We start from the raw sequence: 72,089 nt of genomic DNA, 5'->3' as shown, positions 1-72,089 counted from the left end.
AAAACAACAGCAAAAAAAAGGCACACAAAACATTGGATGATTCATGTAATACTCTAGATACATGTTGGCCATTAGCTGTTTACCGTTAGCTTCTCACTTCGGCAGCTGTTCTGTCACTTTAATGTCTCCCCAGAATCACTTCCAGCGTGTTTTGTGAGGTTTTTAATTTGATAAAAAATTATGAGCTTTTGCTGCATTTTCTTTCTATTTCTGATGTGTTTTATTGAACTTGCATTGCGTTTTGTGTGCTTTTGCACAAGTTTTCAATTTGTATTTTTTGCAGCATGTTTGACCTCTCAGGGACTCGATATTAATAAGACTTCTTTTGACACAAAGTTCCCAGGCCTTTAGCTTTTCTTTCTTTTTCTTTTTAAAAAAAAAAAAAAAAAAAAATCAGATTGGATGTTAATATTAATGAGGCTCTACTTTTTCTTTTAAATAAGAGCTTCAAAATAACTCCACAAATAAGTGCTCTGAAGCATTGCAAAGTTGGCTGCCAAGTGTCAAGACATGCTTTTAGAATGACTTTCCTTGAATCTACTCAAAACAACTAAAAGATCAACCTTTTCAGATTAAACTTAGCAAACCTATATAATTTATTTTTTTATTTCCTTAACTAGAAAAATACAATCCACATTGGTGTTTGGAGGCTCCACTGAGACCTCCAATTTAATGGAAGGCTCTTATCAATACGAGTCATGTTCTGCACTGTCAGATGCACAAAATGTAATCACACATAGTCAAAATTGGCACTGGCAGTTGTGTCATTATTAAAAGTCTGTTATGGGTTTAACAACATGTGTTTTATTAGATAATAACATGACATGAATATTGGAAGTAGCGCCCATTGCCCAAACACTAATCAGTCAGTACTTGTTTCTGAAATCAGGAACAATTTAAGCCTGTTTCTCTTCTGGGTGATTTGTGCAATTTTAGCTTGTTGTGTTTTACTTTATGGTTTAGTAGTCATGTGTAAGTGGAAATATCTAAGCAGTTCTTTATTTGTTTGTCATTTGGTTGGTTTCATTTTTTAAAAACCCACCACTCTTCTTTTTATATTGTCTTTGAAACATTGGGTATTTTTACATAAGCATACATAGTTATTTAAGTATTAACAACTTACTTCATTCTGCTTACAGTTAAACTGGTATCCATATCTGTGATGCCATTAAAACCCTGGCGAGAGTGTGTTGTGGTAGACTATACCACCACAAAACCCTTCTTGTGGCCTTTCCAAACCAGCTCTGCCTTTAAGAGAGACTTGTAAGTTTGCCTTCAGAGCTGTGTGATCCTAATCCAATCCATTGAGTGCAAAGAGGAAGCTGTTAGACTGTGGAGCTGGCTCCATCCATTCCCACCCTGACCGCAGACACACAGGTTACAGCGTCCCTGTCTGCCTTATCTCCAGGAGCACTGGCTCGGCTTCAGACCTACGGCTCAGGCCCAGCCCCTGCTCGAGATAAAACCCGAAATAGACCGCACTCACTGACAGCAAGGCAGCACTAGATAAGACTGTTGTGTCCACAGCTTTGAGCTGGTGGCGAGAAGGAGCAAGAGAGAGAGACCGTAAGGAAAGTACAGATATGGTGAAAGCAAGGTGTTAATACCGATTGTGCCTAGTGATAGCCCTTTGGCCCTCTTATTCAGCCACAGGTAAGAGAAGTCATAGTTATAGAGATGCACACATATCCCCACGCCCCTCACTTTTCTCACTGCTGAGCCCATTGATTGTGCCTATTGACCCATGCAGCTGCAACCCCAGCCAATTTGGTTGTCATGGCTTACAGCGACAAGAAAATTACCTTGGACTCCAACAGCTTCTACTCATACGTGTGCATGTCTATGAAGGTTTACGCACGGCCTCCTTTAGCAATGTTATGCACCCTCTGCCTGATGGCAAACTGCAAAAGTGCATCTAAGAAGGTTTTTCTCTCTTGGCATGCAGAAGCCAATCAATACCGGTGTGTCTTAGTAAATTAGATCATGTAGACAAGAGGCAGTAGTCAGCAGAGTCATCCCAAAGTAACCCCTCGCCTGGTTAGTTCATTCTCCATTAGACAATGGCCTGGAGTAATTGAATTGGCCTGTACAAGCTCAGGGCTTGGCCTTGGCTTTTTCGCCTTTGACAGCACATATTCAGGTCTGATAACTTTATTCGCCAGCCAAAAACCAATTTAGAAGTATTTTATGTGTCTGGAGTTTGCAGTATTTAATATCCTTACATGTGGAACTGCATCACATCCACGTTGGTCTGCACACAAACAATTACCAGAGACAGTTACTAGAGACATCTTTAGTACTTCATGTAATCTAGTGTAAGCCCTTTATTCATATATGTACCACTTTTGTGTTAAATTATTAAAGACATAAATAAAAGCCCTCAAGCTCTCCGGGCTGTCGAACTTAATAAGACATTTCTGTTTTGTCTTGTTATTTCAGGGTAAATAAGTCATTGTGGCAATGATGAGATGTAAGCTAATTACGTGCTCCAAGCCAATCAATGACAAAGCCGAGCGTCATTATGGGGAGAGCTTTTTAGATGGAGTAAAAAAAAGGGTAAGAAAGGGAAGGAAGCTCTCTCTCTCCTATAAAAAAAAAAGTGCACATCAAGAATTTTTTAAGGACTGCTGATGAAGAGTTTTGGGGATTCTTGGCTCATATAGTTATACACTAATATGAAACATTCAACGCATAAGGCTAATTAGGACACTATTAATATACCCCTGTCTGCTACCCCCTTCCAGCCTCATTATTCTATTAACTTCAGTTTCTTTTGCTGGCAGGCCAAAAATGCCATTTATCTTCTTCTTCTTTTTTTTAATCCATTACTGTGGTTACTCTACTGAAGTACTTACATTTACATAATTACAGATATACATTACCAGCACTAGCTTGAAAACCACAAGCTTGTCCCAAAATCAAATGCTACTAGTGTTGTTTTGTGTTGTAGTATATTTGCATGGGAATGCTAGATTGTGTCTTTATTACACTGTCAAATAGATTTAAAACTGACAACACCTTCGCTGTATAAGGAGGAGCCCCGTTAAAGAAATTTATCTTGGGAGTTTTGGGAAGAAGTGTTTGAAGACAGATTTTTTGTATAAAACACATTTCTTTGAGAAAAAAACATAGAGCAAGGGGCCTCAGCTCAGACTCAAAACTTTTCTTTTTATTCTTTTTACCAACTTTCTCCAACCTGCCAATTAAGGTAGCTTGATGTGGTTGTAGTGTTATTTCAAATCGAAAATAAGAGAATTTTTCATACAGTGTAGTATTTAAGCTTTTTTTTTTTTTTTTTTTTTTAAAGACAACAACAAAAAACGATTACAGTCTAGAACGCAAGTTGCATTGCAACTTTATCTTTCTATGTCTAGGTCTAAAGCTAATTCTTTCTATGGAAGAAAACCAGCAGTACATTAATTCTAGCAGTTACAGTATTTAGCTGTTTTACTTACTCAAGCACTCCTTTGCATTATTTATTGCAGTACTAGAGCCTGTTAAACCCACAACACATGGATTTTGTGCTCTATTTCTTGCTGTTATAATCATGTCTTGCAATGTAATTGTTCATGGGTAATCCATAATCAAGCTCTATGACAAAAAAAAAATGCAGACGAAACATTCAAATCTGTTAAAGTACGAGTATTTTTCTTCCTCAACTCCAAGTGTCTTTCTGCGCCAAAACATCCAGTGGTGAATGTGTCCATAATCCCATGCGACGTGAGCAGTCAAGAGGAAGGGATTGGAGGGCTTGGAGAAAAAGACAGAGGATGAACGACTATAAGAGAGGCAGAGAGAGAGAGAAAGGGAGAGAGAAGACTTCCCCTGCTCCTGCCGTGCAGAAAGAAAGTGTTGGATTCAAGCCAGCGTGCCCATTTATATCATACTTTAAAAAGTCCCTGAAAAGATGGGCAGGTGACCCTGTGCGACCAAGTCAAGTGGGGATATGACGCTCCTAGGTCTGGTAGCTACTTTTCAAAATCCAGGTAATTTATTCCCTTTGCTTGATCCACTTTACTCAGCAGAAGTTTTAGAGACAGTTGGCCAAACACAGAGTAAAGTGGAGCATCGCAAGGGAACAGATAATACGAGAGCTTCTCCCTGTCAGTGCAGCTGTGTGGGAGTTTGCTTTATCATGTCTGGGAAAGTGGTTCACTGTGTTCAATGAGCAAAGAGCAATGATGAAACCACAGCAGCTTGTGGTCAGGATAAGCATACAAAGAATTGTCTCTAATGATTTTCAGTACTGTAATGCGGTGCACAAGATGTACAGTGACAATGTGGTTAAACTGTTCAGTGTGTTATTTATAATTCATGATTCTTTGTATTTCTTGTCAGTAAAAATATAAATGTATACACTTTTGACAAAAAGAAAGAAAAACATAACGTCTTATCTTAAACAAAAAGGGATTTTGAGCTTGTTGTATTTCTTTTCCATTCTCCACTATAATTCCAATTTTCCCCTTATTTCCAGCATCTATTAATTTATGATTACATCACTCTCATTCCATAGACTGTCCTCCTTGCATTATTCACAGCACCTCCAAGAACAATAAAAAGTCAATTTCCATCTCTTACAGGAACAGTCTACCAAAATGCACCCCTTTGGGATAATTATTGGATCTCTACGAAGGTTTGAACTTTGAGATTGTTCAAACAAGAGAGAAAAGTGTGAAAACGTTCATGCCTGTCTGACAAAAGTGTATAAAGTGTGTAGTGAGGGGTTTTACAGCCTTAAAACACCTATAATAATTGTAAAAAAAAATAAAGCTGGCTACTTTGCTATTTTTAGAATGTAACTCCCACGATAAACGATGGACCACTGTAAATGCAATGATATGCTAAAACGTGCAGAAATACATGGAAATACAGTATATAGGCAAAGACAGAGTTTGTACAATTTTAACAGGGTTGAAAGCCAGTATTTGGGATTTGACCGCCTTTACTCCTCAACACAGTCTGAACTATCTTTAAATTGGATTCTCTTCTTGTAATTTCTTTAAGTAGTCCTCAGGAAGAGTTCTCCAGACTTCTTGAGGGACATTCAAAGCTCTTCTTTGGATATTTGCTGCATTCTGTTCTATACTCTGACAAGATGATCCCATACTGCTTTAGCTTTGAGTTGGGTCCCCTTTTCATCCTGGAAAGATTCATAGGTCAGCGATAAGTAGTGTAACAAACAACAGGTTTTTTCTCTGAAAATGGTCAGGTACAAGAACTGGACTAACATTGAGTGAAAAAGCAGCAAATGTCCAAAGAAAAACTTTGAAAGACCTCAAGAAAGCCTGGAGAAATATTGACAAAGGCTCCTTATAAAAAATTACAGTCTGGCTTATTAAGAGCAAACTATAACTGGCCTGTGCTGGTGCAGATGACAGCCTGGATAGCCTTCAGCATCCTTAGTACTCCCTGTGCCCGGTAGGTTTAGAAATGCTATAGAAAGCTTTTGTGTCACCAACACTTTAACGGTATGACGGTATCTTCAGCTTTACCATGAAAGGAACAATAAGATACCTTATTTTCTGAGAGGATAAAGCTTTCTGCCCTCCATCCCACGGTTTCTCCTGCTGTTATCACTTATACCCAAGCCGCACTTTTGTTTATCCCTCCATCTCTCCCTGTTCCTCTCTTCCACCATTTCTCTTTGATAATGGCGGCCTCAGCAAGGGAATCTGCCACCATCCATTCCACGCAGCAGGTAATGGATTGAGCTGGGACCTGATCTGGCTATGGATGAGCCAGTCCGTAGGTGTCTGAGTGGGCGTTCAAATGGATTTGGAGGAGCTTGCCTGGAATAACACTCTTTGTCACTAGCAGATTTGTTTTTCTAGGTCTTCTGTGTTCACAATTGGCATCATACGCCCCCCATCACGCATACACTTGCACACACTTGCACACACACTTGCACACACACTTGCGCACAAACACACACACACACACACACACACACACCACCAGCCATCCTCATTACTGAAACTACTGAAAAATTTCTGACATATAATTTTAAGTGCCCTTAGATGACTTATTTTTTGAATTGTCACTATGCGAAAAATTGAAATTAATTAAATTCAAAGTGTAAGAAAATTTGTAAAACATTACTGTAGCATGCCATTTTCATATTGTCAGGATGCTTCTCCTCAGAACTCCATAATCCCAGCAATGTGGCAAAAGCGCAAAGCTCCACATTTCACTTTGATCTCTGTTTTCCACAAAAGGACAAACAGATCAAGAGGATTGTAGAAACGCCCCCGATGTCACGCTACTGATGCTGAAAATCATAAATTGCTCAAACAAGTCAGTTCTTGATGGTGAGTCTGGCAGCTTATATATAATATGCTCCAAGCCAGTTGTGCGCCATCACTGAGAAACAGAGTAAATGGCTCAAAAAACAAAAAAACACAGGGATGTTGCGGTCTCCACAGAATCCTTGCAGATACCTGGAAACTAATATAAAACAACATCTGGTAATGAATAATGGATGGAGATGGAGATGTACTCAGCCTGTCTCTTATTTACAGTCTCATAAAAATATGCTTGACAGCATGTCTGGTTGAACTTGCTACATGACATGTGGTATTGTATGCTATGACACACTTTTATATATTAGTCTGAAGCCAAAAGAGACATAAATTCAGACTGCATGCTCTGGGGGATTATTCCCGGTCAAATCTTAGCCTAATTCTAGCTGAATATATAACTTTCTTTGACTATAACTGCGTACACTTATTTCCCATGCAACAGGAGCTCAGGTAATTAAAATGTGTTTATCTGTTGGAATGACCTTTGTTGCCAGAAAAATCTGGCCCAGTGCCAAATGGATAAATATATAGTTTTGTAGATATGTCATGCACGCGTGCACTGCATATGTGCGCACCGTGAGCGTGCACGCTGGCAGTCATCTCAATTTGGGTGCAAATGCATGTGCTGGAACATGTGTTTGTGCTTGTGTGAGAGAGATGATGGAAGTGCTGTGACTCTGCCTGCAGGCAGCGGCCGCCACATTGTGCGAGGAGGGGGTGCACATGAGGCCAGACACCTGTTTTGCCCAAAATGAATTATGAATTGAAGCCAAGCTCGTGTTATTTTCTACACAACTGACAACGGAGGCCAAAGACCTGAGGAGAGACAGAATGGGGCTGGCATCACTGAGAGCGCTAAACAATAAGCCATCCAGCCTAAGAAAGCATGAAGGTTATGAGTCCTTGTTAACTTTAATAGACTCTCTCATAACGTGGAATTGAATTCTAATAGATTTTCCTATTGCGTGCTTTGCTTTGAGTCTGATGCAACTCAATTAAAACGGAGGCGAGAGAGCCATTTAAATCTTATGAAATATTCACTCTTTATGCGCACTCAACACAACACTTGTAGGTGGCGCTATCTTTTCCATATAGAATGAGTCATATAGGCTTTGCACTACTTTAGCTGCTTTAGCAACCTTCAACATGAATACACAAACTGCAAGCAAAACAAATTAACGAGCGTCGTTGGTGATGTTTGTTATGTTTAAAAAAGCAAATTCATTCTAAAAACATTAATGTCTGTAAATAATCTTCAACTGACTGCCTGCTGCTATTTTCTCACTTTTACATGAGAGGTAAATACATTTATTTGGCTTTATTTATTCACACCTGCACCCTTTTCTATTTATGCCCCTGTTCAGATCTAATATATGAATTACTGCCTTCTTTAACATGTAGCCTGAGGCCGTTTCACCTTGTCAGGTTGCAGCTCCTTATGTAAAAATGTATCACCACTCTTAAAACAAGCAGGGAAGAAAGAGAGTGCGAGAGAAAGACCATTTGGCTTTTACTGTAGTGTGTGTGGGGAGACGTCGACTGCACCTTTGCACTAGCCTGTGCCCACTCATGTCACACATGCCACCCAAACATTGTCTCAGACTCCAGGATGTTAGCTACAAAGTAGCTCTGAAAATGCTATTTAAAGTAAAAACTTGTTTATGGATGATATGGTGTGCCGTTTCTAGTGTTTCTTTATCATCAAAAATGAATGCAGCTATCTATCTTTCAGATAATTTCATACTTGTATCCACTGACAGCCTTGGTGGAGATGCCAGTTTCCTTTTCCAGCAGAACTTGGCACCATCCCTCAGTGCCAAAACCACTACCAAAGCATTTGCTGTATGCAGTATATTTATTACAGTGATTAATTGTCCAGCCAACTCGCCTGACCTAAACCCCACAATGAATCTGTGGGGTATTGCCAAGAGGAAGCTGAGAAACAACCATCCAAAAAATCCAGACAGGCTGAAGGCGGCTATCAAAGAAACTTGGGCTTCAAAAATACCTCAACAGTGCCACAAACTGATGCCACACAGCAATGATGCAGTAATTTTGTTGTAAAGAAGCCCTAATCAAGTATCGAGTGTATAAATGTACATAGATTTTAGAAGTTGGACATTTATTTTGTGAAAATTCTATTAAGTCACCGGATTCCTGATTTTCATGAGCTATAAGCCACAATCATCCAAATTTAACCAAAGCTTTTTCACTTTATGCATAATGAATATAGTATATACGAAAGTTTACTTTGAAGTCATTTTAAGAAAAAGATAACCTTTTTAGTCTTTTATTTAGTCAGTAAAAAAAATCAATTGGCTGGAATATAAAGTTGTGTAATAAAACATATGTAATCATAAGGTCATCTAGTTGAAACAAAAGCTATATTACAATTCAATGTGCATTGTATTATTTGATAAGTTTTCAGTAATATAAAGTAAAAGAGCTCTACTTTGTCACGTTTCTCTTTCTTAAGGTCTATATGTGAATAATGTTTCTCCAAAACTCAAAATCTAAACACAGCTGACTGAAATGTTGATCATGTCCACATTAACAGTCTCAGCAGCCTTTGGTTCTGGCACTGTAGAAGCACTTTGCACTTGAAAAAAATCGAGCATGCACGACCGAATCACAATCAGAATGCTTATAAAAAAGTACAGACAACTCAATATAAGTAAGTAAACTTGAAGATTTAGCATAAATTCAGAGCATTATTTTTTGCATTTACTGTGTGTGGTCCAAGAAATACCATTTGCTCAAAAAAGGGGGAGAAATTGACCAAAAAAGGCCAATAAGTTAACCATACTCAGGAAACATGACAAAGAGCAGTTTTGCTCATTTGTATACTATATCTAATTAGCCCCATTATTACAGTACATTGTTGTTTGACAAAAAGAAAATAAAAGTTGTACATTTAAACACAACACCCTTTGAATGCTTACTACAGAAATAAAAACCTCTACTTCTAAAATATACTGAAAGCATCTCTATCCATAGTCCGAAGTCAATGTTCTGCAGTATGGAATATGAAATGAAGAAAATGAGAGAAAAACTAAAGCTGAAGTGCTTTTTCACCTTTATGTTGTTACTGCAATGTAGTGTGTCATAGAAAGGGGTTTCCAAACATTATGATGAGCATCTTATCATGAATCCCAGAGGATGTGAGGGTGTAATTACGTTCGGGCTTTGATGTATGGAAAGGGTTAGCGAGTTTGTTAAGCTGCATTGTCAGGAGAATACCCGACGGTTATGTATATTCAGATCAGGAGTGGCTGTGGTAACAGTATGAGATCTATATCCCTGACTTAAATTGCCTGTGCTGAATGTTTTTAAGAAGAGAGACACTTGTCAAGAGTAATGAACTACTCCAGCGACCCAAGTGAAGGTGAAATTTATCTGTGATCAGAATTATATCATTTTAAAAATGAATTCCCTTGGTCATTTTACGCCAAGGAAGTCTAATAGTGCTGGAGTGCCACAAGTTCAAGAAAAGCTTCCAGCAAATTCTTCTCTATCCAGGTTATAAACATATTATTCTCTGAGGGGAGACTGTCCTTCTAAATATCATTCTTCACACATGGAGGTCACAGGTTCTGCACTGTCTACTCCAAGCACGTCAAAAGAAGCGACGGCAGCTCAAAAATACCATTAGTATTTCATCATCAGGTCTATTATATACACAGAAATGTCAATTTGCATAACGTGTCATACCCAGCTGGAGGGTGGCAGGGCTGTCTGTCTGTCTTTCTGCGTATTTGTCTAAAGACAGGAAGTGGTTGACATACTCGGGAGGTGTGAATTCCCTACTTGTGATTAATTTAGCCCTTCCTGCGGTGGCAGCCTGCTACAAACATTTACCGGGCTCAATTTAACTCTGATCAACACGTTCGCAGTGAATGCCATCTGGTGATTCGATTCTGACAAATTACCTCCGTGTTGTGTTTGATAATACCTCGAAACTGGCGTGTTTATTTTCCTTTGGCGGTTTATCATTACGTAAGTGGGGCGAAAATATTGACTTGACTCTCAGCCCGGGCTGATGGTAAAGTGAAACTAGACAAGGGTGGCAAATAAGTTCTCCTTCACCTTCTGGAGGGATTTGAGTTTTAGCTTTGTTTTGCTGATGGTGCCAAAACTACAGCTGATTTCATTGCAGGATTTCCGACACCGCACATGTGAGGTTGGAATGAAAAATGTGTAATGAGGAGAGATGGAAACACGTGTGGGCGTGGCTTTGATGGGCTCATATAAGCGTGCAAAATGCATGCACAGAGATGCAGCTGGCCATTGTTTGCTTTCCACGCAAGCTTGGAAATATGTTATGCACAGTTGTCTCCAGACTGTAGCAACCTCATTGAAGATAATCACCAATGGAGAAAGCAGACACTGTGAGCATCTCTCACACATACCCGTGGGGCTTAAATTGCAATATATTCTACTGTTAGTGATGATTTTTTTTTTCAAAGCAAAGCTGTGTGTTTATGCATGAGTGTTGCTATTGTGCTAATTTTTCCACTGGACCACACTAGTCAGGCTGTGCACAGCTGGCTTCCTGCCAGCTTCCAAGCTCAAACCTATGTTTAATTTCCATTCTCCTGCCGCATTGGCTGCCATGTAAATTATTAATGTCCATCAGCGGCAGCGGTAGTTCATTTTCGAAGCGCCGTATTTGTGTTGGATGGGGAATAAAATAAAGAAACAAACTGAGATAAGAATAATATAAAAAGAGACCGAGAGAGTGGAAGAGGAATGAAATGTGAAGTAATAAAATGAAAAAGAGGTGTTGTGCTGTTTGTCATGCAAGATAAACTAACATGCTTCTGGTCATCTTGGCCTGATACAAGGGTGCAAGCAGGACGGGGGACGGTGTGACAAAGCAAGGATGAAAGGTGCAACGGTGCGATGGATGGAAACCCAAGAGGAGCTCAAAAACAGGAGAGCAGAACCTGACCTACGTGTTATTAATGCCACACTCGGCTTCTGGTGGATTCTTGCAGGTCGAGGGTCATTGCACAGTGAGAGAACACTCCCCGAGCATGTACTCTTTTTTTTGTCGTTCTCCTTCTCTCCCATGGCCTCTCTGAAGGCTCGCTCACTCTGAAGGGGAAACGTTCTTTTTAGCTGAGGCCGGTATTTTGTTTGTTCACTGGAAGCAACGCTGCCCTTGGAAAGCAGCCAGAAGAACACTGCAGCACGGTCCCCTCTGCCTCCCTCTCTCTCTTTTGCTGTCCCTCCATGCCCCCCCACTCTTCATCCCTCCACTCTGTCACCCCAGCCCCCTCCTCCTCATCATCTCTGTCTGCTTTTTCTGTTGTTGAGCACATCGCATAGCACGGCACAAACAAGTCCAGCGCCACAGCCAGAGTAGCCTGCAAAACAACCTCCTCCTGCAGCACGCAGCAGGGTTGAGGGCTGAGATTTATAGTAACTAGATTTATAGTAACTTCGAAATGTTGCCAAAAACTAAAATTCATGTCATATCTCATTCCCCAAAGCACTTAGAGATGGAGAAGAAGAAAGGTGAAACTAGAAGGTTGTTTATTTTATTTCATTTTACAACATTATGTCTTTCTTGCACTTTCCACTACAAATGCAATCAAAAGTCATTTCTTTCCTTTTTTTTATCTATTGAGATGAAAATGATTCACTAGTGGTTTCCCCCCCTCCTTTAAAAAAAAAATAAATCTTTTTTTCTGATTCATCACCTTGGCAACAAAGTGATCATGATGGGAGAGTGGGAGTCATAATTTGGAGCACTTGGTTAAAAAGCTCAACATTATCAAAGACTGTAAATTTGTTACTGACCTATATTCACAGCCCACATATAGAAACCCATCCTATGAACCAGATCTCTCCTGTATCAGCCCATCCATCTGCTGTAGGTCCCTCTCCCCAGAGCCCGGTGGGAGGTAATGCTTCGCTGTTCCTGCGCTGTGACAGGTGGAGCCAGATTGTAATGTTATTCACGGATAAATTGTCACAAAGTAATTCTTTGTCCCCGCCCACATCTCCCTCAGGTATCGTATATATGTGTTTGTTTGTGCCACTGCGTGAGTCTTTGTGAGTCTCGTGTGTCTGACACGTAAATCATCAACATAATTATATCCAGAACAATGCTTCCGAACATTGTCAGTCCCATTTACCATAACTGCTGTGATTCACCATAAGATGCAGTTAAAAAGCACACTGCAAACAGGTAAGAAAACTTCAAAGTAGGTCAGGAGTAACTTTAAATTTTCAGCTGCATAACCTCAAAGATTCTTTACAAGACCTTAAGGCAGTGGTTTGTTTTTCCCAAAAAAATATCACTCTTTCTTGAAGTAGGATCCTACAAACCAGCAGAGGCAAACACGAAGAAGTACTGAAGTGCGAACTATGAGAATAACTGAACCGGCTGTGCCATTTGAACCCCAACTGAGGGGTTCAAATGCAAGTCTAGGTGCTGGGGGCCTTAATATAATTCATTTTAAACACCTTTGAACGTTTTAGGGGATGCATCCAAGACTCGATCATCAATTTCAGTTTGTAACATAAAATGGAAAAAAATACAAAACAATGTGTCCATAAGATCGATTTTTAATGTCTCCGTGGAAACAAATTGTGATGATTTGTGTTCATTTTACTTAATTCATTCAGCCTTATATTATGTTCATGCTAGCTAATTTAGTGTTTGGAAGGGGGCTAATATGTTTTGCCCAAAGCATTCAGCAGTGAGTGATGCATTTGTCCCACCACATCCATTTTCATTTGACACATAAGCTGCATTAGTAGCTCTGGAACACCAGACTATATGGCTATAGCAATGTTCTTAACAACTGTGCCAATGTTGTCCACACTTGTTGCCATTTATTGTTTCTTTTTGTAATATATTTACATAGCTTGCCAGCTAGATTTGTGCAACAGTGACATCCCTATTCACAGTCTTCTTTGCTAATATCATAGCCAGGACTATGAATGCCAAAAAAACAGACTGAAACAGACTCCAATGTTAAAGCGCTGACAAAACTAAAGCCTAAATTTCAAAATGATGGAAGTTTCACAAAACTTCCATAATACTATCTAAAAGTCCTTGAGCAATAGTTCTCCAGGTTTTCTTAAAGTCATTTTAAAGTTTTTTCTTTTCTTTTTACTAATTTTTAATACTTTCCTTGTAACTTTACATATTTTCGCACCAACAAAGTGACACCAATTAACCTAAACTTTGGCATATCGCAGCATGGTGTGTGGTGTGTCCTTAAAAAAAGTGCTAGTCTACAGCAGACGAAAAGTATTTAAAAGTAAAAAGACCTGACACAGTAGAGATACATCGGGCTCTTTAGTTAATTCTTGAAATGGCCTCATTGGAAGGGTGGCTGTTAAGACGGCATTCTTAAGTAAGGACAATGAGGAGAAAAGGCTGAGGTGTGTGAAATTACATAAGAATTGGACTAAATATCAACAGTTCATATCAAGTGATTAATCCATATTTTTAGTTCAAATGTCAGTGTGCACAGTAATGAACAGGAAAGAGGTACAACAGTGAGTGTCTACAACCACTGGTAAAACACAGTGGTCATGGTTTGGTGCTGCATTACAGCAAATGGTGTTTGGGATCATGTAAAAACTGATGAATATAGAATAAACAAAAAAACTAAAGAAAACTAAAAAAAACCCAACAAATTACCAAAAAACATCCTAAACACGGATAATGAAGTAAAATTATACCTTTTTAGAAAAAACATACCTTGGAGTACTGTCAGTCATGGACTGGATTCCACATAGCTCAACATCAACATTACTGAAGCAGTGTGGGATCACCTTGACAGAGAACAGAACAAAAGGAAGCCAGCATCTAGGGCTGGGCCATATCATACCGTTCACGGTAATACCGGTATAATGTTTGGCAACGATAGGAAAATGAAATATCGCGATAGAATATGGGTAAAATGCGCATGCGCAGTGCCTTTGTTTTCATACGCACATGGCGGAAAAAGCATGGCGGCGAAAGCAGATCGTTGAATGAAACGGATGAGCCAGAATTGGTTTGTAAAAATGCTGCAACTTCAGTGGTGTGGAACTGGTTTAGCTTTCATCCGTCAGATACACAACAAAGCGCTACTTTTGGTAGAGCATGCTAGCGGGCCGTCGTTTCTACCGTGTTTTTTGGAAAATACGGCACACTTAAAATCAATCCTTTGATTTTTCTGAAAATCGACAGTGCCCCTTATAATCCCGTGTGCCTTATGTATGAAATCTGGTTGTGTTTACTGACCTCGAAACAGTTTTATGTGGTACATGGCGCTCGAAAATCTGTCAAATGTTTTAGTACGACTTTGCTACGCTACGAACCCGCACAGCTTGATGGATTGTCGGAGCATTACGGCTATTGTAGGCAGGAGCCTCGCAGAGTAATACGTACTGTGCTTCAACATAATATTATCGTATTGTGTGTGTATAACCTCTTTTTAAGTTTTGTGGATATTATACATGGTTATGCTGAGGATGTGTCGGCCAATTTCCACTGGAAATGCCTTTTGGTTAAACTGTCAGCAAGGAATTTGCATTTGAACTGTTACATTTTTATAGAACTTTATTGCACATAAAAAAGCTGCTTGTTTAAGTGAAAATACATTGATGTTTTTTGTTTTTTTTTGGGGGGGGGTGCACTAATAAAGTTGTAGAGTTGTAAAGTATTTTGTCTAGTGTCATTTATATCGTCAGTTATATCGTTATCGCAAATTTTCAAATGTATATCGTGATAAATATTTTTGGTCATATCGGCCTGCTCTACCAGCATCCAAAGGAGAGCTTTGAATGTCCTTCAAAAAGCTTACCTAAGAGAGTTCAATCAAATATTGACTTTAAAATTTTTTTGAATTCTACAAACTCTGTGCCTTATATGTACGTATGTTTGCACGTCTTTCAATTAATCGCTGCACTTATGTTTCCTGACAAAATATAAAGAAACAAAGGGTGGATCAAACTTTTCATAGCACAGTACATTTTTGCAGTACAACTTCATTTGTATTCGATGCTACTCATGAATAGAAAACAGACTGTCCTCAGGCTCATCTGATCAATCTACCACCGCTGTTCCCTAATGAGAATGATTCACAATGGGGAATGAAGTTCACAACAGCAAGATATATCGCTTGCAGACAAAAATGACATGACATTAAAGGACCTGCACATGTCTACACATACAAATACAAAAGAATAGCATCAGACAAATTCTCTATGGTGCAAAAATTATTATGTGAGTTGGTGAAGGCCTCTGCTTAGGGAACAAATCAAACAGGTGGCAGGCGACTGTAAATGAAATGAACATATTTTATTGCTACCATCAAATCAAGCAATTTACTTTGCACATGCACAATGAGCTTGTTTATATTATCAAAGTAGATTTTTAGAAATGGCCACACCCACATATTAGACATAGAATGAAAGAGAAGAATGCTTAAAAAACAAAAGAAAAACATGCTGTATGCTATTATTACTGATACAAAACATCCTCAGAACATTTGGTAATCGAGTTTGGTGGGCTCATGGCTTCCAGTGCTTTCTCAAAAGATGCTGTCCAAACCCATTATTCAGATCTTCTAGCAATGAACCATCTATGAACTGCATTGCCAAGGGATAGGGAAAAAAATGGATTCAAAGCTTTTAAGGAAATTCTTCCCTCCCTCTCTTTCCTCTCTTCCTCATTTGGTTTCTTTTCAGAAAAAAAGGGGCTGGCTTCAACCTGCGAGCTGCAAGCTTTGTAGTTAGGTGGTGGTGTAATGCTGCAGAGCCAACAGAATTTCACCGTGTCACTTTAACCCAAATGGTTTTTGTTCTGCTGAACTCTGCCTGAGTGCACTGAGTTATTTCCTCTCCCTCAACCCCAGGGCAGCGGCCGGCACTAAAGCAAATAGAAAATCTAAAACCAGAAGTGAGTGAGATGGCATAACACTGCAGGCACGGACAAAGAATACCACACACAGATTCAAAGGAGAACTTCAACACTTGGTGAGATCAGTTTTCTTGCTAAAAATGAAAACCCTGCCATTACTCTTAAATATATTATATAAGCCTAGAGAAGGCAGCAGATTAGCCAAGATTACCATGAAGTCAGAAACAAAACTATTCAATTTGCTAAATGAAGAATGTTGAATACCTCCCAATGATTAAGCACATATATGCACTTCAATAAGGAGAGATCAATTTGAAGAACTGAATATGATTTATTGAGACTCAGAATTAATTTAAGCTGTTTGGCGAAGAAGATGAAGGCTTGGATGATGCTTTGAGTGACCAGAGTGAGACAGAGATGGGGAGGAGGCAGGGTGCACGAATGAGAGTCTGAAAGGCAGAATGACGCACAAGCTTCATTGCATTTCAAAAAAAGAGGTGGCTGTGGTTTAGGTGGTGGAGCGGGATCATCTACCAATCAGAAGGTCACTGGCTCGATCCCTGAGTTCTCAAGTGTGCTTGCCAAAGGATCTTTGGGCAAGATACTGAACCCTGAGTTGCCCCAATGTATCCATTGGAGTGTGAGTGTGTGAATGTTAGAAAGCACTTAGACACAGATAAAAGAATTGTATAAATGTGTGTGTGATTGGGTGAATGAGACTTATTGTCAAAAGCACTTTATGTGCTCAGCTTGAGTTAAAAAAGCTATATAAGCATCAGTCCATCACATGTCTAGACTAATCTTCAGCATCTTTTATTCAAATGTAAAACAACACAACATGTAACGGCGAAGGAAAACAGCTGTGTTCTTTATATCAAGGCTCAATTCTGCTGCCTCTGAGGTCTTCCACCTAAACATGCTTATCGCATTCAACAGACAGAAAAGACTGTGACACGTGCTTTTGTCTCAGCCCACGTCCACCACTCCTACTACTCTCTCTCTTGCCATTTCCCCCCCCTCTACTTTTGAGCACACTGCTATTGTCAGGGACGTTTCCAGAACAAACAAACTGGTATCCACCAATTAGTGCTGTCAGCCTGTGCCCTCTGTGAACTTTTCTGTTTGCTAGAAAATATATGAGCTTCAACAATGTGACAAGAAAGGCCAGCAATACTGGAGCTCTGCTCACTACAAATGCTCAGAATGTCGGCATGATACTGTAGCCTGGGAAAACTTCCAGCAATACGGCCCGTGTTGCTCCCAGAGCTAAACACCCTAGCTATGATGGTAGTATTTTGGGCTTTCAGAGTTAAGTTGTGGTTTGCACATTCGGAGAGAATTTGTTAGCTTGCCTACTACAGTCTGGTCTAGCAAAGTACTTGCCCCAAGCTCAACTTAATGCAGCCTTCTGCAGTGTGTGGCATGTAGCAGAACCTCACAGGCATCATTTCCTCCCTCTTGCCTTTTTCAGCTCATTGCACACATGCAGCGTTTAGGGTAATAAAGGCAACTTAATGTAAATCAGCCACAAAGTGAGTTGTGTAAATCTAAGAATTAGGGGATGTAAAATGTGACAAGGATTTTTCTAACTTTTGCTGAGTATACATAAAGAAACAGTAATGCAGAGCAGCGGGAGCCTACAGTCAAACTTAAAGCTCTCCATCTACTGTCATTATTAACAAAGGCTGGTGAGCTATGCAAATGAAGAAGTCAAACTGTTCATAACCTATGTGAATGAACACATGTTGAAAACCCTCTTCTGTGTTTTTCCTGTGACATACTAATCAGCTGAGCCACTTTGGTGCTTCTAGTGATTCAGTAAGGAAAACTGCTCTTTAAGCAGGAAATGTATAAAACACTATCTGTGTCAGGGTCCTGGGTCTGAGTGACCCAGGATCCCTGGACAGTCATGGACTGGTGATATTATATGTATTTTTGGTGTTGCTGCTGCTCTTTTCCATGCTTGTAGATGTGAGTGTGTGTGTGTGTATGGGTGCAGGTGTGTATGTACACTGGTTTACTGGCGCCTTCAGGCCTGGTGGGTGTGGCCCTGCTAGGGGACTGGCCACACCCGAAGCTACACACCTGCCGCTGATCAGGGCTCGTTGGGGGAGCTACTTAGGAGAGTCTTGGAGCTCCCACTGACGTGGGATCATTCCATGAGACTCCACGTTAGTCTTCTGCTTAGTTAAGTCTGTGAGTGTATGCCTACTGGAATTAAGTGTCTTGACGGCTGCCTCTGTTATTTTCCCCTCAGAAGAAGCGTGGAACATCGGAGGGCTGCAGGCACTGGGTGTGTGTGGACACACGAGAGTGGAGAACACGGAGCACGGACTTTTTGGGAAGACACGACACGGGAGAGCACGGGGATTTACTGTTATTGTTTTATTTAATGTAAATAAACGCACTGTTTATACACAGAGCACCGCGCCTGGGTCCTCCTTCCCCACATCCCCATGGTCTGCCATGCCAAACCGTGACAATCTGACTTTTTTGTGCCTCGCATCGAGACTTTAGTAAACCAAACCACACGGCTTCAATAACGTTGAGGTCCTGGTTTTGGGGAGGCCAATCTATGACTGAAAGTGTTTCATTCTGTTTCTCTATCCAGGTATGTGCTTTCTGCATTGGCAGTGTGCTTGGGATCACTGCCATGCTGAAAAATGAAGCTGTTGTCAGTCAATTTCCCAGATGACATTGCATTGTGTTGTGGCTCAAAATAAGATGCTGATGAGTTCATAATTCTGTCAATTTTGACAAGATCCCCAACCCTACAGGTTGAAATGCAGCCCCAAACCATGACAGAGCCTCCACCTACAATTTTAGGTCTGTCAAACTGTGTTATTGTCAGAATAGATTCATTTCTATGCAGGGGCGGATCTAGAAGGGTGGCATGGGGTGGCACCCTAAAATGATCCCTTGCCACCCTAGTTTTGCATATGACAGTGTTGTTTATTAAAATAAGATAGCATTAACACTTTGAGCGTAGTTACAGTCAACAGTGAATATAAATGCTAAAACTGAAAATATTGCAAAGTTTTTAAATTTGAATTACAGGCCAGTAGATCCAGAGTTATGATAATATATATAAGCCATGCTTTTTTTCTAAATACTGTCGTCATGTTTTGTGTGTGTGTGTGTGTGTGTGTGTGTGTATGTGTTTTAAGCATTTTCTAAGGAAAGCGCGAAAACAGTAAAGAAAGAAAAAAAAGTCACCGCTTTCCTATCGATGGAAAAATGTACCATGTCGACCAATTAAAAAAAAAAAGTCAACATGTGGGATTTGGTTGTTTGGAAAGAGGGGAAAGTTTTGGGAGTGACGGTAATGCCAGCGAGACAGAGCGAGCGAGTGTGAAAGAGACAGAGAGAGTTTTTAGATATAGGAGATTTGTGACGTTTAGTGTGGAGTGTATAGTTAGTGTGTTGTATTGTCTTGTGTAGTTGTTCTGTTGTGTAGTCGTTGTTTTGTTTTGTGTGTCAGTGAGAGCACTAATGAATGTCACAAAGGCACATTTGCAATGTAAACACTGTCACTAGGTAGAAAACCAGCGGAGAGATACACCTCCTGTTGTCAGGCCTGCAGGTTTATCCCTGTGCTGTTCTCCTCTGTCTTTTGGTGGAAAAACTTACTGGCACACATAATTTGTGGGGCATCTTATTGCAACACCTGATTGTTCTCCCATTTTAGTTTTAGTAATATTTTTTAATGGTTGTACAAAATGAAAAAAAAAAAACGGCAGGTGTATTGGCCGCATTTTTAGATAACTAGTTGTATATGTTTACAAAATGTACAAAATGGATATTTGCATTTCAAGTTATAAAACTTTACTCAACATGTCTGTGTTTTTTTTTACAGTAAAAAAATATTACTAGGATTTGAAGTTATTTTTGTGATTTCAGATCAGTAATACTAATGCAGTATGTCAGTGGAAAAAAAAAAAACGAAATTCAGTTCCGCTGAAAAGAATGATACCAAACAAGGAAAGGGGAAAAAATAAAATGAAACAATTTGAGGGTGAAATACAAACGTAAACTCAAAAGGAGTCAAAAATGGCCGGTTGTATTTTGGACCTCAGAGGGTTAATCCAACAAATCATGAAAAATTAGGTTTAAATTTTTGTTCATGACAGTGCAGATTTCTGACATTTTGTGTAATTTAAGCATGTAACAATGTGATTGTTTTCTAACAAAAAACAGTGTGAAACTTGTGACTTGTGTTTGTAAATGAACCGCCCGTTGTTGTGTAATTTTCTGGATTCTATACTTATTGGGCTACATATTTATTTATTATACAGGCTATACAGTACATAAAATCAAAACTCACGTGTTTTATGTAACTAAAGTGTTTAATTATGTGGGCTACAGACAATAATTAAGTTATCGACTATATTTATACGAAAAACGTGTATACTTACTGCATTTGAATCATTATAACCATATGTAACCACCTGCATATGTGTTTGAAAAAAAAAGGCTTTGATTTTGCCACAACATTTGATTTCTTTGCCACCCTCATGCCACCCCAAGAAAATTTCTCTAGATCCGCCCCTGTTTCTATGTGTTCTTTGTGACAACCTGCTGGTAACAAAGTGCCTATAGTTCCTATTCTTGAACGTTATATGGTCATAGGTCAGTGTAAAGAAGTTTCATAAAAGAAATCCTCTAAAAATAGTCAAGTACAAGGACTGGACAAAAAATGGGTAAAGAAGCATAAAAATAGAAAAACCTTCAGAATGAACTATTGATTGAGGCCACAAGGAAGTCTGGATCCTTGGAAGAAAAATATATAGAAATGAGTGGTGACTCAAGACTTTTGCACAGTACTATAGGTTAATTTGGCATTATTGATTTCTAAAACAAGTGTAAGGTGGTCATTTAATTTACACATGCTGGGACTTTACTATCTTACATACAGCAGTATAGCACTGTGGGGTGTTTGTTACCGCCAGCTGGTCTCTCTGCTTCGGGGTAACTATTTATCACAGTTTGCATACACACATATAGGAAGTGGTTAATCATAACAAACAAGACTATAAAAGCTAAGTCTGCATACTTATTAAAGAAAAACATGCTATATATAAATCTTGAATGCGGTGGCAACAGCAGCAGCCTGGCACTGTGATAGCTTGATGGCTTGGGGGGGTCCAGGGGATAGCATAAATTTTTTGCTATATTTTGCTAAACTCCCGTAGTGTGAGCCCAACCACAGGCAAGTAAACATTGTGAGGCATTTCGAGGTAATTATAATACTATTAGTACCATAAGAGTCTGGTGTGAAATATGCAGCAGCTACACCACAAGTGGCGGAGAGCAGACGACCATTAGCATTTGTCTGCTCGGCATATGCAGAAGACATATTTCAAGAATGTCATGTGGCTTCCTGTCCTCATCTTCTTCTTGCTATCGGGTACATTAATAATGTTCACTGGTAAAGTTAAATGTGTATCCATGTTCTTAAAAATAGACCCGTGCTAATAGTAAAATATCAATATTGAATGGTTATTGCAATTTAGAAAGTCAAACACAGAGACCATACAAAGGAAAAAAGACATAAATGATCATATTCCCACAACATATGGAAGGCTTTCTGTTATAATTAATGCCAATTCAGAGCAGCATGATTTCTTTGCACAACATTTAATCCTATCAGAAGCTCCAAATTTGAAATGATGAGTGATAGTTGCCTGGAACTAGGCACCAGGCTCCACAGAGTTAGAATCTTGCTATCACGGCACAAGAAAGCACACAGTTTGACAGCCTTGGATAGTTTCTTACGGGTAACTGGAGCACCGCGGGGGAGAAAAAGTGTATATTTCCGAGCTGTCTGTGGGTGAGTTATGACCGGAGTGTATGACGGATTGATATGTTATTAGCAAACACCGGACTTCTGACTGTGAAAAAGAAGAGTATGGACAGATGGGTTTTCCTGGGAGGGGAAGTACAAACAATGAAGGATGATAGAGCAGATCAGGACAGAGGGAAAGATGAAACAACACAAAAGGGAAATAAAAATAGATCGTGCTAATACTATTTCCAAAGACTTCTGGATGATGTGCAAAGTGTAAGTAAAACAGTAACAATAAGTTCGTTTTGTGAAAAATATATGCTTACTTATTGTGATGCCACAAACACATTTCAAAAAAGATGCACTAAGGATAGTTTCCGCATCTGTTTCATTGCTACCTTTTTTAACAACACTCTATGAACATTTAGGAAGGCAGGAGATCAACTACTGTAGTTGAATAAATACAATTTTAAAATACTTTTTGTCCTATTTTTTCTTTCATAACTTGCCATTTGTTGTGACCGAGTTACAGTTCTAGACTACAGGCCAGTTTAACACTTACACTTCCTGACTCCAAGGAGCTGTGTGTTTTGTGATTTTTTTTTAGGTTGTTTTGAGGTCTTTGAAAGAGTCATCTCAGGACATTGGCTGCTTTTTTGACCATTTTCACCAACAAGGTTATTCCCAAACAAAACTTGGCATGTTCTCAGCATGCTCTGCAATGTGTTGCTTTGAAAAAACTGCACTGGACAAGTGGAGAACAAAAGTGGAAGTGGCAGTCCTGAAACACTATCTAGAGCACATGAGTAGGTTCTGAAAATCATGTCCTTAAGAAGTTAGAAAAAAAAAACCCCACTCTTATGTAGGGAGAAAAAGGAAAGGTTAGAGGTACTGTATATCAACCTAAACAAGAACTAGACTGAAAATAAGTGGTCTAATATGAAATTTTTCGCTCAAACAATTCTCAATATCTATAGAGAAAGTCATCAGAGATTGTCTGCAGCCATATCTAAAACATGGTGAAGGTTTTGTCATGGATTTGGGTTTCAGGAAGTAGTATTGGCGGCCTTTTCAAAATCAATGGAATTATCATTGCAGATCAGGGTGCAGAATCAGAATTTTATCTACCATGCGGTACCATCTGTAAAGCATATGACAGTGGTTTCACTTTTCAGCATGACAATGATCCCAAACCCATTACCAATGCAGGAAAAATGTATCTGGATAGAAGAACATATAAAGGAACACTATTGGTCATGGATTGGCCATAGGTCAACTTCAACATTATTGAAGCAGTGTGAGATCACCTTGACAAAAGAACAAAAGGCAGCCAACATCCAAAAAAGAGCTTTAAATGTCCTTCAAGAAGCCTGGAGAACTATTCCCGAAGGCTACCTAAAGAAGTTACAAGAAAGCTTGTTTAACAGATTATGGATGATTTTTTTTTCTCATACACTCTATTTCCATGTATATTTGTTTCAATAAATAGTTGCAGCTATTTTCCAATTTCCTATGAAATTCTGAAGAAATCGGGTACAGTCAAGAGTTTTGCAACATACTGTATTAATTCTAACATTTACATTGAGAAATTTCTTAAATGGTTGAACAATAAGATGGATCAGTCTATCCTTCTGATAATTCTGATAACTGCATTAGTCGTAATTTGGGAAATAGTTCCATAATTCAGTAATTTTTCAGCCCAAAACACAGTTAAACCTGGTCTTGATTGATAAAATGTTGGGTCAACAAAGGAAGTCACTGAATTTGAGTTCCATACACAATGTTTTAATTCAGCAGCAATATATAAACGAGAGATATGATTTATCTCATGATCATGTCGACTTCTATTTTCTGGTCTGGGCCCACAAACTACAATTTATTCTTCTCCACTCTCTACACTTTGCTCAAAAATCCTAAAGCCACTTCTAAGCAGGGCTTCCAGCAGTCATGCTGTTCAAGTTTACTTTGAAAGAGAAAACTTTTCTTTTGAATGAGTGTCTTATACACAGTAAATTTCTTAGTTTGAGCTCTAATATGCATGAACTAGAAATATATTTCTGAAAGTTCTGAGGTGGTTCTCCCTCATTAACATCTTCAATAGTAGCTTGAAGGTGTTGGGTGTCTATACCTAGCTTCAGGATAATTCTGAAATTGAATCCAATCCTGTCTTACCATTCCTAAAAGGTTTCCAGTTTTAATTTCATGCTGTTTTATCTTTAGTAGAATGTGTAGCTCACGATGCAGCCCTTAACTTATAATATGGCTCCCTATAGTCCACTCCACGTTATTTAGAAGGTCCATCTGTGTTTTTCTCTATGATTAAAATGTCTTAACATCATCTTTGTTCAATAGAAATGCAACCTCTGCAGTTTTGAGGTATTAACATGTACTGACTGCTAAGTTTTCAGTTACTGTGACAATTGATCTTACTGTTGTTTTCCCTTTACAATATTGAAGATCAATTATTTTTGCATTGTATTAGCAAAGTCTTGAAAACGATCCCATGCTAAAGTTTGCTATTACATAAGGCAGTTTTCCCAGAGCTTTAAAATAACATTTAATGTCCCCCAATTTCAAATTTTCTTGGACAACTGTGTAAAATGTTACTAACAACCAAATGCAATGATTTGCAAACCGTCCCCTTACCATCAGAGATGCAGACTTTAAACCTGAGCACTGATAAGCTGAGCAGATGGCCCCGCTCCTCTTCAGTCTGGAGGAGACAACATCCATGTTTTTCAAAAAGAATTTCAAATTTCACTTTAACTTAAACTTTTAACATTTACTTTAACCTGCATTTGTGGATGACACGCTGAACTGAGTTCACAGACAGTGATTTCTGGAAGTGTTCCTGAGCTTGTGCAGGGATTTCCATGACAGACTCATGACTGTTTCCAAGCAGTGCTGCCTGAGGCCCAGGGGCATCCGGTACTGATTGAATTCTCCAAAGAGTAAAGAGATTTCTCCAAACTCTCAGAATTTTTTTGATGAGATATTCAAAAATTTTTACAACTTCACATATTATTCTGAACTTGTTTCACAATTTGCAGATGTTTTAATTTTTTTTGAACCAAATGCTTCATCATGCTACTGACCTGTTGACAGGTAACCTAGCTAGTTGCAAAATGTTCCTCCAGCTGTCCTCCGCTTACTTTCCTAGCCTTTTCTTGCCCAACGTTTTTGAGATGTATTGCTAACTGGCTACCCCCCAAAATTTGCTCCCCCCCCCCCCCCAGCATGTCCTATGTTGGTAATAATGTGAGCACAGTTTACTTGCTATTTCTTCATGCTTAAAACAGATTATTATGTATTTCAATATCTCAACTTTGATAGCAATTAACTAGGCTTTTTTTTTTCCTTTCTCTCTTTTTTGCCATATTTCCAAGTAACCTATATTTGACAACAGCATAATAAAACAGAAAATTCTATTTTTGGGGTGCTATCGCAATATTTTTAGTGGCCCGATATGACCATATGAAAAAAAATCCTGGAATGCCCCTAGTTTTATTATGAACACAGTATGGGTATATAAAATTTCCAAACCATTTTATACAATGTGCCAATTGTTTTGGAATCATGATTTCAAATTAGCAAAAATGTAACTAGTTTTTAGGATATCTGAATAAGGAAAAACTGTTACAGAAAAAAAAGTCATTAAAAAAGTACATTGAACTCATTGTCATATTTAAGAAACCAGTTTGAGATGATTTGATCATTCTGACATGGTGAAGATGGGTATACTGTGGTCATAAGGGAATAAACATGGTCAAGAGCTGTGGCATTTAACTGATGCTCGCTTAATACAGAGGGGCCCAAAATATGCCACATAATATTCTCCAAGCCATTACACGAACAGTAGGTTGAGCTGTTGATACAAGGCATGAAGGATCTGTACTTTCATGTTGTTTTTACCAATTTCTGACCCAACTACACAATTACGGCCAAACAATTATTTTTTACCAACATTGTGATCGTGATCATTTGTCATGATTATACATTGAATTTAGTGACAAAGACAGTGACATTTGTCATTTCATTAATTTCATTGCATCTTTGTAAGGTGGATGGATAAACAGCACAGCACATGCTCACTTTCACGGACATCTGAGTTGATGGTGGACAATTCAGGTTAGCAAGCATTGCATTGTTTTTCTTGGCCTTCATGCATTAATTATGCTGCAGTTAGTGGTGTGTTTTCAGATGAATGAAGAAGTCAGTTGTGGTCCTTTGTGGTGCAGACAGAGCTCTACAGCAGTCACTGCGTAGGATTTGTTCTTGATGATGATGGTTTTAATACAGCGATAGTCCAGGAAACTTCAAGCTGTGTAATGCAGGGAACATCTGTGATTGGCACACGCAGGCATTCAGTCAGACACCGATTTAGGGAGCGCTTGATTTGCTTTTGCTTTGTGCTCTGTTGTCAGAGCATTCATTTATCACTTGAACATGTTCATTTAATTGTGTGAAGTCAAAATCAGATTTAGATTAATTGTGCAGGTCTAGACTCTGACATTCAAATGTCACAGCAGAAATTGAGACCCATCAAACCAGGCAATGCTTCTCCAATCTTTTATTATCCAAATTTAGTGAGCCTGTGCAAATTATAGCCTCAGATTCCTATTCCTAGCTTACAAAAGAGGCATCTGGTGTGATCCTGTACTGCTGTAGGCCACCTGCTTGAAGACTGTATGTGTTGTGCATTTACAGATGCTCTTCTGCATGGTTATTTAAGTTACTGTTGCCTCCAGCTCAAATCAGTATAGGCATTCTCCTCTGACCTCTGACATCAACAAGGCATTTTCACCCAGAGGACTGCCACTCACTAGATTTTTTTTTTCTTTTTTGAATTGTCTGTAAACCCTAGAGATGGTTACATGGCAAAATCCCAATAGATCTGCCTTGTTGTCACTTAAATCACCTTTCTTCCCCATTCTGAAGTTCAGTTTGGCCTTGAGCAGATCGTCTTAACTGTGTCAACATGCCTAAATGCACTGAGTTGCTGTCACGCGATTGGCTGATGAGAAATTTGCATCAACAAGCGATTGAACAGGTGCTGCTAATGAAGTGGCCAACAAGCATGTCTTCCATTTCTAGTAGTTGTGGCAGGCCGGTGGGAGGCTGCAAGCTTTTGTATTCTTATTCTTGTGCTTCTTATGGCTGGTTCATTACACTGAATGGTACCTCCATAAAATCTGAGAACCTGGCAGCAGGTGAATCATTTCAGTAACACCTCTGCTGAAACAGCAAGTCAAAGATAAAGAAGGAAATAAAAGCAGAGAGAGACGATGCTGGGTAATGTTGAGACTTGATTTAACTGTTTCACCCTCTAACCTTTGTAGAAAAGACTTTTCATAATGGGCTGTTAACACCATCTCTCTCTCGCTCACACACACTCTCTTAAAGCCTCCACAGCAGTTTTTATGCAGACACATATTTGCTTTGTGCCTTTTCCTGAATGCTCTGACTCAGCAATACAGTAGAATGTAATATTCAAAGTACTTTGAGTATATGAGGTAATACAGCAAGGATTCTATTTTAACTGCAGTTTCTTATTTGCTCACCAAGGTTGGACTCTGTAATAAATCCTCATATGGCTGCAGGGCTTGTCATATATTTTTCTTTCATTTCTTTGCTTTATGTTTTATTTTAGACGCCCCCGTCTCTCTCACTCTCTCTCTCTCTCACTCTATCGCCCTCTGGCAAAATCTGGGTTTTCTTTCCACTGTTCTCTGTAATCTAGTCTGAGAGACGTGATCTCTAAGTTGACACGCACACGCACAATGTTTCTTCTTCTCTCAGTCTCCAGTCTTTGCCCTCCCCTGATCATCATCCGCCTCCTCCTCCTTTTTTTTTATTCCCTCCACCTCTTGTTATTAGGCTGAGAGATCAGGATGACTAAAACACATGCTTAATCACACGAGATCACAACAGCTGTTCCAGTAAGGTTTTCTCGAGAGAAGGTTGCTGTGGCGACAGCTCGGCATGCCTGTCTTTCTCTCTGGTCGCTCTTTCTCCTTGGTGATTGGCATCCCTTTTCTAATGCCACTCAACGCATCAAAAAGAGAATGACTCAGGACTATTTTGTGTGTCACTTTAAATGGCCCTGACAGCACATCTAAGCGTTTTATGATGCACTGGTGACTCAGGGAAGTTTCGGAGAGGGAAGTTGTGCAAAGGTCGAAATGTAGGCCCGCCGTCTTTCAAATGTGCAATTAGTGTCTGCAAGAATGTACACAGCTCATAGATACGACCTAAATGAAAACTGATGATGGCAGTGACACTGGCAGCTTAATTAAAGCAAGAGTGCAATTTTAATACACAGAGCACTGGGGCAATGTGAGGCAGTGAAAAAGTGTTTGTTTGCACACTAGTGATGTCTTTCTCCAAATGACGGCATATGAGACTCATCATGTTTTAATTTGGCTATTTTAAAACATCCTGTCATAAAATGATTACACTCTGTATAGCCCTTTGCCAAGCCTAATTACCTTATTTAGCATACCCTCTGAATTATCATGATGTAAGAGCAGCCTACATAGAGCAGTAAGCATTTCAGTGTTGATGTTTCAAATGAGTTTCCATAAAACTGTGCAGAAGATATATGCATATGCAAGATTGAAGCATATGAAATTCCATATGCATGTGCTGGGATATTTAGAATCAGCAAAGAGGACTAAACTCCCTTGATATAAGTCAACTCACATTAATCTTGTTTTTAAAAGTAAGTGCTTTCTGGCATGTCAGCTGCAAGATTGAAGAAAAGCATATGAAATTCTGAGTCCTTTAAAAGCTAATTATCTGCAATACTTCAACATCAGAGGAATTCTGATGGAAAAGCTGATGGGACATAGCAGCTGTTGAGTGAGAACCGATGATTTGCCATATTTTTTAACTATTATCTTGTCATCCTTTTTATTTATCCATGTATTTTTTAAATCCCAAAATCCAGAAGTGATTGGACTCAGAAGTTTAGTAATTTAGTAATTATACATTTTTATACCATCTTCAGATGACACCTGTTCACTTCACCTGTTCACTGCTTTCAGTAGCTGTTCCTCAATGTGAGGTCCATAGAGATATTGAGGCAAGTGAAGGTGACATGGCCCTAAAAATCAAACTAAACCTAAAATGCAAAAAAGAAAACCACTAGGAGGGGCCGAATGAACAATCTTTTGTTCTTAAAAAGAAAGAATGCAGTACACCTCATCAAAAGGCATGAAAACCCACAGCGGATGATGACAGAATTATTTCCATGGTTAAGAAAACCAACTAGATGACATCTAACTAAGTCGAGAACACTCGACTTGAAATGACTTTGGACAGATGAAACCCTGATCAACTCTTACCAAAATGGTGACAAGAGAAAAGTATGGAGAAGGAAACCAAAAGCACACCTTAATATCTGTCAAATACTGTGGAAGTAATGTTATGTCATGTGCACGAATACCTCCAAGTGGGACAAGGTCACTAGTGTTTATTGATGACTGCAGATACAAGTGACAGGATGAATTGTGACTTGTACAAGCCTATACCCTCTGCTCAGATTCAGTCAAATGATGCAGAACTGATCAGACAGCGCTTCACAGAGCAAATGGATAGTAATCCAAATCATATGACACAAACTGGTACGGTGCCTCTGGTCTCATATACTTTCTTCTATTTACATCATAGAGCTTTAAAATAGTGCTTCCAGTGTTTAAAATAACTTCAAACATAAATCGGCGCATGTTATCCTTCGCTTCGATTGCGCTTGACTTCTATTTTGACAAGTACAGAATAAACGTCGCTGGGGCTCTAGTTAAAAGACATGTTTAGTTTTTGCACATGTCCAAACAGACACCTCCACTCACATATATGCTATATATGCTCATCATGTCAAAGTGGATTACTTGCTTACACATGAATTATTTACACATATGAGTTTTGTTTTAGGAGTCATTTTCACACCAATCAGCCATCTATTTCTTTGTGTGTGTGCTGTTGTAGCTGCTCTAATGATGCATAGAAGTGATTAACTCCCTCACCCTGACATTGCACGTATTTGCGAGCAGCATTAAAGACAAAGAGAGAGAGAAAGAGAGCAAGCAAATTATTTGAAACGCATGATAAAAGTAAGAGGACACAGAAACAGCACAAGTGGTACGATGAAGGTGAGAGAATGATATAAAAACGCAGAGGGACACTTGTGTACGGCAAGTATCTTCTGTAAAGCTGCACTGTGAGAAGTGAATCATCAGCAAGTGCACAGAAGGTGCTCTAGCTCTAATGATCTCACTATGTGGGTGACAATTTTACTGCAACATGTTAAAGATCAGCAATGTGTATCTCGGTCTTGAGCGTTAAATATCCCTTTTTTTGTAATATGTTGACATATTATGTGTTTCAGTGGTCTGCAAAGGCTACAGCAATGATGTTGATCAACAGTCGTGAAACCACCCTCTTCACACCATGATAAATCATCATGTGTTTTCTGTCTCTGGACTCATTACTCGGTTATTCACACTTCAGATGATGAGGATGAACAGCATTTTCTGTGATGGTTTGCGTAACACTGGAGGGTGAAACTGCAAGGACTCGATAGAGCTAAACTACTGCAATGGTTGACCCTCCATTATAACATATTTCTTTTCAGTAATACCTGAACAAGAGTTTGGGAGAGACACGCACATCATTGAGCTAAATGCCGCTGTCAAATTCTTATATTTTAGTTTGACTTTTTGCTGTTTTTAAATGTTCTTAATGCTAGTGAGTTTAAACAATTAGTCATAAATGAACTAAAAATGCTGAAACTGAAAATGACCTGAAATATATTTAATAAGTCATTATATTCAGTTTTCCTTTGTTTTTTTCCTTTTTTCTGTGTCTTTATTTTCAGTTGCCTCTTGTTTTATTTTTAAGTTGCTTAAAACTTTGATTTAGCTACCATGGCACCATGCGCATTTTCATGAGCTAACAGTAAAACTGCAAACTAAATCTTCTTCCATTTGCTTTTCCTGTCTTTTTGATTTTCAATCTCAGTATCATATGTTTTACCTGCAAATCTGTCTTAACGTAGACAATGTGTCCTGATGTAGCCACTGTGACTTCGCTAATTTGGTTTCTTGGTTAATATTGTCATGGTCCCCGTGTCTCCCCGGCTGGCCCAGTTTGGCTAATGTGTGTTTTTGTTTTCATTTCTCTCTCCCTCTCTCTCGCTATACGTTGCCTGGGCGGAGCTCATTGCGGGCTCCCGCCCCTGGCCCTCGCACCTGTAATTCATCACGCACCTGTGGTTCATTACCTCGCCAGCGTCCACTACTTAAGGCAGTGGCTGGGAACATCTCACCGCTGGACTATTGAGTAACCTCGTTAGTAGATCCCTGTTTCTAGTTTCTAGTTTTCTCTTTGTGTTTCATTGGATTAACCTCTCGTTAGGTTTGGAGCCCTGGTCGAGCAGAGTGACTTGTGTGTAGCGTTTGTTTTCTGTGAGTGGAGCTGTGTGAAGAATCACCTGTGTGTGAAGAGCCCCTGTTTCTGGACCTCCCCTGTGCCCCCCTCTGGATTCCCCTCTCTCACCTGTATATACAAGCACCCGGTGTTTTAATAAAAGGAACTGAATTGTGCTTTTCAGTCTGCGCTTGAGTCCATCCTGCCTCGTTTTCCCTAATATCAACATATTTGGACAATAAGGTAACGCTAACGCTAGTACTGGCGAGATACCGTCATAACTCACAAATCAACAAACAATCCACAGTTTTCAGTCACGTCCCCTGCCCGGCAAAACAGTGCTCCACTGTGACCACAAATAGTGGACTGTCAGCAGTACTTCAGGACAAAGCACCTCTCTCAAGCCAAGACAATGTGGATCATCTTTCCATTGAGGAAAAATAAAGAAATGGGCACTTTCAAAGTGCGGACAGCTAACATGTATTTTACGTCTGCATGGGTAAATAATGCCGCCATGTTAGAGGTAAAGACCAAGAAATTGTTCATTGTTAAAGCAAAGGTAAGTGTCACATAGCTACTTTAAATGAACTACCACACTTAAATCTTACGTTTTGTTTACTTGGACTTTTACAGTGCAAGGCCAGAAAATTTCCAGTAGCATTAATTCACGTGTCATAACAATAACGTTAAACAAATATTTTTTGCTGTCAGTAAATCATTCCCTAGATTTCTTCTGGTCATAATGCAATGAGTGATATAGAGGCCTAAGCCTGTTTTACTCTCTGCAACCTACATTTTGGCATCATGATGATGCCTCTCCGTTTCCTGACTCTCAGCCCCCTCTTTCCCTCTCTGTTTTCTAGGTTGGAGTCAGTGGGTGTTTGGCTGGCAGAGTGGCCAACAGATGCTGATTTGTTAAACCTGAGAAAGCACAGCAAGACTCCTGAACGCTGCCCCATTCCCTGACACATTTTCCTCCACAAACCCACTTCACGCTGTAACAGAGTGGAGGGAAACAAAGTGACCAAATTTTGTTGTCTCTGATCCATCTGTCGCGGGGGATGGTGAGCACAACTGGACTGTGTTTGCACCTGGAAAAGCGCTGACTAATCCAGGCCAATTACAAGACAGGCACATTAAAGCTCGGCAACAGAGATAGAAGTCAAATCCCTCATTTGTGAAACCATGTGTGTTTAATGAACATCGCCATTACCATCAGAGCAGCCGATCGCAGAATGGAAATCCATTCTGTGAAGGTGCGCAGTCGGCTTTAAGAGAGCGTACAGCGTTTCTCACAACGGCCCAAACAGATTCATTATTTGAATCGTAATTTTCCCCCCCTTGGCACAATTAATGAATCAGACTTTTCATCGTCACAGCTCAGTGGGACCGAACAGGTCGGGTTATTAAAAAGTCATTGCTGCTTCACTTGGTGATCTCAGGCAAAGGGCTAAATTAGATTGGTAATGTATGATTGCCCTCAACTGGTAGTTATAGTCACAGTTTATGTTCATGAAGAAGCAGTCTCTGTACTTTCCAGATAAAGGCTAATATCACGCAGAGAAATGTCAATAGAGAGCTGCTGCTTCTTCTTTATTCTCTTTTTCTTTCATAACAAACATTCTCTTATGAAATCTCTTATTATAGAAACATTTTCACATTTGAAAGTGTGTTCCGCCTGAACAGTTTCCTCATCTACTGCAACTATAACTGTGGAATGAAGGACGTCTTCTCTGTGTGCCTCATCTTCAGCGCTGGCCTCGTGTCTGCGATGCTGACAGGGGATAAAGCAGCGTAATAGCTGTTTGAATTGATCCCAGCCAAATGACAAGTCTTGACAGATAAGGCATTGTCCTTGTCCCGTGAAGATGGTTTGCCTTTTTGAGCAGGAAGCGACTGCGAGTGGAGAATTTCACTTCCTTCCAGCATTAATCAGCTGAAGGGGATTTATTTTTTACATCCTTTGTTCGTCTAGTCCTGTGGGCACCTTCTGTCTTACCTCAGTTAAAAAAAAAAAAAGCCACATTATTGCTAAAGGGAAAGGACAATTACTGTAATAACCTAAGATTTTACCAGCATGGTCCCCTTTTTGTTACTTGCTCTTCATAATACTTCATTATATAGTATGTCTTTATTTTTTTAGTCAGCTTAAAATGACTTTTCCATCTCCGGAAGAAACGAACCTGAACAACCCTCTGACCTTACCTGCTGATGCATATTTCTCTATTCTCCCCGTCTCTCCCTCATCAACCTCTCTAACCATTCCTTTCCCCCCCTCACTGAACTCACTGGCCTTTTTTTTCCGAAATTCATTTCAGCCTTGATAGATGTACTAAGCACCAACGGCTTTTGATTTAGGCTTCTGATGCAGTCTGCCTCTCCTAACATCCACTTTGGGTGCAACGCTCCATCACATTGATTTCTGTGAAGATGAAACTCTGATTGAAAAGACTTCTCCTGGCAGCCGGAGGGGGCCGTGCATGCGTCTTGCACCATTACAGCATATGAAGCAGGACCCTTCGATCACATAACTGCCCACTGAAGTGATGCCAGTGCCTATTTTAACTTATTTATGTAAAAATCAGTTCTACCTCACTTCCTCTAACATTTATTCTGAACTGTCAAGATAAAGGACACAAAGAGGCAATCTGTAATTAAATGCTCACATCTCGGGCATTTGCACAGCAGTGCTTACAGAGCGTGATGGGAAAGGTAGAAATAGTTTTTTATTTTATTTCCTTCTCAAGTCTTTTAATGCTTTTCACATCACAGCTACTGTTTTCATCCAGCAGTCTTTGTACTTGGATGATGATTCTGCAGCATGCTGTTTCTTTTTCAATGCCAGTGTTCAGCAGAAAGCAGTGTGCCAAGGTTGAAATCTTCATGCCAGAGTTGAGAATTCACATCCCATCTCAGAACAAGTGGTAATGTTCTTTATTTTATTTTTTTCAAGTTGCTTGGCATATGGCAGGAGGAGCAAAGAGCTTCTGGATCCTGACTTGTCATTACCATTGTAAATTAATATTTATATGGCTCAGGCTGGCTTTGGTGTCTATGTGTGGGTCGCTGCATGACTGTGGCTGGTGCAGGTGGAAGTGTGTCTGACATAAGAATGAAGGTAGCCTTTGCATAATTCAGAAGAACCTGTCTCCTTTAGTGTCCTATATCCCTTTCTACCCTCTCTCCTCTGCCTTTCTCTCAGTTCCACGTCTCCACCTACATTTAACCCTCCCCATTTTAAATATAACCTTCTCTACCGCCCCGACTGTCTGCATGTGTATCTGTTTTTTGTTTTTCTTTTAATATTTTGCAGCGCTCTAACCCCAGAGAGATGATAACATATGTGCACTATTCATGAGCAAGTGCTTTTCAGATCCGCCTTTCCTTTTAGAAGGGGATCATTATACCCGGCCGGCACACGCATGACAGTTTGGGGAAATCATTTGATCACCAGATTATTTAAATATGAATGAATGCAAGGCTCTGAATTAAATAAATATGGCGACTCCTTCATTTTATTACCTATCTTGTTCTTCACATGAAATAAATGGCTTCTGGTTGAATTAGCAGGGGCGCTAATGACCTCTTGGTCGTCATCAACAGAAGACTTCTTTGGGTAGCTGGCTTATCTTTGCGAGGAATGAAGAACAACTCAGAGAACGTGTACATAACTTTAGTTTTTACAACCATTAGTGCAAGTTCCAATCTTTGATGTGCTTTTACCAGACTAGCAGGTTGTTGCAACCTTTGTGCCAGAGAGAGACTACATTTCCAGGTTATCAAAAGCCAGGGCACCACATTGTTGTAAAAAAGCACTGGCATCAGTCAGCTTTTGTTCCCTTTCACAGCAATGCAAGTGAACAGAAAAGCCTCTGTCAACCCTTTGTAATGTTGTCCAGGAGGTTCATAACTAGAACAAAGACACTCTGCTGTGAATAATGTAGCCAGTATTAACAGGGCAGGTCACATCCCGACATCTACAGTCATGGAAGAGAGAAAGTAACCCTTGTTAAATTCTAAAATTGTATTTATCAGAACATAATATAAACTAATGTAGCTGTTAAAATAATATAAAATCAACCTTAGTTAGTCTGGAGCATTCAGGTCTGTGTTACCACAATGCCAAGAAGAAAAGACATCAGCAATCATTTTAAAGAACCAAATGTTGTTGGCCATCAGTTTGGCAAGACGTTATAAGGTCAAGGAATTTGAACTCCATCCACAGTAAGAGAATTTATATGTAAGTGGAAAACATTAGAGACAGCTGTCAATCTTCCATGGAGTGGACATCCCAGGAAATACACCCAAAGTTCAAACTGCGCAATGCTCGGAAAAAGTACAAAAAAAATCCAAGAGTGACATCTGAGATTCTGCAGACCTCAGTTAGCATGTTACATGTCAAAGTTTATAAAAGTACAATTAGAAACAAACCAACCAAGCATAGATCATTTGGAAAGATTGCCGGGAGAAAAACCTCTCTTTAAAACTGGGTTACTATAGTTGTTTTTAATTCAGTTTAGTTTTCCTTGGTTTCCGGAGTGGATTTGCTCATTTCCGTTTGCGTGAAAATGTTTAGTTTTAGTTTAATTATTATAGTAGGGATGGGCAAGATCTGAGGCAAGATTTAGGAAAATCAGTTCAAATGTTAGAATAAAACCCTTTGAAAGCAGTTGACTCACAGTCTTGTAGATATCCAAAGTCCCAATAAACATGTTCATCAAAGCCTCATCAGGTAAGCTGAAAAACCAAATTTTGCCAAACTAGCTAATACTAAAACTAATATTTCCTCTCCATTTTTTTTATTTTATTTTATTTTAGTTTGGTGGTCAGTTAGTTCTACTTAATTTTTTAACATTAAATTTTCTATTTTTATTTTAGCAAATAATTTATTTTTTGTTTCATATCTAATTTTTGTTTTTAGTTTAGTTTTAGTTAACTGTAAAGAACATGACTGCATGACTTAGGTAATCAAAGTTACATCTGAACAAACCACAAGACTTCTGGAACAATCTCCTTTGGACAGATGAAACCAAATTGGAGGTTTTTGACCCTAATGCACAGCAACACATTCAAAGAAAACCAAACACGGCATATTTGCACAATAACTCATAAGCACGGTGGTAGAGGGCTGATGATTTAGGATTGTTTTGCAGCTATAGGACCTGAGCACCTTGCTGTCATAGATTTGTCCGTGAACTCCTCCATATATCGGTGAATTCAAACCTCAATAAAGTGAAGCAAGGGAGAGCTGCACTGTAAAGGAGAGCTGGCCTAAATTCCTTCACAGTGATGTGTGAATGTGATGAAGGAATACAGAAAACAATTACAATTAAAGGTTGTTCTACAAGCAAGGATCATGGAGTGTTTTTAATTTTTCCACACACTGCTTCTGGATTTGACTTAGTATATGTGAAGTAAATAATTACATGTTTTTTGTCATGTTTTGTAGATCATCTGAGACTATATTTACCTAATTTTAGAATTTGCTAAGGATCAGGTTGATTTGATCATGTGCTGATATGTAAAACCTCAGAGCTGACATAGGATTGTCAATTTAACAATGACTACAGATTCTTCATTTTAGGATGATGACAATTTTGAGTTCACTAGTTTTCAGGTCAAAGAAATTTCAAATTAAAGAAAATAAAGAACATTAAATCACTATTTAAAGGTTGTTATCAGCCATAAACATTATATCATACTCGGGCTGTGTGCATAAGTCAAGGGGGCTAAATCACTGTGTGTTCCCAGTTGTGCCTTCTGTAAACATCTGATCAAAGCAGCACTCTCTCTCACATACATCAACCATACATCGTCACTGCCATCTTGTCGCAAATGTACCTGTATAATATTTGCATCAGAAAACAGACCGAGAAAAAATATAACAAACATGATATAACGAACATGGTGCCAGCTACTGTACAGTACAATAAAGCCCCGCTAAATGGGCATATAATATATGCGTATGTGTAATTAGTAGTGACATGCTGTGACATCCACATGTTACACAACACTTAGAACATGTGTTTGTATTTGTTTTCAACTTAAGGACACTGCTACAGCTAGCAGTGACCTTATGTGACCTTGTTCTTTCGTACATATTTGAAAAATGTTTTAAGTGACTTGATTAAAGACATCCAGAGCGATGCTGGGCAGTATTTAGTGAGAGATCTGTACCACTGACTGACAAAAGTGCAAACAGATGAGAAACATGTTAACAAACTCTTTAAGGAATGTCTCCAACACCTTGTTGAATCTATACCAAGAAGGATTAAGGGAGTTCTGAAGGCATAGGTGGTTGAACAATACCAATACTGACAAGTAATAATTAATTAAGTGGTTGTTGAGTCAAAATATTGTGGCGAGCTCAGACAAGGAGGAGACGGAGGTATCGTTTGGTCTTGCTTCCCGTGAGCTAGCCAGGGAGCACAGCCGTTTATTCACACTTGAAGAAGAACACTGCCGCTAGCTAACTGCTCAGCGCGGCAACAACAACAACAACACAGGGCGCCCTCTGACCCCGGAAGGACACACCGTCGCAGCGAGAGGGCGTCACCTGTCACTACGGCAACATAAACAAAACATAACTGTACAAACAGAACCCCGAACAGCCCTGACCCACTACATAGCCCCCACCTAAGGGGTCAGTCGTCCCCGACGACCCCATTACCCCACACAAAGTCCTGCAAATGTCCAGGTGCCTTCTTTTGGCGCACCGGCCGGTCACGACCGGCGGGGGAAAAGTCACTCGGGTCAGAATATGGGGTGCCACCATCATCCCCTGCTCCGGCGTCTGCTGGAGCGAGCGGTCGGTACGGTGAGAGCCTGTCCCGGTGCAACACCACCATGCGCCCCGGGCCCGGCATGCGGATACGGTACACCACGTCTGTTAGCCGCCCCACGACCTCTGCTGGCCCTTGCCAGTGACTGCAGAGTTTGGGGGACACTCCTCTCTTGCGAACCGGGCAGTACACCCAAACCTTGTCGCCAGGCATGAAAACCCCCCCTCGGCACTTGGTGTCGTAGGCTCTTTTCTGTCGTACTCCGGCGCTGGCCTGGGCCTGGCGGGTGTAGACATGAACCACCTGCAGCCGCTCCCTGAGCCTCCTGTAGTAGTCCATCTCTGGCCCACCATCAATCTCCGGCTCGGGGAGGGACCCGAACACCAGATCCACAGGCGTCCGGAGCTCCCGTCCAAACATCAGAGCGGCAGGTGTGCACTGGCTGGACTCCTGCACCGCAGTCCGATACGACCAAAGGACCAGGGGCAGGTGTCGGTCCCAATCTCGCTGGTGGCGGCTGGTGAGAATGGCGAGCTGGGTGGCCAGCGTGCGGTTGAAGCGCTCAACCAAGCCATCGCTTTGTGGGTGGAGCGGTGTGGTTCTCGTCTTCTCCACCCCCAGTCGCCGGCAGATCTCCCCGAAGACCTTCGATTCAAAGTTACGCCCCTGGTCACTGTGGAGCTCAGCCGGGACCCCAAAACGGGTGAACATCACCTCCACCAGCTTCTCGGCCGTCGTCGTTGCACTCTGGTCCGGCACCGCGTAGGCCTCTGGCCACTTCGTGAAATAGTCCATAGCCACCAACACATACCGGTTCCCTGACTCTGTGACAGGGAAAGGCCCTAGAACGTCCACTCCCACTCTTTCCATTGGGGCCCCCACCAGGTACTGCTGAAGGGGGGCAGTGGAGTGTTGAGTTGGGCCCTTCTGTGCCGTGCAGGTGTCACAGCAGTGCACATGGAGTTCCACATCCCGTCGACAGCCAGGCCAGTAGAACCGTCCCCTGAGGCGGCGGAGAGTTTTGGCGTTCCCATAGTGTCCTGCCCCCACCGAGCCATGGACCAGCTCAAGCACCTGCGACCGCAGCGACCGAGGCACCAACAGCTGCAGGAGATCTCTGCCCTGACCGGGGGCCTGCCATCTCCGGTACAGGAGGCCGTCGTGGGTCTCCAGATTGTTGTGCTGGGAGTAGTAGGCCTTCACCTCGGGCTCCTGTCCCGACACCCCCGTCCAGGCGGGGCGTTGTGCCGCCTCCAGCCAGGCCCCCACCTGAACCAACGTCGCGTCGGCCTCCTGCTCCCGCTTCAGCTGCTGCGTTGTCAATGGGAGCCACCCCCCTCCGCCGGCTGTGGCCTGAGCAGTAGCCACCCCCAGCACCTCCTGGGCCCGCTCTTCCTGTCGCAGGCAGTAGCGGCACTCGACGGCTACGCAGGGCCGTCTGGAGAGGGCATCAGCGTTGCCATGCTGTCGACCTGGCCGATGCTGGATCTCGAAGTCATAGCCCTGAAGGACCTCCAGCCAGCGGGCCACCTGCCCTTCTGGGTGTTTGAAGTTCAGGAGCCAAGTCAGAGATGCATGGTCAGTGCGCAGGAGGAACCGGCAGCCGTGCAGATATGGCTGGAAGTGCCGCACCGCTAGCACTACGGCCAGCAGCTCCCGCCGGGTCACGCAGTAGTTCCTCTCGGCTCGCCCCAAGGCACGACTGAAGTACGCCACCACCCGTTCTCCAGCCTCGTCCTGCTGGGAAAGGACCGCCCCGACCCCTACATTGCTAGCATCAGTGTCCACAATGAAAGGTTGCCGGGCGTCGGGGTAGGCCAGGACTGGGGCTCTGGTGAGGGCCTCCTTCAGCTGTTCAAAAGCCACAGCACAGGCATCCCCCCAGCCAAACAGCTGTCCCTTGTCAGTCAGGCGGTGAAGGGGGCTGGCCATTGTCGCGAACCCTTTGATGAACCGACGGTAGTAGGAGGCTAGGCCCAGGAAGCTCCGCAGTTCTTGGACGTTTGAGGGAGTCGGCCAGTCCCGGACCGCAGCCACTTTTGCGGGGTCAGTGGCGACACCTCGAGTGCTGATCACATGGCCCAAGAACGTGGTCTCTCTCGCCAACAGGCGGCATTTCGCGGGGTTGAGCCGCAGCCCAGCTCGTCGGATGGCACTCAAGACCTCGCTCAGGTGAGACAGTGCACTGTCGAAGTCGCCCCCGTGCACCAACAGGTCATCCAGGTACACAACGCAGCGGCTACGAGGGATATCCACGAGCACCCTCTCCATCAGCCTCTCAAACGTCGCTGGCGCATTGCAGAGCCCAAATGGCATGACCCTGAACTGCCACAGCCCCTGTCCAATGGTGAATGCAGTCTTAGGCCTTGCGTCGGGGGCTAGCTCCACCTGCCAGTAACCGCTGCGTAGGTCGAGGGAGCTGAACCAACTGGAGCCGGTAACGTAATCTAGGGCCTCGTCGATCTGCAGCAGCGGGTACGAGTCCTTCTTGGTGACTGCATTGAGACGGCGAAAGTCCACGCAGAACCTCGGGCTGCCATCCTTCTTCCCCACCAGAACCACGGGTGCCGCCCATGGGCTATTGGACGGCTTGATCACCCCAGCCGCAGCCATCTCACGGATCTTCTCTTCCGCTACCTGCCGTTTCGAGAGGGGCAGCCGGTGTGGGCGCAGACGGATGGGCTGAGCAGAGCCGGTGTCGATGGTGTGCTGGACCAGACTCGTCTGCCTGCAGTCTTTGTCACTGGCGGCAAAGATGTCCACATTCTCGTCCAGGAGGCACCTCAACCGCTGGCGCTGGTCGACGTTGAGGCCTACGCTGCTGCGCTGCCAAAGGTCATCAACAGCCTCGATGGTCTCGGTCGAAGGAGGTTTGTCAGGCTGAGAGGCTGAGAGGCTGAGGCGAGTGGAGATGACCCGGAGCCACCGGCATCCGAAATTTGCTGAGCGGCAGCTGCCCGACGCCTGTCTCGTCTGGTCCCCGCTCCCTGCTTTTGGCCGCGCTGGAGAGCAAAAGTCTCTGCGCCAAGAGTGATAGCCAGCTTTGCGGTGTCGACGCAGGCCCCCCAGCGGCTCAGCAGATCCAGGCCAATGATGCACTGGTCTTGAATGTCAGCGAGCCAGAAGTCGTGCACCAGCTCTAGATCCTTCACTCGGATCCGCAACGGTTTCTTCCCCTGCATAACAGTTTTCTCCCCCGTCACTGTCATCAGCTGGGTGTCTGTGGGCAACCAACCCTTCACCAGTGGCCCGGATGTTTCAGGGAGCACGCCAGGTCGTATCAGGGAAATGGTAGACCCCGTGTCCACCAGGGCCTGGCATGGCTGGTCCTCAACACAGCAGCTCAGGTGGAGTCCCTTGAGGTGCCCAACTCGGCCCACCACTGTGCATCGTCCTTGGAGGGGGGCAGGAAGCTGGAGCGGTGGTCCCCTCGCTACACCGCTCCCTCCTCGTTTCCCTAAGGCTGCGTAGTTCCGGTCTTCGGGGCTGGTGCTGGGCAGTCACGCGCCACGTGGCCAGGCTCATCGCACCGGTAGCAGCGGTCGGTTGGTCGACGAGGACGCCTCCGGGGCACCGAGGGTTGCAGCTGGGACATCTCGGCGACCTCCCCCTCCCCGTCGCAGTCTGCGGCTCTGATTTGGGGACAGTTTGGGGGAGGCACCTGCTGGTTAGGTCGCGAGGTGAGCACCGGCTCGGCCCTTTCAGCCTCAAGGAGCGCCTCACAGAGGGTCTGAGGCATGGCCAGGCGGACGTGTTGGCGTAGTCGCTCTGGGAAAAGTCCTCGCAGAAAAGCATGCAGGCTAAGCGCCTCACGGGCCGCTGCTGGAAACTCCGGGTAGCCACGACGAGCATACAGCAACACGTCTGCTGCAAAGGTGCCCAGGCTCTCCCCTGGTCGACGGCTCCGGTTGGTTAGCTGCTCTCTGCTCTGATCAGTGGAGTGCCGCTGCCCGAATCGCCTCTCGAGTGCCGCGGTGAGGGCCTGGAGCTCATGCTGCTCTGCCGGGGCTAGGTCAAGGAGTATCTGCAGTGCATCTCCCTCTAATGCTAGTGCTAGGTGTGTAGCAGTCTCCTCTTCGCTCCAGCCACTATGTCTGGCGGCTAACCGCACTTGTGAGAGGTAGGGCTCTAACGGGGTTAGCCCGTTGTATTTCGGTACCTTAACTGGCGTGGTAGGCATAACTGCTCGCGGTTGGGGGCTCGGCGTGTGGGTCGACAGAGGTAGCCCATGAAGCATTGCCCTAGCATCTGTCGCGACGGGCCGCCGCCGCGGTGCGCTCGCACCATCGGGACCCGTCGGGGGACTTACATGGCCGCTCACATCCTCTCTCTTCCATCGCCAGTTTCCCAAGCGGGGAATGTTCTCCTCGACGGCTTGCTCCAGCCTCTGAATGTCTCTCTCCATTACGGCGAGGGTGAGCTATCCCACTTCTGACACCAATGTGGCGAGCTCAGACAAGGAGGAGACGGAGGTATCGTTTGGTCTTGCTTCCCGTGAGCTAGCCAGGGAGCACAGCCGTTTATTCACACTTGAAGAAGAACACTGCCGCTAGCTAACTGCTCAGCGCGGCAACAACAACAACAACACAGGGCGCCCTCTGACCCCGGAAGGACACACCGTCGCAGCGAGAGGGCGTCACCTGTCACTATGGCAACATAAACAAAACATAACTGTACAAACAGAACCCTGAACAGCCCTGACCCACTACAATATTACTGAGGTTTGTCATTTTTTGTCTGCCTAAACTTTTTGTTTATTACTTATTTGTAGATATGTAGATGTATACAGAAGCAAAAATTATTTTTAAAAAATAGCATAAACCGCAATAATAATTAAAAAATGCAAAAAAGCAAAAGTAGGCTAACGAAGATTTTATTTGTTTAATTTTAGTTCCGTTTAGTTTTGTCTGTTTACTAATTTAATGCATAAGCTCAGAGCGACCTTTAAAAATGCCTCGCCACAATTAATTCTGTGGGAAAAGCGAAGGTACGTTCAGTTCGACACTTGCGAGGTGCCGTAGTACAGAACCCGGAAGTACCGATGATTTCACCCAAACAATCAACATGTAAGCAATATTTGACGATAAAGACATTACATACAGTTTTACATTTGAAGGCTCGTGGTTGTGTTGGCAGTTTTAGCCACTGCACTAAATCGTGCACTAGCAAACTAGTTTACTGTTTACAAAGAGGGAGCAGGCAGGGCTAAGTTAAAACTTCCCGTCTGCTATAGTGCCACATCGTCACTCACTGACAGCAAGGCTATAGTTAGTTTGTTAGTTAGTCAGTTAGTTAGTTAAAGGGTTTGTTTGAGTAGAAAACGGATACGAATTGATTAGTTTACCTCGACTGTGTAATCAACCGCTGTCAAAATGTTGTCATTTTAAAGAGTGTTAGCATAGAAAATTGTGATCCCGATGGAAGGAGAACTACACTCACATTAGCTGTGACTAAAGAGTATTTCCTCATTCTTCTGTACAAAACCAATACAGACTCCGTTTATTTGATATTAACGCTGTTGTTCCTTGATGTTACTGAAGATGTTTATGTATGACTCCAAAGGATTTATAAGAGAGACACATGGAAGTCAAAGAATCCAGAATCTGTGAGAGAATTTCACAACAGCAAAGATCGAAGGTAGTGATCGAAATATAATACGAGTAAACAGTATTAACGGGATTTTATCAATGATTGTATACAGAATGTTTCTGCAGTCATTGTGACCATTGAAATTGAAGTTAAGTTGCATAGGTCTTCTAGATTTAATTCTAGACAGCTATGGATCAGACCACAGATCAGTAATGGTTTGATCATTCTTGCTGCCTGCCTGTCTCCCTGATAGTCCTGATTAATGATTAAGATTTGTATACATTTAAAGTGCAGTGTTTCCTACAGACTCTGTTTGGGGCAGGTGAAGGGACCGCTGTCATGTACTGTAGCTGGTGACATTAGTTCTAGTCCTACTTTGCATCCCTTACAAGTCTTACACATTGCTGCAGGTTCTGGTTAGAGTGGCTCTCCGGATCACAGGGGAAAAGCAGAGGAAGGACTGATTTCACCAGAGTGTGGGACAAGCAAGCCGTTGGGGAATGTAGGGGCCTGGGTTAGCTGGTTAGCCGTGATTGTCAACTGGGAATTGTGAATGGCGTTAAAGTCACTGATGTTTTAAAAAAAAAAAAAGTAATTAAAAATTTGCAAAAATTAGTCGCTAAAATATTTCTTGTGCAACTAATATGCCAGGGCGCGCGGCCCAGATAATCTCTGCATGGGAAAACACTAAAGTGCCTGCCTTTTGTACATAAGTTTGGACTATGTGACAAATGTACCGTATAATGCACTCACACTGTTTCTTTTTTTTTTCCACGCAGGGGTTGATTTTTGCTGAAAGTCATCAAGAGGCACCGTCCTCCATGTGGCAAACCTCTGTGGAAGTATAAAGAAGGTGGCTGGAGGAAATTAATTATTTGATAGTTAAACTGCTTTTAAATAAGAACATCCACGTCAGCCATGGCTCGGGAGGAAGAGGAGCTGACAGTCAGTGCACCAAAGGAGGTGGACGTGTTTAAATCAGTGCATTGTCTGGGTTACCTGTCCAGCTTCAATCTCCTTGTGGCAGTCTGTGTTGGCATGTACGTACGCTGGGAGGTGACATGGGAACCCATGATTCTGGTTATCTTCATCCTGGGCCTCTTTGTCCTGGGAATTGCCAGTATCCTCCATTACTACTTTGCTATGGAAAACGCCAGCCTGAGCTTGTTCCATTTGTGGTTAGGCTTTCTCCTTGGACTTTTGTGTTTCCTCAACAGCCCCGCCTTGGATTCAAATGTCAAAGAACTGGTCGCAAACTATCTCCTCCTAGCCAGTGTAGTTATGAAAGCAGTATGGGCCCTAACTGAGCGAATATGCAGCTCCATCTGCTACAAATCCACCTTGCTAACATCAGTAGAGTTACTGGAGCTTCTAGGATTTGGTATTGCAAGCACTACCATGCTTCTTCACAAGTCAGTGGCCATAATAGGCTTGGTAGTGGCCCTTGGTGCGCTCATTGTGGACTTGAGGATGAAATCCCTCCTAGCTTTGGCCAATTTGATCAGTTTTGCCTTGGTTACTTCTCTTGTGTTTTTCCAGGCCTTAGGCATTAATGCCAACCCTTATGCCTTAGGCTGCTACCTGGGCAGGCTGCTCTGTGAGCCTGTGTTGGATGTGTACTTCAGTGGGTTAGGCCCCACGGAGCGCTGGATGCCAGTGCTCTCCATGGGGAAGGTGTGGAGGAAGCTGTCCTTGTTTCCTCTGAGTCTGACTGAGATAGCCTTCTTTGTCCTTGCTGCTTTAAAGGTACACTTATAGCTATATTACAAATATTGAGGGTTTATTTTCATTTTTTTTTATTTAAACTTTTGTTTTGTCTTTCATAGCTTGGTTACTTGGACCTGTGGTATCTGGTCATCCCAGGTTTCTGTCTGTTTGGTCTTTTCTGGTCCATCTGCCACATCATTTTGCTGATCACAATCTGGGGCTTTCACACTAAGCTGAGTGACTGTCAGAAGGCTTGGCGCGCCCAGCGGTCGAGTAGCCGGAGTCTGGACCAGGTCATGGCCTCCCGAGGCATCCGACATTTCTGCCTCATCTCAGAGCGACTGGTGTTCTTTAGTTTGTTGTCAACAGTGATACTCGGGGCTGTGTCCTGGCAGGTAAGACCCATGAATGAAAAGCAGATAAGACAAAAATGTTTAAATCTGCAAAGCAGGGTTGGATTGTTCTGTTTGATTTTCTATGAAAACTGCCATAGCATAGAAAGCATCATCCTACTCTTGTTATATTGCTGAGGTCCAAGGTTATGTTAGTCTTAGGCACTCTTTTTAATCATTTGCACTTTGGTAGTCATGAAAAGGCCTCTATAAACATATAATACCCATGTTGGATACTGTGTGGAAGCATTCTAGTGGCAGTGTGTAGTTAATAGTTGCTCCCCAAACTCAGGGACTTCTGCTCTCATGCAAAACCAATTTAATTAGTACTTTAATATCCTTATCTTCTTGCATAAAGAGCAGCAATAACTTATTTAGCCCTATTAGACATTTACCTTGTAAGATTCTCATGGGCCCAAGTTCTAATTTGGGATGTGCACATTGTTGATGTCAGTTTCAAATTTGCCTGAGAAGGTGGAAGAAAGCTAGTGTTTAGCTTTTGTGTGTTTTGATGTTTTACGGCTGTGAAATTTTGTATTGTATTGCACACAGAAAACATAACTGGAAGATTAATGCAGTCCGTTGTAGAATCAGCAAGCCTTTGTGAAACAACGGATATTAAGAAAGCCAATCGAATATTTATGTTTACAGCTATAGTTGGTGGCATTACGTTGGATTCAGTACTTTCTGAAGAGCTTACATGTGAGATCCACCCAAAAAAAGATTTTGCCTACTTGTGTGTGTGTGTGTGTGTGTGTGTGTGTGTATACATTGCATGTATTATAATTTCCTTTTATCAAAGTCAGTGTGGTAATGCATTTCAAAGTGTGGAATGAATGAAAAGCAGAATATTGCTTTTGTGAAACTGTATAAGAGTGATTTCCCTATTCAGAAGGCAGCTTTTGAATGCATAACTTAGTGCCAAGCTCTCATAAGAAACCCACCACTGCCACAGCTTTGGGCAAATTGATCATCAGCCGAGAATGATGATAGCAAAGACGGCTTTCGTACTGTATTGTGATTTCTGTGGTTTTAATGCTGCTATTTTAGGCTCTGGAAGAGGCTACCCTAAAATACAAGCTCAAATGCTGCAGTAATTATTCTGCTTTGGATTGACATTTGTGAAGTATGTTTATTCTAGTGTCTTTCACAACACTGTGTATCCATTTAGTTAGGTCCTGTCATGTTTTGTCCTGCGATAATAGCACAGTGTCAGTACCATGTTGTGTAACTGTCTTGCCGAGTGTCAACACCAATTAAGTGAGTCTGATTACCGCCGGTACAAGCTGTAAATGTTGAATGAAAGTGACTCTGATTCTTTGGCTTTTTGCAGCCCTCCAACGGTCTCTTTCTCAGTGCTTTGCTGGTGGTGCTGCCTCTCGAGTCTCTGGCGCATGGTTTGTTCCACGAGCTGGGCGGCTGCCTGGGAGGAACTTGTGTTGGCTACGCCCTGGTTGTACCTACCACTTACTGCAGGTAAACTCTTCAGTTAGACTGTTTTGATTGGGAATATCCTCTGTTGTAGATAGTTTGGTTTGGGGGCTAAAAAATGTATTTGTTACTTAAGAAAAACAACAAAATGTAAACAGAATGCCCAAATCACGTTTTTAAAGCCCAGAAAGGAATCTTTAAATGTCCCTTTTATTCCCATCAACATGTGAAAATCAGTGTTTCAGGACATTCACATTTGTTTTACATATGGGAACAAAAAGCTGGCAATAACACCTCTTAACTCTGTAAAGTCTGAACCATGAAATAATCCCCAGGAAATTACATTTTTGAAACTGGAGTGTTTATTGAGCCTTCTGACACCATTTTTGTTCAATTTGTTGCCCACAGTAGCACTGCATCCATCTGACCAAGTTTTTCAGGAAAAAAAAAATCACACTTACAATGTAGAGGTCTCAAAACTCATGTATCAGATATGATCCACTTTACAGGGTTAAATCTATAACAATAACAATATTTATTTATTTATTTATTTTTTTCAATTTCAGTTGAAAGTTAAAAAAAATACAATCAAACTGTTACAAATGAGGATTGTCAACTAGAAACTTGGACTGATCTGCTTGTTTTTCCTATAAACACTCAAAAAATATGATTGTTGCTGATCAAATAATAATTGCTGTACAGTCACTTTGAACTCCTGTGTATTATCAGAGCATGCTGGAAACAAATGTGAGCAAATGTGTCCAACAATTAAAGCTTGGCATATATTGGATCACGCAACAGGACAGTGATACCAAGCACAGCAGTAAACGTCCTCCACAACGATATGAGAGAGTGATAAAATCATACAGAAAAACATTAGTTCAAGTTATTACTGCTAAATGGTGTTTTACAAGCTGTTTTCTACATGACAGCATAAAGACTTGTGTGAACTTTGGGTTTCAAATGACATCACACACTGAGAACATACAGCTTCTCCTTAACTGCCAGGTAAGCAAAGCTATGCTCAGCATACTCAACTAATCTCCACGTACTGCATGTACAGTAAACCCGAGCAAAATGCATCGATGGCGCATTCCCACATTCAGACGCACTCAGCCGATGTTAAAGCCTTTACCACTCTCACCAGGAGTGGTAAACATGATCATTCTTCCGAACGTTCTCCTCACTTAACAAAAAACCAATGGGATAAATAGGCCAATAACTGCATAAACATAGCGCTAATGCTTGGGCCCTTGAGGGATCATTCCAGCGATCCCTCCTCAGCATACCAAGTTATTCAGATGCACCCAATTGCTGTTAGCCGCATCTGATGTTTCCACCACAACCCACTCTGTTGACCATGCATTTTTTTCTTAATCACTTTATTTTTGAAGATGCCGCCATGCCTCATCATCTTAAACACCAAAAGCTAGCCATCAGTTATAAATGTTTCCACATTTAAGAGCTCTTCAGCCATCCTGTTTGGGGTTTTTTTTTCTTATGTAATTATTGAATTATTGAACCTTTTAGTTAAAAGTTAGCTTTTTCGGTTAAATGGGATATCAATCTTAGTAGAGTCTAACGGTCTAGGTGATTTTGAACGCTGGCCCATGTCGTATTGGAGTCTTAGATGCTCTGTATGCAAGGCCGCATGTGCAGGATCCATAGGGAGGACTTGGAGCATGATGAGAATGCAGCAGAGTATAATCGACTGTTTGATGGCTGCAGATCATGTTTTCACAATGACAAGATTCCCTCTGGGAGATTACCGAGATATGGGTGAAAAGGCGAGGCACACATGCAACAACAGCGATGGTGAAACAACAGGAAGATAAACAAAAGAGGAGGGGTGATGTTGTTAACTTTGAAAGAAGGTGGTGGTTAAAAGGGGAAAAAATGGACAGAGATAGCAAAGAAAGGGGAGGGAGAGGTGAAGCTGTGAAAGGGCTACGGAGGAAAGGATTGGATTTTTTTTTTAAGGATGAAAGAGAGAGTGTCACAGGGGAAGATGTGGTTGGAATCTCAAACCACAGGCCCTTACTCTCCTGGGCGTCATGAGATCTAAAAAGATTAGATGGGTTTGAGGGAAATGATGAGCTCACAAAGTCATGCTCAGGTTGCATTTTCTGATCAGGTGTAGTGTGTTTTATAGCTAGCCTCAATTGTTATCATCATTAAGGTAATTGTTCATTGAACTTCCTTTGAGGACAGGAGTACTGCCTCGCTGTCAACCGATAACATCCATTTATTTGTCTCATAGCTGTAAAAACAAAAGCATCACTCTTCAGGTGTTTATTCGATAAACTTCCCCTTGGCAGGTTAAAGGGGAAAGCGTGGGCACGGGGCATAATATGATGGCTGATGTATGCAGGTGTTTGCAAGAATGACTTATGACTTTTCGAATAACTTCGAGCCCGCAGACACTGTAGAAAGCCGTTTCATAGGTATATGGATTCTTTCTCTGTGTTTCACAGCTTACTTTCTGTAACCTGTATCCACTCTCACTTTTTAAAATTACCTCGTCCATAGGTATACACATGGAATCCTCCAAAAAGACACAATGATTTTCCAAATAAATTTGTTATGAAAAAAATATTTTCTCCAATGGAAATAAAAATAATGTATGTTGTACTGCATTTAACAGTGCTAGTAACAAAAGTAGTGCAATAAGCTGCCCATAATATTGATATACAATTGAGAGATCCTATGAAATTACACTGCAAGATATCCGTCTACCAGTATGGTATTCTGGTCCATCTATCCATCCATTTTCTGCCAATTATCTGGGGCAGAGACCCCACCTGCAGCCACATCCTATACATCTTCTGAGACAACACAGACGTATTCCCAAGTAAGCCAAGAAATGATCCAGTGTGTCCTGCTTCTTCCCTGTGGCCCCCTTGAGGTATGGAGGAAGCTCATTTCCACCTCTTACATCCACAATCTCTTTGTTTCACTACCCAGACCTTATGGTTGTAAGTGAGGGTAGGAAAGTAGATACTCCAGTAAATTGTTAGTTTCGCTCTCACTTGACAACAACAGAACGGCACACCATCTGTGCCAATCTGCCCCTTCAATCTCCCCCTACGTGTGAACAAACTCCTTCATTTAGGGAAGCAACTTTGGTCACTTTATTTTGAATTAGGAGTAATTACTCTGGTAAGTCATATTCGTGGGGGAACCTGTTCAGAGCTCTTTCACGATTCAGTGAAAACATGCTTGGCAGGAGCGAATTAGTAATCACATGGCAGAGGGAGTGATATGACTTATTTGATATTGATTTAATCCCTAGTTAATAACGTGTTATGAAATTGTGTTTGGAAAATCGCCCTTAAGAGTAAGAATGGTGCTTTTATAAATTGAGTATGAGTATATATTTAACCTGTTTTTGTCATCCTACTCTGTTCTCCTTTGTACCATCTCATTTTTTGCTACTTTTTTATTTGCTTTCATTCTTTATTTCCTTCTAATCCCTGAGGCTAATGTCATTTCCTCCAGTAGCGATCCCTCGCTGGTACTTTTTGCATCTCCTATTCCCCCATCTCCTCTTATCCTCTCTTCTCTGTCTCCTCTCTCCCCAACAAGGGAGACAGCTACTCCACCCTGGTATGTCAATCTATCAACTTCTCACTCAGAAAGTAGATAAATAAATAAGTACACACCACCCCCCACCACCCTCCCCTTCTGCTGACAAGCCACCTAACTTGAGCCTCCCTCTGAGTAGATAAAAAAAGATAAACATCAACAAGTCTTTTCTCACAGCCTTTCATCCTTCTCTTTCACCCAGCGCTGGTGGCCAGCCCACTCTCTTACCACCTGAGCAGGTGGAGCTATTGAATCTGCGCTCCACAGGCATGCTGAACAACATCCAGCGCCTCTTCTCCCACCACATGATTCAGACATTCGGCTGTGACTACTCTACTAGTGGTGTCACCCTGGAGACTGTACTTACAAAGTTGCGCAACTTTCTGGAGCTTCGTACGGCAGACGGACCACGACATGACACCTATTTGATATTCTACAGTGGGCACACGCACAAAGGCTCCGGCTCCTGGGCTCTGTCAGGTGAAGGCCACAGATCCATGTTGTCATTGCTTTATTTTTCAATGTTTTTAAGTCTTGGAAAGTGGTCATACTTCATAGTCCATTCGCATTCATTTAATTTCTAAATGTACTAGTGAGGCAAATAAAAAGAATGCATCCACGTAAGTATACAGCTTCAACTTCACCAGCTACAACAAGATATTTCAGTATATAAATCCAGGGGATATTTAAACACCATTCAGCAAAGAGAATACATAATTAATAGAGCCTAACCAATATATCCAGAGTCCCAATGCATCAGAGCACTGATATATTTGGCTTTTTCAGATATATTGGTATCGGAATTCATAATTACTGATAAATGAACATTTAAAAACTGATAAAGAAACTGGAGAGAGTTAGGCAGCTTGATATCTATCAAAAGAACATGGAGTCTGCGTTTACCCCTAGGTTGCAAGCTTCTCTGAAGACATCTTTTTCTGATGACTCAGACTAAATGAAAGTCCAATGGTGTTGCTAGTGCTAGGTGGGGGAGGTGGGTGAAGTTATAATTATTTCAGTTTTATAGTCGTTCAGTAAATCATTTAGAAAGTTTTTGGACATCCAGTTCCTAGCTTCAGTCAGACAAGACCTCAAGTGGCAGGTAGCAGTGAAAACTAGCTCAGTGTTTTTGCTCAAGGGCTACTGTGCTAATGATATATAAAGGGGACCCAAAATAGACCCATGGGGAACCCCACAAGATATAGGAGCATGAGAAGATGAGCCTTTGGGAGTTGTTACAGAAGATTTACTGATTAGTTACCAAGCAAGCATGGCACCTGAACAGCTAGCTATAAGTGTGATCCATAAGAGACTAATATGAATTAAGAAAAATGTTGGGGTCCACCATGTTATATAGGAGAATTCCTAGGTCAACATTTCAAGAGAGAACGATCCTTTCTTTGTAGATATTCTGATTTATTATTAAACATTACATGTTCAGACTCTATTAATTCATTAAATTAGATGAGATCAAATGGTTTGTACATTAACTTGAAGCTTTTTGTAGAACAAAAGAATCACTTGTTTTGGCCTTCTCAGACATCTCTGCTGTTTATTTCCTTTTTTGGAAACTGAGAGAAGATTAAACTTGACACATTCAGTCCTCACAAATCAAATTTTAGGTGCATCATAAGTTGCATATCAGCTTTCTCTCTTCAAAGCTGTCGGGCAGTTTTAACATCTAAGCACACATAATTGACGAAGATGTAAATCAGTTAAAATGCAGAAAAAAATCAACACAGAAGTAGAAGTGACTACAGAGCTGTTGTTTCAGATAGCATTAGGTAGATATTGTATTCTGACTGCAGTCTCATTTGCATTACAGTCTAATTTCCATTCCTTTCATTTTCCCATTCTCTCAGTCAATCAGACTGATTTGCAAGGAATCAGACAAGCAAGCGTAAAGAGTTGAAATTGCTATGAAGGACTCGGCACAGAAGTTTGGCTCCAGTAGAGACGATTCTGTGAAAGTTACAGAGAGTCTGCTGTGACATGAGCGTTCCCTCAGCAGAAATGAGAATCACATCAGGTCAACACAGTGTCATCTCCAGCTCCTCTTCAGAGATTACTTGACGTATTATCTCTGCGTGCTGCTGCAAATAGTAAAAAAAGAAAAAAAAATCCCCACCGAAAGCATAATCACTTCCCCTGAGTCACAATCCTGAAGGGTCGTTTTCAGTGGCATGCTCAGGGGATAACTGGAGACATTTTTGAAAAAGTGGGGTTGCTTCGACTGAAATTCAAATCAAATAAAGGATCCCTCTGGTTATTACGACCCACTGATGCAGTGTTGTCCACACTGGGATTCCTGAAAATAGTCTGGAAGTACTCTGTTGATGACACTGGATGCATATATACAAATTTAGCTGTGCAGCAGATTCTCCAAATTGGCTCATGCTTGATGTTTTAGATATGTGAATAAAAGCCCATTTTCCCTTCTAAATATAAAGCAGTATGTGGCAAAGCTGCTTTGTATCCATAAATGGATTTCATTTTATTTTTCTCAGCCTCGTTTACTTATTTATTTACTTACCTAGCACTGATGTTAGGAATAACAGAAATAATTTGGCAACAGACCTTCAATGTTTGTTCTCTGCCAAAATATACTAAATATAAATATACAGTCTATTAAGGTTGTTTTTGTCGTTGTGTCTGTTGCCAGGATGACAGGGGATTTTAAAGACAGTCCCTTGAGTAATAGTTGACAGATTCGATCCCTGCCAAGCTGCCATGTCCATCTATGGCCATATGTCCCAATGAATTGTCCTTGAACATGGAACTAAGTAAATAGCAGCTCGCTGACCTTCACTGTTTCTCTCTCAGAGAGTTTGGTAAATCAAACTAGTCATAGGATAGATTCCCAGTATGTGCTGTTCTTTCTTTCTCCTTCTTACTATCTAATCTCCTGTAACTGTAGGAGGTGAGAGTTTCCATCTGGCCCAGTTGCTGGAGCTGTGGAAGGAGAAGAACGCCGGCCACTGTTCCCGTCTCATTGTGGTCCTGGACACCGAATACTCCCTCCCTTGGGTCAAGGAAGTGCGCAGGGTGGAGGGCATTTATGTAGCCGTGCAGGGGGCTGAGCTGTCAGCGACCATGGTGGACCCCGAGGCTGGAGATATCCCCTTGCTCGGGGAATTCACTTCTGAGTGGGTGGAGTTCAACTGCAACCCAGCCAGCGACACCCAGTGGTCTGAAAAAGGGCGGACCGTGAGAGCTGTCTACAGTGTGTCCAAACGCTGGAGCGACTACACACTCCATCTTCCCACTGGAAGTGATGTAGCCAAGCACTGGAAGACCCACTTTCCTAAGGCTACATACCCCATGGTGCACCTGTCCAACTGGTGCTGTGGCCTTCACCTGTTTTGGTTATGTAGCACATGTCTGCGCTGCTTCAGGAGGTGTAAACTAGCCTGGTTCCCACCGGCTGTTTTGGACACTGGGCAAGGCATTAAACTGGTGCACTCATAGATAAAAGGGGAAGTTGTCAGATAGCTGAATCAGTAAATTCATAAAGGGTCCAACTCCAAGAAACTTTTTTTATCTTGTTACAGGGGAGCATTTTTATTGTTTTTGCCAGCTCTTGCTTTACAAATCCCAAAGTATGATGCAAATTTAGTTTCTAGTTTTGGACTTGAAATTTGGAAATGTGGAGTTGGGCCTTTCATGAATTAACCAATTCAATTTTGAATCAGGATGTAGCAGCTGGGTATAAGATGTTTGTATAAAAAAAATAAAATAACTTGTGCTGCATACCAGTTATAATATCTATACAATCATATTTTATTTTAGTCTAAAATACTATAAATGATATAAAGGTTGGCCTTCAGTCAGCACCAGATTCCTTACATTTATTTTTGAAAGATCTATTTCTATATGAAATGATTTATTTGCAGTGATTCAAGATATTGTGGCAAGTACATCACAAAAAGTCAATATTGGATTTCTGAGCCCAAAAGAATATTAAACTTAATAATCCCAGTAAATTAAATTGAAATAAAGAGTACTGAGGTATGATTGTGGTTTAATTAATTAGGACGAGGTCTAAGAACAGAAAACTCTCATTTTACTTGGCACTTTTCTTACTTTATGCTTATTTTAATGGTTATCTTATTTTATTGTCTCTGTTATTAATTGCATACCAAAAACTTTGAATATGGTTTCTGTATCTTTGGAAGGGTTTTCACATTTTTCTTTTGTTACGGTGTATGATAAAGTGCCTTAAAGATAAATTTCAAATCATTTATAATATTGAGGCTTATTTTTTTTTATGTTATCTACACTAAATAGGCTGTAGACTGCTTATAAAAGATGGACATAAACACACAGTGGTTACTGACATCTGGATGTGAAGCCTACACTTCTGTTGAGTTTCTGGTGATTTAGACCAAGAAATGGGAGCTCAGCAAGAAAGTGTTTACTGAGGTCATGGAACAAGGAAGGGCTATTTTCTCATAGATTATTATGAGATACCATTAAAAAAAGCCAAAAACAGAAGAGTCATGATGTGCTCTTCCCTTTTGTCTTCACCATCTAGATAAAGAAGCAAAGTCCATCTTTTATATACAGGCTCTGATGTAGATCCTTGCCTTCCTTTTACATAAACTCTGTGAACTGATGGAGCTCTCTTTCTAAAGCCTTTTACCTGGCAGGATGGACGGCAAAAAAGCCATTGCGAGGCTGAACTTGGTGACACCGTTGGTTATAATGTAGAGAGGTCTAACCACGATACCAAGCTGCCACTCTTGTTGTGGGATTCTTTCCTGATTATTATTGAAGTATTCAAATGTGCAGCTATCTCTGCACTGAACAAAGGAATATGCATTGGCTGTGAGACAGCATATTATCGCCACACAATGGCCCTGTCTTATACCTCATCCTGTTTGTTTACACAGATCAATGGAAATTGAAGAAGTCATTTGCTCTATACAAACCCATTCAAGTTTTCTAGCCATTTGTGTTAGCCATGCTGTGAAGCAGTGCTTCATAAGGCAATGCGCCAAAGCATGAAGAAACTGTCATTGCTATGCATTTCTGCACTGAACTCCAAAAGCCATTGTGACCATTCTTTACATGCTGATTTGTACCTTTCTGTCTCACACATTCCGGAAGTGCGTGGCATGCTGCGTGCCTTGTTTCTGATGAGGTTGAGTTGCATTATTGTGCCTCTCATGTCAGATAATGTCAGAGTTGCAGTAAACTTGAATAATAAACTGTTAAAAGAATGCTGTCTGATGATGTTGAGAAGTTTGAAAGGGCTGAGAAGTATAGAGAGAGGATCAGTTTGATGAAATTCAAACAGAAGGGGGGAAAATAATAGCTGAGAAGAGGAAGGCGAGAGTTAGACATGCTGATATCAGACAGTTTTATTTAACGTAGCTGGCTTAACAGACAGAGTAAATAGAGACCCTGCACTCTGGAAATTCTAGTATTGCCTGGCAAATATTAACATTATTAGCTGGAGAGAAATGAAACAATCCATGACATACTATCTCTGAGGGATTTTCTCTGAGCTTTCACCTCAGTTAGTCCCAGTGCCCAGCTGAACGTGTTCAAGGCGCTGCTGGGTATTTCGGTGGTCCCAGAGATCAGGGCTGTGGCCTGACTCATGGCTGAAGGGTGGTATTAGGCACAGAGGAAGGTTGGGGAAGATCTTGAAAAGATGAAAGGTGACATTAAAAGCAATGTCTCATATCAGCATTCATTTATAACTTTTTTTTTCTTCTGACGTCCCCCTGAAGAACTGTCACATGGACTCAAGAACCTCTTCATCAACACCAGCTCTCATGTTCCAGCGTGGTTATCTGAACTCCAAGTAATTTGGATCTTGACTACTTTCAGCTTATGACTGACTCAATTAGTGATTATGTTGAACTTAACATTAATTGCTTATGGTTCACAAACTGTTCTGACAACCCTTCTTCTTATAAACAGCCTATTTGTTTATCAGTCATTTGCTTCTTTAGTTAGCATTTTCAGCTCTTTATCCAATATTTTAAGTGCACAGTTTACATTTTTTACCCTTTTTTTTTTTTTTATCCAGACATTGAAACTGTTAACCCTTCTAGCTCACTATTTCAACTTCTAGTTATATTTATCAGTTCAGGTTTATTAACTTTTTATCCAGTTTTAGCCAGCTACTATTATCGATTGTGTTTAGTTATTTATATATTTAATTTAATTGCTGGCTTACAATTTTAAATCCTTAGGTATATTATATAGTTTCTGTTATACAATACTGTGCAAAAGCCTTGAGTCAGCACTCATTTCTTTATATTTAGTTCCAAGGAGCCGGACGTTATTGTTTTGTTTTTTTTTAATTGATTTTGACAAATAGTTCTCCAGGCTTTCTGAAAATCTTTCATAAAGGAATCTAAAAGGCCTTTTTTCAGATGAATAGTTATGTGGGGGTTTTTTATTACTAAGCCACTTAAAACTGATCTATGACTCATTCAAGGATAAAAAGAGGCAGCTAACTCAAACGTAGCTAGGAAACTATTTTAAATGGCATGTTTAGGCACCAACAGCTTTCTACAAAATCTATTTGTTCCCATTTCTTTAGTTGAGTAAATAATTTTGCATCAACAAGGTGATTCTCAAAGACCTCTTAGGCCAAAAGCAAAAAATGGGAATATCCCAACATGATGTGCAATGTGTCCTTAAAAAATTGAGGAAACTGGACAAGTGGAGGTCAAAAGAAGAAGTACCTCATCAGAAATGGTCTCAGTGGATGGTTGGCTGTCAAGAACCCAATGTTAAGAAAACAAAAGGAGAAAAAGTTACGATATGCCAAATAACTTTAGAATTATACTGAAAATCAGCGGCAAAAGATTTTATGGAGTAAAGACTACAGAGGTAGTCAGGAGAGAGGTACACTAGCATCTACATCTTTAAAACATGGTGGAGGCTCTGTCACGGTTTGGTGCTGCATATCGGCCATGCAATGCCATCTGGAAAGCATCCGATTGCCAACAGTTTTCTTTTGCAGGATCCCAAACACACTGCCAATGCATACCCGGATAGAAAAAAAAAAACCCACACACGCACAGTGGAACACTATTAGTTATGGACTCTCCTCCCTACAGCCTAAGCCTTGCGAGTATTGACACAGTTTGGGATCATATTGACAGAGGCACAAACCAGCCACCTTTCACCACCCTTAAATTGTTGCTCTTAGGTAATATAAATACCAAGCCATTTTAAGGATACAGTAGAATGTGAGCAATAAGTTGATTAAGCACTGTGGCAATTATTAAACAAGAGGCATATATCTATGTATGTTCCCTGGTGTGACTGCTCTTTTCATTGCTGTAGCCTGCAAGCTGCGGTTATAGTTAAGGTCAGAGATTCATGTATAAGGAGGGAATCGTTTATGAGAATATTAGATTATGGGCCAGATTCATCTCCTAAACTGGATTAGGTAATAAAACAGTCAGCTGCCTCTGAGACCCATGTGGATTTGCTGAGTCAGAGCCCAGCATGCACACATACACACTTAAGCACACACATCGGCACAGATACGTGTGTACACAACAGTCCTTTACTTCCTTTCCCTGTTCCTGTTTCTCTGCAGCTGAGTCACTCGTCTGTGGGTAATTACTGCCTGTCATTAGTGGTTACCTTTGAATGCAGGCAAAGCAATATGCAAGATGCTTTGCCGCAATTTTGTGGGGAAAAAAATGTGCTTTTATAGCCCAAGTTGAATCTTAGCAGAGGAACTGGGCAAATACAACAGCTGTTCCTTAGTTATTGTTAATTCAGAATGTTCTGAATGGGGGGCAATGTTATGTATTTTTTTTCTTCATTATAGTTTTATTCTCCTTAATTCCTGTTTTATAACTGATCATTATAGTGCTTAACTATTCATATATTCACAGATTTGGTTTGACAGGTAAAAAAAAATTATTTCAATGATTTTTAAGCTTAAATGAGCTGAACTAAGGTTCTTTTATCACTTCTACAGCTCATCCATCAGGCTGTAGGCCTACTAGAATAATATATGTGCATAAATACTGAATATCTTATTTTTTCTTCCTTTTTTACGGGCACAGAGAGTAAAGGGGAGGTTGAGCTGCCTCACTGTTCCAACATTTTTGCCTTGTTTTCAAGGGACCTGCTTGCTGTGACTGGTGGTGCATTGAAATGTCAAATCTATTATCTCAAATCACAAAGGCGTTTAGTGGCCTTTTAAGCTTATGACACTCCCCACTATGCACATTTGGAAGAAGCTGCCTGAATTTTCGCTCTTGGGTATTATTCTACTTATAAACAATACACGGATTCTGACATCATAATTTTTAAAGTATACATTCTTCAATGTGCTCGACTTGCAACCCAGTTTCTAAAAAGTCATGATGCTCTGCCAAAAGGAGAACGTAGTGAATTCAAAAGTCAGCATATGAAACGAGGAAACTGAAACGCGTCTTTATTTTTGAATGTTAAAAAGGCTAAATTGCCCTTACTGAGGGAAAAAAAGTTTGGACCCCCTTGACATTCACTGTAAAGATAAGAATGTCAGCTAAAATGTACAGACTTTCAAATTCAAGGCAGATGTGTGAAGGGATTATTCATGGTACACGGATTTGAGTTACTCTGGGCAAGTATTTAGGAGCTGATGCAGAAGGGGGGTGGTGTGAAGCAGACCTTGTAGCTTCAGTTATTACACATATGCCTTTTTGGAAAGTGAAGGTCAAGATTATGGGAGGATAAGGGAATTAAGTGTATTTTGCGTGGGCAGGCATCTGGGCCACCTTGTACCATTGTTATCTTGGCCCCATTTTTACGTAACCCCCCCACACTGCGTAACTGGGATAAGAAAAAAAAAGAGAAACAGCTACTCAGGTTAATGCTGGCTCCAAATGCATGACACACATACTGGAATCAGTAAGTGATCCTAATCCCTGATGCAGAAGAAATTGAACATCAGTTAGCTCTGGTTGTATCATGTGAGGTATAAAAAGAGCTTTTTCCATGTGTGCCTTTATGGATTGAAATTAGCAGTTCACTGAATATTGGCTCTTGTAAGCAGCCAGATATACTTAGTATGAGCCAGATGATGCCTATACGCTTGAGTCAAGTAAAAGTGTATATCGGAGGTCAGCACTATGTCTGGGACCGGAGGTTTGGTAATTAGCTTTGTTGTTACAGTTGAGTTGAGATGGGACAGGATGAGGCTGAGCTAGGCTAGCGAAACCAAGATGTCCTCTAAACTCAGCAGGAGCTGACATCGGGAGAGCCAAATTTGAACCCTGGAGGAATGTTTCAGTGAAAAAGTAAACAAACAAACAGTGACCCTGTGAGCTTCACTCACCAACCCCTGCCAGCAATAGTCCTGTGAAATATTCAGTACAATGTTCACACAATGCTGCCAAGTGTAATATTACATCATAGTACAAAACACTGGCATAACATGGTACAATATTCAATATTGCTCACACTCTATGACTGCTGCTACTTACCAACATTTTCCCCTTTTGACAAGTGCAATTCAGTAGAATTTAAATTAAAAGTATAATATTTTCCCCATAAACATCTGAAGTTAAGCACTACTTACACTTTAATTAGTTCTTTTATCTTGTAAAATACCTGAACTTACACACTATTTAGAATTACTTAGTGTAATTTTTGTGTTTCTTTTGTTCAAAGGTACATCTTTACATGACTTACATCACAATTATTTCATTTATTTTTATATGTAGAAGTATTTTATAAGTATTATTAGGTAAATGAAATTTCAGATGAAATTCACAAATTCCATTTAATTCTAGAGGAATTACAAAGTACAAAGTTTTTCAGTGTTCTTCAGTATTCTTTGTGGATATTAACTTTTTGTGTTTCAACATGACATTTTATTGGGCAACTAATTGGTTTATCCTTTGAGCTGTATGAAAAAGATGCAAATACATTTAAAAAGCCAACAGCTGGTTAATTTACTTTGCTGTACATAAACAGTGTAATACTGCAAATTGATTAAACAATTTAGACGTACTATGCTGCCGAATTTCAAAGGTGCTGGCTGTGAGTTATGTATACATCTATTTAAAAAAAGACTTTCATTTTTCTCCCCACTGTCGCCCAGTGCTTGCTTGGGGGATTGTTGTAGGGTCTTTATTTTACAATATAAAGTGCCTTGTAATGTTTTGTCACACACAGGAAAATTAATTTAAATAATCATCAAAATACTCAATAGGTAAGAAAAAAGCTGTGGAATAGATTTAAATCTACAAGTACGAACATGTAAGTTATGGTCAGTATGTTATTGATTCTGGTATTTAGATTACCCAGTAAAGGTGAACATACTACAAATACATACATTTTACAGTACATGTAGTATAAAACTGAAAATAACATTGCACCCATATGTTCTTGGATAGCATCCATGTATTTTGTAGATGGGTAGATTCCGGTAGACTTAAGTGAACAAGACTTCTGTGAAATGTTTGACTGTTTTAATGAAATCCATTATTGAGCCAGGCAGAATTAATGCTAGCCCAGCTTCCCCTACTCTCTATAGACTCCCACCCTGCATTGAAATTGTCTCTCCAGCTAATGCAGTGCTGATGCATGACTCACCTAAGCCTGCTCCTCGGATCTTCACTCTGTCTGACTGCCAATAAATGGGGTATGGAGCCACACACTTGGGGTCTCTTGTCAACCATGACATAACAACGCACTAAGGCACTGACTGGAGACGTGCCTGTTTACTGCCTGTAACAAGTAGTCAGCTGGCTTTACGTGTGGCTCAGGCATTAAGAAAGGATGTGCTGAAGGGGGTTTAAGGGACGGCAGCTTCGCAAGATGATGGATTTACAAATGCTCCTTTGCTTTCCTGCATGTTTATCGTAAGACACATTCAGAATTTATACCATGACCTTTCCAAAGAGGCAAAGAAATTCCAAATGGAGATACAAATGGAGTACAACTTCTGCTTGGAATAATAAGGGAATCCTTTTGTGATAAGAGCCAAAGCCAAATCAGAAACAAAGTTATGCACAGTTTTGGCAAAAGTATTGTTGCTGTGCATACACTTGTCCCTGACCTGCTGGTCTTGCAGCTTTTGTGTGCATGTGCTTGTGTGTGTGCGTGTACGTGTACGTGTGCGCAAGGACGTGCACATGTTTTTTCACTCCTTCTGTGTGTCTGTGTGTAATGTCAGCAGAACCCCGGGGAGTGTAGCAGGAGCTCGTTTGATTGCCGCCTCACAGCTGGCTCACAATGTTAGCCAGCCGGGCTCCAAGTGAGGAGAAAAGATACAGAAAGAGTGTGTGAGAGAGAGAGAGAGAGAGAAATGAGGCAAAAATGTAGGAAATGGGAAGGAACGGTGACCTGATAAACAGTGAGGACGACAGCATACACTGTCCAGGCGGAAGAAAGGGAGCAATGTGAGAAAATGAAAGAGAACAGCTTAAAAGAAGAAGGGCAATGTATGGAAGAAAGATAGATAGAAGGGAATGTAGGTGGGCAGGTGTGCCCATGGCAGTGTGTCAGAGTGAAGCAGTTGGGAAAGGGAAAAGTATACCTGACACTGGGTGATCACACTTTCATATTCTCCTTCAGGAAATTTCTGATATACTTAACACATTTTTCTGCACATATATACAGTGCATATGCTGCAAAACACACACAAACTGATCAAACACACACAAACCCACACATGTGCAATAAGACTAAATGCAATACTAAATATAGTTGTATATAGAATTTGTATTCTATTTTTATCCTATTTAATATTTTATTCTATTTTATTCTACTGTATATAGTATTTTATTTTATTCTATTCTATTCTGTACAGTTGTGTACAGTATATTATTCGTATTGTATTCTAATTTTTACTATATAACTTTTGCACTGTCCACTTTCCACTGTGACAAAACAAATTTCCCAAGTGTGGGACTAATAAAGGTTATCTTATCTTATCTTATCTTATCTTATCTTATCTTATCTTATCTTATCTTATCTTATCTTATCTTATCTTATCTTATCTTATCTTAAAAATGCCTCGCACAGACAATGCCTGGGTTTACTGTGCAATTTAAAGGCAAGCTGAAGCCCTTGCTTAGCCTCAGACTGTTTAGCAATTGGGCAATAGCATGGAAAAGCCTTATTGAGAGGCAGATGACTGCATGGCCACAGACAGAGGTAAAATCAGAGAAAGGGAAGGAGACAATGAGCATAGGTATTCAAAAAGGGAAATAAATTACTGATGAGAATAAAATGGGTAAGGCCAAACAAGAAAAGAAAAATGGAGGCAGGTCTTAAACTTGAAAGCCAGGTCAGAGCTGTTGTGAGATCTACCTTTTTTCATTTGAGGCAATTAGGCTAAATAAAGCCCATCTTATCAAAACAGCCTTTGGAGACAGTAATTCATGCTTTTGTTACATCTAGGCTGGATTATTGTAACACACTTTATTGTGGGGTTAGTGATGCATCCATTAGGCGTCTGCAAAATGCTGCAGCACGTCTTTTAACTGGAACAAAAAAGTCTGAGCACAATACCCCCATTTTAATTTCACTCAACTGGCTACCTGTACATTTTAGGATTGTTTTTAAAGTTCTTTTATTTGTTTTTAAATCTCTCAACGGTCTATTATATGCAACCACACAAGCTGAATGAGGTGTGCTGTTGCCTGCTATTGTGTGCAGTGCAGGGAGAATTTAGACTCCTCTGTTTTGGCTGCTTAAAACAAAAAGAAAATGAGGGTAAGAATGGAGGGCTTGAAAGGGGCGGAGTAGCAATAAAGGTGAAAAGTAGGGGGAGAGCAAAGAGAGACAAATGAGAGAGGAAACAAGGTGGCAGAAAAATAGACTGTGTGTTTTTGGCTGTCGAGAGATGTGAAGAGGGATGTGAAGAGGGACTTGCTGTATTAATAATCCAGCTGTTCAATGTGGAAGAGATGGATTCTCTCATTTACCTGACTGTGTTTATACAGTGTTTATCTAACAAAAATCACATATTTGATTTTGTGTGCAAATTCTGATTATCTGAAGTATTTCAGATGCCAATGCTAAATCAAAATAGTCCTTTATTAAAGAATGAAATAAGCTATTTCAAAAAGTAAAGCACAATTAAAATAAATTAAAAAAATTCAAATAAAAAGAGGCAACCTTCAGAGATGAAGCTGCCAAAAAGTGCAGCTGTTCAAATGGCCACTTGAGGCTAATCTCAATACACAGTCATGTTAAATGTCCAAATGTGGGTGGCTATAGCTGGTAGCTGTAATAGTACTAACAGCCCATCCAAGAAGTCTGCCCTCCAGATTTGGTGACTAAAATTTGAATATTTTATTAGTCTATTACGCATTGTTTGACTGCTGCAGTCTATGGATGTACTGTACTATTCAAGCTAGCATTAGCTGATAACTTAGAGTCTCACTTCTCACCTAAATATGGTTACATTTGGGTTGAAAAAAAAGGGACTCATGGCAGCCATGATAAGCTAAAATAGAGCCATAAAAAATATGAGTCCACGATCCACTGTGTCAGATAACAGTCTGTTCAAATAACCTCATTGACCAAATATATAAGTGTTATTTTGACAACATTAAATTACATTGAACTGCTGTCTAATCTGCCAGTTAGATGACAGCAACCCAGTGAATTAAGACATGTAGACCTGGTCAAGACAACCTGCTCAAGTTCTTGCTCTGACACTGGGTTGGAGCATCAGAATGGGGAAGAAAGGTAATTTGAGTGGCTTTGCATGATTTTAGTGCCAGGTGTGCTTGTCTAAGTATTTCAGAAACTCCTGATCTGCTAGAATTTTCCCACATAACCATCTGTAGAATTTACAGAGAACGGTCCAACAAAGATGTGCAAGAAAGTCTTGTTGATCCCAGAGGTCAGAGAAGAATGGCCTGGCTGTTTTGGGCACCAATACCGAAAATTGGAAGAACAATACCTGGTCTGATTTCTGATGCAACATTATATTGTACCTGACCATATTCATCCCTTTATGACCATAATGTACTTATCTTCCAGTTGCTACAAATCTCATGGTTTCTTGAACATGACAATGAGTTCACTATGCTCGAATGGCCTCCACAGTCATCCAATCTCAATCTAGCACCTTTGGGATGTGGGGGAACGGAAGATTCACATCATGGATGTGCAGCCGACACATGCACAAAGCTATTATGTCAGTATGGCCTATGAGCTCTCTGAGGAATCTTTCCATCACCTTGTTGAAGAATTAAGATCATTGTGAAGGCAAACTGTGGTCCAACCTGGTATTAGCAAGGGGTACCTAATAAAATGTGTAAATGTAATGTAATCTGTAATGTAACATTAAATCAATTTCTAAACCTATGCAATGCTACTTATCCATTTGAATTAAACATTCAAACTAAACATGTTAGAGAATCAGCGTTCTTATATTATACAGTTTTTAATAAAAACAAAAGACATGTCATAATGTCACATCTACAGAGAGAAATTAACACAAAGTAACCTGAGTGGTAATTGCCCCACTGATCATCATGACTGTAGCATGAGGCCAGCCGACGTGTCTGATTACCTGAAGGGCTCATTGCATTTTAATGTACGAAATGTTCTCAACGACATCATTTCTCATTCAAAACACAGCGCAAGATTAAAAACCCTCTCTGAAGCAGCTCCCAAGGCAGCGCTTTAACGATGCCTTCAAGGACACCGTCAGATCCACACTGTTATATGAACAGTTTATTTTTTATTATTTTCTTGATAGGTCACTTCTTCCCTGACCGTTAATCTGCTGCTGCTGGCCTTCCTTTCCTTTTTCACCTCGAGTTGCTAAGCTCCTCTTTCAGGTTGAGCTGTTTTAACACCCGGTTGTGGATCATATTCGGTTTAATTACCTGTGTGCGGACTGGAGGGGGTATTGGAAATCATGGCCTGATGCGTATTCAATAAATTGACTGAAACAGCAAATGGGAATGGCTACCCCATAATGGGTGTTCATCTGTGCACTGAAGATTTATGCAAGAATGACCTTCATGTGTCATCTTTCTTACTTGCAGGCAACAAAAACAGAAATCGTATTGATATTAAGTTAAGAGTGAATGAAGCCTTATCCCTGCTGCAGACTGCTGGGAATGTGTTTTGCTTGTGACTGCGTGATTTTAGAAATGAGAAGAAAAAAACAGTGTATTATACACAGTAGTTTTTTTTTCCATATGCAGTGCCACTTTCTCATGTTTTCTGCTACAACAGGGGAATGTTGTCCCCCAGTAATGCAAAGCAGGAAGTAAAGTCTGTAATTAGACATGACAGAATCAGAAAAACCACCAGCTGAGATTTTCAGATGTGTCTTGGTTTCCTGAACTAGTGAATAGAAAACACATCAAGAGGGAAATAAAAGTCTCTGAGCACTTGTTTTCTCGACGTGCTGCATTCTGTATTTCTTTTTAATGTGAAGGGGGAAAGGCTTGCCTGGATAAAAAATTACCATGTAGTATAGCTTACATGACACAAATCCCAAGTTTATGTCTCTAATATTATCACATTTTTCCTGCACTCCCCTTTGCACGTCATGATAAGGTGCACATTTGTTACATATAGCTCGCATTTTATGGCTTCTGGGGTAATTCAGACATCATATATATATATATATATAGATAGATAGATAGATAGATAGATAGATAGATAGATAGATAGATAGATAGATAGATAGATAGATAGATAGATAGATAGATAGATAGATAGATAGATAGATAGATAGATAGAAAGACAGATAGACAGATAGATAGATAGATAGATAGATAGATAGATAGATAGATAATGAAAAGATAAATGAAAGTCAAGCCCTGACCTGCACAGAGAAGTAGCTGTCGGTGGCCGCTGCATGTTTTCTTTATTTACTCGTCAGTGGTGTTTACCAGCGGCTGAGAGATTGAAGTTGCAACATCAGGGACTGACTTTTATTACCCGTGGGTCCTTTGTATTCTTGGCTGTCCACTGCGAAAAAGCTTTCTATTGATTGTCTCCGAGGAGGGAAGGGGATTTGGAAACATGCACAGCCACCGAAAAGACAGGGATGCGCTAGCAATCTCTGTAGAGTGCATCAGCCTCTTTAATCTGGGTGTTAACAATGGTGGAAATGACTTGAAGGATCAACATTTTCTCCCTCTTTTGTCCTTGTTGCTGTCATTTCTGCCCTTTTCATGTCTCGCTTTGTCCCCTTCAGCTCTGCTTGTGTGCTGCATGTATGCCTGCAAAAATAAAGGTGCATGCATGCCCAAATGCTCAGCAAGTATATATACATTAAATACCCGTTCACTGTGAACTGTGTCCACATTTATTAGCTTGTGCTGCATTACAGAGAATTAACCGACTGAAAAACTTAAGCTCTCACCGTGCTAATTAAAACAGCTTGCACTCACAGTGATGGTGCAGGACTGTAATTAATTTCTGAATGGATGCTTTTTGGACGCAAGGATGTTCTGAGAACAACCAATGTCAAAACATCCTGTGTAGCTTGGCTAAGGTACTATTCTTAAAAGTGATTAATTAATGTTGAGCGAAACACAAATTAATTTCCAGCTCAGTCGATACCACTGCAGGCTTACTGTTTATTGTTCTTTTGCTCAGAGAGACTGTATTTGCTGAATGACAGATGTATAGACATCATAGTATTAAAGGCAAAATAACATAAAATATCTCTTACGTCCTTTAAAGGCCTGTAAAGCATATCCTCTGTAGTCTCACAGCAGTCGTTAAATAATTCCGAGGCTATATCATATTCCCGTATAATAAGGTAAGAAGGCAAGACGTTGCCAATAAGTAGTCCTTGCCAGGAGTCTTATTATCAGTCAATAATGAATTTACATGACCCATGTGGTGCCAACAAATTGACTCACTTGCTGAATACAAACTCAAAAATTTGTATGCATCCAGGGTGCCTACCAGGGGTGTATGAGCTTGTGGTTTTTTGTATCTTCCTGCTTTGTCGTGCCACATGTGGCAGGGAAACTAAGAAAACACCTGACCCAGAAAGCAGTACAAGGAATGTGAGGCATTACCCTGTCGAGCTCTCCACCCAGCTATTCATTTCCATCAAGACCTGTAATAATGCTGGCACTCTCAGCCGAAATTGCTTTTTGCCTTTCGGGTCAGTACAACTGGACTGCTGGATGGGGGAGGGTGTTGTTCCCGTGTAAGTGTTTTCTGCTCCTTTTTTTTCCGCTTTGCGGTGGTTTGGGTAGTCACCATGCTACGGTCATATTAGTGAAGTGATTTATGTATGCACTAAAACCATTCAGTCCTCATAATAGAGGTTTACGACAGCATGACTGAGTGCCCTCCTGGCACTCTGCATTTCCACATATCTGACTCTCACCTTTTGCCACACACAACGTGCAGAATTTATTAGTCCTGTGATGTTATGAATAATGCACTCTGTCATATTTTTTCACAGGGCGCTTTCATTCTGAGCAACAGCATGACCTAGCCAAATATTTATTCACCTTTCTATCTGAGTGGCCAGGCAGTTAAGCTGTGTGTAGATATGATCGAGACACAGAAATGCTTTACTCCCTCTGATAGCACAATGCTTTAACTAGAGCTCCTACAGTGTCTGGGACAGCAATGAATTTTCAACATATCAAACATGAAAAAGAATATCTACCCTGGCTAATCTGCATGCAGACTACATGATTGGTGGTGAGGTAACTGGACGCTTTCATTTGACGGCATGTTGATTGACCCACCTTGACACTTTCAACGTCGTCGGCTTGTCAGGGTTCTGCTTAAGAAATCATAACCAATCACAGTGAGTTATGCAAAGCCCACTTAGAAAAGCGAAAGGCTGACACTATAGGGGAAGCAGCTTGGGATCAGTTAAATTACAGTTTCAAAAACTTTCAAATATCCACTGAGTCTACACTTGAGGCGTGACTACATTGATTTTCACCCCCCAAAAAAGAGCTCATTGATGGAAGAAGTGCACTTGTAGTTCTTTGTCACTCTTTCATAGTGTGTTTTGATCTCAGCTAAAGGCAAGTGTTAAAGTGTGTGATGAATCAGGAACTGACTGTATTTTGAAATTTTGAAGCTAAAGTACATGCTGTATCAGCTCTTATCACAGCGTTGCCATCAGAATCTATTATATCATTACAACTAAACCGGCATTTCTCTCTACTTTTCTTGCCTTAGTCATATTGAAATTGGCAAAAGTAACCACAGGCCAAAACTAAAAGATCCTCATTGCAAAGGGCTGGTTTCACTTGTGTTGTGCACTTGCACATATTGGCTTTCTTACTACGAGGCAGTGGGATGAATGCTATCACTGCAGATATCTTAGCTTAGCATGAAGCCTGGAAAGGGTGGTTAAGGTTTGAGCGCCTTATTAAATCTAAATAGACGGACAACTAATGGTAACTCTAATTAGTATAGACCAGATTCGGCTGGTTTTCAGCTGATCAGCCGTGACTGGTGACCAGTCTCACATATCTCCAATATGTGCAGCTCTAATTAACCTGACCCCAGCCTAACATGCACCTGCCATGTAAGCACATAAATCATTATCATCTAGGTCAGCAATGTTTCAAGTGCACATACCAAAAAGTTCATGGTAACTCAATTAACTAGTGTTTTAGAGATATAATAGCAAAACACTGCATAGATGTAGACATAAAGTGAGATAACCTACAGTTCATTTTCCTCTGGATTTTCTCTCCAGCTTTGTCCAGTAACTTTGAGATGTGTTTGGGTGAGACTGATCAAAGGTCCTGCAAAATCTGACATTTAGCAAATGCTCAGTCTTTTATTACGAATTGTAACGAAACAGTGTGTGTACTCTAAACAACTATCCTTAGGAAGAAAGTCAGAATCCTCCAAATCACCAAAATTGACAGATCAGACCAAAACTGCAATCAGAATAGCTGCATCTCCATAAATTGGCATGTTATTGTCTGTGTTTAAAATCATATCCAATAGTTTGACATTTGTCTTACCTATTCTCTTCCTTTTTGCTGATGTATCAAATCCCACACCTTCAATTATTATTAAAATGCTACCCATTGAGTGTTCTGATGTGAATGAAATCCTGCACTAACATGATGTTTCATAATAACATACTAAAATGTTATGATAGACATATGAAGTCTCCAGTTGGTTTATGGTGTGTTTTTGGAGTACTAATTTAGCTAAAATGTACATAATTGTGCTTAATAACATACACTTTGTGCATTAATAAAATTTAAGCTGATGCATTCAATTCAGTTCAATGCTGATTCAACGTACCTACAGTTTTCACAATTTGGCAATTTGGCTATACAGACCAAAACTGTTTTTGTTTTTCACACCAGACTGTAAAGATGTTTTTCTGCTGTGAAGATGGGAGTTTTTTTATTCTGCAGGAATTAACTTGTTTGTTTCTGGAGCCACAAGAGACCACTCAGGGAACTTCAGGTTTTCGCTCTTTTATGTTATTTTTATTTTTCAGCCCAGAGTTTTACATGGAATGAACAAAATCTTATGAAGTTGCAGCTCAGCTCTATTGTCAATAACTTTTCAATATAACTGTCAAATGTTTTTTAAGTAGTTTAATTGACATTATGGAAATGAGTTTGCCAGGGTTCCATATCAATGCAACTCCAAATGTCATCTCTCTCTAATGGCCTAAGAGATGCAGTCATGTGAAAAAGAAAATAAAACAAAGTATACTGCATGATTTCATAACTTGTCGAACTATAGTAAAAGCTTGAAGTAATCATTTTCCTTATGACTTCCATCTCTCACATAGTTGTGTATCGTTGCCATTCTCTGGGATCACTTACTTGGCGTCATTGTGCTGTTGCATGACCCGATTTGGAAAAGCTTTAGGGGCTGGACAGATGGTGTCACATTTTAGAATACAAGGGAGTTCAGGACGTTAGACTACATGGTTGCAAAACAAGCCTAAATCAACATGCCACCACTGCCGTACTTGACATTGTTTCTCCTGGCAACCCTTGCAATCAAGTCATACTTATTCAGTCTTTTTCTAATTATACTGGACTTTAACATTTAACATGATTACCTAAGGCTGGCAAGTCTGGGATGTAGCTCCTGGGGGTTTTTGCATTTTCTCTGATCATCACACGACTTGACCTGGGTGAATTTGCTGAGATTTTTGGTAAGCTTTTTCTTAATTGGTGATTATTAAATGTGCTAGCAGGGTGTTCACAGGATGCTTTAAACTCAGACATGGGCAGTCATCTATCCATTTGGCTTTCAGTAATATAAAATCTCATCCATTGGCCAGCTTATTACCTCAGCGGGGTATTGGATCACTGGCAGGGCGTAGGTGTTGATTGCCTGGATCTTGTTCTTCCTATTCAGCTGACTCCTCGGGAGTAGGTTTTCTTGCATTTCTCTCTGCAGGTATTTGGCGGTTGCAGCTTTCTTAGCAGTCTCTCGTGGTTCCCAGGTACTTGTTGCTGTCCTCAATGTCTCCAATGTCGCCTTTTGGTAGTGCAATCCCTTCAATTCAGACTACTTTCCCTCTCTTTCTTACCATCCGACTACACTGCTCCAGTCCGACTGACATTCAGATGTCATTGTTGTAGATCCTAGTGGTGTGGATCAGTGAATCAGTAGATAATTGTGGCATCACAAAGGAGGGCAAGGAAGTGGTTAAGGGCTGGGTATTCAGCAGGTGAGCCAGACACCATGTGACCATTCATCACTCTTCATGGTTGGCGCTTTTGATGATTTGTCTCCTCAGTTGAAATTTGGTGCAGACTTTATGCAGGTCTGCAGAATGCCATGGGTCTCATGAAGAAATAAATGAATGCAGTGCAGAATCATCATAGACTGTCACACTTATATTGGAAGTTCATTCTTGGATTAGTCATCCACATAGTCTTGAATTGAGCTGAATTTCAGCGAAATAAATGAAAACACCCCTGTACAGCAGTGTGACAAAAACGAAACTAAAACGTTTGGTCATAGTTTCATCTGATTCATCCTCCTCTGTGCATTACTAACAAATTCTGAGGCTTTAGAGCATATTCTTCACCTGCCCACTGTTTTCATCTGCTGATGTGTCTCTGTGTATTCCCCAACTTAAGAAGTCCTCTGAAAACAATACTGATACTGTTTACTGAAGTCTTTAAGTCAGATGGGAAGCTTATGAATACATAATGCAATAGTTTTGGATGGATTTTGTTCCATTAAACAAACAGCCTGGTTTTTCTATTGAAGAAAATCGCCAGCTGCTTGCGTCCTTAAAAACACTATTCTCAGGCCAAAGAGAAAAATGTCATCTAT

The 72,089-nt window shown here is 40.9% G+C and overlaps 1 protein-coding gene and 1 long non-coding RNA gene across 3 annotated transcripts; both read left to right on the top strand.

Moving 5' to 3' along the window:
• Positions 1 to 14,939: 14,939 nt before the first annotated feature.
• On the top strand, positions 14,940 to 18,592 carry LOC146369142 (uncharacterized). The gene is made up of 2 exons (XR_014797352.1): positions 14,940 to 16,286; positions 18,428 to 18,592. It is a non-coding gene; the product is annotated as an uncharacterized LOC146369142 (long non-coding RNA).
• Positions 18,593 to 42,998: 24,406 nt separating this feature from the next.
• On the top strand, positions 42,999 to 58,138 carry tmem168a (transmembrane protein 168a). 2 transcript variants are annotated; one of them, XM_084910028.1, is made up of 6 exons: positions 42,999 to 43,229; positions 44,532 to 45,498; positions 45,579 to 45,854; positions 47,185 to 47,327; positions 51,070 to 51,347; positions 53,785 to 58,138. In XM_084910028.1, the coding sequence occupies exons 2-6, from the start codon at positions 44,671 to 44,673 to the stop codon at positions 54,333 to 54,335; spliced, it is 2,076 nt and encodes a 691-aa protein (XP_084766154.1). In that variant the 5' UTR covers positions 42,999 to 43,229; positions 44,532 to 44,670; the 3' UTR covers positions 54,336 to 58,138. The 2 variants fall into 2 exon arrangements, with proteins under 2 accessions (XP_084766154.1, XP_084766155.1); XM_084910029.1 differs by lacking the exon at positions 42,999 to 43,229 and adding an exon at positions 43,261 to 43,800.
• The last annotated feature ends 13,951 nt before the right edge of the window (positions 58,139 to 72,089 follow it).

The sequence above is a fragment of the Perissodus microlepis genome, chromosome 17 (genome assembly GCF_051167445.1).
Source record: "Perissodus microlepis isolate ML-2025 ecotype Zambia chromosome 17, ASM5116744v1, whole genome shotgun sequence".
Lineage (NCBI taxonomy): Eukaryota > Metazoa > Chordata > Actinopteri > Cichliformes > Cichlidae > Perissodus > Perissodus microlepis.
Note: the sequence above shows the minus strand (reverse complement) of the source record. Positions and strands in the feature narration are given on the sequence as shown.

Coding starts and splice junctions, on each gene's coding strand:
- tmem168a (XM_084910028.1), top strand. CDS start 44,671: ATGGCTCGGGAGGAAGAGGAGCTGACAGTCAGTGCACCAAAGGAGGTG. Junction 45,499..45,578: donor TTGTCCTTGCTGCTTTAAAG/GTACACTTATAG, acceptor TGTCTTTCATAG/CTTGGTTACTTGGACCTGTG. Junction 45,855..47,184: donor TCGGGGCTGTGTCCTGGCAG/GTAAGACCCATG, acceptor GGCTTTTTGCAG/CCCTCCAACGGTCTCTTTCT.